General features: G+C 41.0%; 1 protein-coding gene across 1 annotated transcript; it reads left to right on the forward strand.

Moving 5' to 3' along the window:
- Positions 1 to 5,027: 5,027 nt before the first annotated feature.
- On the forward strand, positions 5,028 to 43,460 carry KCNK5 (potassium two pore domain channel subfamily K member 5). The gene is made up of 5 exons (XM_065834922.2): positions 5,028 to 5,427; positions 34,466 to 34,577; positions 35,973 to 36,139; positions 37,277 to 37,445; positions 38,277 to 43,460. Exons 1-5 carry the CDS (start codon positions 5,242 to 5,244, stop codon positions 39,095 to 39,097), a joined length of 1,455 nt encoding a protein of 484 aa, XP_065690994.1. The 5' UTR covers positions 5,028 to 5,241; the 3' UTR covers positions 39,098 to 43,460.
- Positions 43,461 to 72,089: the final 28,629 nt, after the last annotated feature.

Below are 72,089 nucleotides of genomic sequence, written 5' to 3' on the forward strand. Positions count from 1 at the left end.
TTCTCCCAGATAAGACCCAGTCTAACCTCACAAGCTCTTGCTGCAGGATTTAGAACAGGATAATAGATGATAAGAATATGATCCTTTTAAATGTTTGTAGGGTGTGTACCTGTCCTCATTTGCTATCCACAAGACTCTATTCACCCGAGGGGAAAAAAAAAAAAAAAAGCTACCTCAATCCTCCCTCTCCTTTTCCTCTGCTGAAATGCATGTGGTGACTTTGATTCTATAAAGGGAAGAGGTAGGTGGGAACAGCTCTTCAGGCGTGTTGACTAAAAAATGTGATCACTACACGCTGGGCATCGAAAGGAGCCCGATCTGGGTATGAGAACCGCCCAGTCACACACAAGGTCCTCCGTTTCACAACCTGGCACACAGACATGCAGCTGTGCAACTCAGCTGGGAGATGGAGGAGCCCAACATCTCCATGAATTCTCCCGTCACATTCAGGCAGACATCATAACACTGGAGAAGACTTTTGTGCTGCGTGACAAGAGTTTGGTAAAAGTTAATTTAAACTGGTTCGGGAAACAAACCTCAGAGCAAAGTGCAGACATTCATCCATATTACTATAAACAAACAGAATTTAAGTCCTTCTTAATGACCCAAAATAAGACTCAACAGTTATGTTTTACATAACAAAATAACAGATCACTGCATTATTCACTGACTGTTACCATGGTGCTCAGCTAGCCTTGAGCTAGCTAAAACAGTAATGCGCTTTAGGTATCATGATGGTAAAACCCAGTCTGGGACTGACTCTTCTGTACAGCTGTGTGCTGAACAATCTAGATCACTGACATGGATGTCACTGTGAAGGACTATCATAAGCATGTGGTACTACCAGTGTGCGTCTGCAAGACTGAGACCATGGTGAAGCAGAAAGAGAAGGCCACAGCCTTTCTTTGTAAAATATTTGAAGCAAACCGGGTTTCATCATCCCATTCTGAAGATCCAGTGACTGCTGCAGATGGCTGAGGAACAAGGCAATCAAGGAAATACATGCAGAAAAAAAATGTTGAAATACCTGGGCTTCCTGATGAAGACATTTCTCTTGAACACTGCAGGTATCTCAGTGAAAAACAGATGAACCAAATGCATATTTTTCCTTGAACGCATTACAGCCATTCCACGCAGGTATTGTACTCATCACCAGTTATTCATTAAGCAGCATGACTAACATCTGTCATGTGGTGTTTGTTCACTCATTATCTGTCCATGGGTGAAGAAGTCTGTTGCAGTGGTATGCAGGTTGTTTCGGTAAAGGTTTTTATTCTTTTTATTATTATTATTATTTACTATGTCTCACTGTACATTTAGGGCACAAAGTGTGCTATGTATAAATACTTAGTTCAAGAGGTATGAACAAACCCATGGAGAATTTTTGAACTTTCTACAAATGCCTCATACAAAGTTCTGCACCATCTGCAGACCAGCCACACCTTTTCTGTACACACTGGACTGTACCAAAGACACAAAACTGCTTTCCACAACAGTACACCCCTCAACTTACTTAAAAGCATACATGGTTAGATGTATAACACTTGAAGGTAATGTTGGAGGTGTCCAAATTTCAATGAATAAAGTGAAAGATGCAGAGTTGACAGGCATCGTTGAGAATAGAGCCATCAACCAGCCAAAAATAGGCTTCCAGCTGAAAAATGGCACAAGCTCATACTCAGTACAACAGTCTTTGTCACTACACGACAGGTCTTCTTTGCCCAAATAATGTCTTTTATTTGCTCCATCTAAAGCATTTTCTGACATTTATTCATTTATTTCAGGCTGTTCTAGGAAACATCTGTACAGCAAATGTGTCTTAAACATACAGCTTGGATGAAAGAGATTTCCTTTTGGACTGGACAGCCTGACATAATGACCTATGCAAATAATACAAATGATTGATATTTGTGGTATTGCTCACCACAGTGCTATCTGCTGTTTCTCCCCTGATTTTTTAAATTAGATTTAAAAGCCTTTGAGTGAATAACCCCAGCCTTTTCATTAACTTAGCTAGCATGAAAAGCTGTGGGGCCTATGTGGCAGGTGTTGTGGGTTAACAATAGGGGTACTGTTTAATCCAAGGGAAACAGAGTAGAAAAGGGCCATGAATAAAAGGATATGGGATCTTTTATGGGGTCAGGAGAGGCATTTTGGATCAGGAGGTGCAAAGAGAGGCCAGCTACAGAAAACATTCCTTCCTGCCATGCTCACTTGGACAGTAGCATGAAATTATGCCTTGTAATTTGTTCTGCGAAAGACTAAGGAATCAAAGTGAAATACCTCAATGTGAGAAGTATGTTGATGCTCAGAGGATTACCTCTACTTGTAGGAGTAGTTGGCTATGGCTCCTTGGGGAATAAATTGTTCTTCAGGATGGTGTTCCTTACTAGGCTCACCTCTGAAACTCAAAGAAACACAAGGAGACAGCCCAACAAGTGCAATAGCATTTCAACACAGGGAAAAAAAAGGTATGTCATTTACAGGTTTGTTTGTTTTTAAACACTGACTGACTCAGTTACTGAGAGTGCCAATTATGCAATCAGTGCTTGGGAGTTTAGAGTGGAAAGTAGAAACGTTCAAAGTTACAAACAAACTTTATATAAAATGCCTGAAAGTGGTTTTGCTCTCATCTGTGCTGTATAAATGTAATAGGTTCAGCGTCATTTGTGTCATTCCTTGTGCCTTTAAGATAGTGTTTCAGTGGTATAAATGGGCCTTTAGAGACTCAGAGACAGATGGAGACGAGTACAGTTTCAAAACTTAATCAAATACCTTCTAGCTACGAATCACAGATGTTCAGGGTCAGGAACACACAAATGTAATATTGCTATAATGTGTCAGGCTACTGATACTGCTGTTGGAATAACCTAACCATTTGCAGGTGATTCTGAAGGTGTGAGAGCACCAAAAGGAAAATTATGTCCTAGTTTGCCTATAGGAAGACTTCTTCCTCCATACTTTTGGTATTTACATACCTTACAGTTTTTAACTTTAATTTTAAATCAGTAAGTGAGGCAATGATGGATGGTCATATTATTTATTTATGTGGCCAATGACTCTTCAAGTTTTGCAAAGGTCTTGGGCCAAGTGATAACACCTGGGAATAACTTTCATGTTGTAATTATGTATCATGAAACTCTTCTTTTAATTAAAATGCTCTGCCTTACAACTTCATGAAACATCCTCCACTCACGCCTTAAAAAAAAGTTACTGTAGTTTCTGTAGGACACTTGTTATTTTTTTGAAGTGTTTATTGTGATGCCTTCTACTCAATTGCTCCTCTAACGCCTAATTTTTGTTGTTGTTGTGGGTTGGTGTTTGGTTTTTTTTTTTTTACTACTACGGTTTGGTAATACTTTTCTTGTCTTAATGTTTCCTTAATATAACTAGGGATTCCAATGCAAAGACAGTGATGCTGATCACATAACATGCTTGTGGATTTTGTGGTTTCTCCAGCCCTGCTTCTAGGCTGCCAGGAACCTCTTGCAGATGTATTTTCACTGAGCACTATACACGTTAGTAGGAAGGACTGCTTAAAGGACATGTAATTTTCTGTGAGTGATCTCACATGAGCATCCATTGGGCGTGATTAAAGTTTTACAGATAGGTGTCTGGGTATCTCCTAACCAAGGCAGTTCCTTTGCCTTCCACATGCTCTCCCTTTTGTCTTCTTGTACTCTGTTGTGTACTTTCTACTTGTTTCCCTCCTCTCTCCTATTCTCCCTCCTACTGTTCTAACTATGCATGAGAAATTTCAGCTGGTTCATCTCAGCCTTTTGGTGTGTGGACTCCAGCTGACATACCTATACATCCCAAAATCCTTGGTTTTGATGCAGTTGATATGGACAACCCTGTATTTTTTTAGTGTTTTCTTCCTGGTGGGGGTGGGGAGCTGGAGAAAGCAGAAAATAAGTTATCCCCACAAAACCGGTATCTAAGAACTATGTCCACACCATGAGCCCTTTGCTGTGATGCATAACACATCACCTTAACCTGCCACTGACTTGTTCCTTCCCTGATCCATTTAACCTCATTTCCAGCCCCATTCATTCAGATCAGCTGGGTTGCCTTACTTCTGCCTTGAAGTGTGTACATGGGGGAACATGTACTTGTGTACGGCCATAAGCCACTCATGGGAAGGACCTCACGAACACTGCCAGCTCCAAGAGAGCTTCTGCCCAGATGGGGTTTTGAGCGTCTTGTGGAAAATCACCAGTTGGGGTCTCTCCCTTGCTCCTAAACTTGCAGGCGTACTGGGTGTGCATTGGAACATTTCTTTCATGTAGTTTGTGTGTTCAATAAATAAGGGAGATAACAGTTCCTGCTGTGAAGGATTTGTAACACACACGTGTGGGCAGTATCTCGAGGAAGAGGTGAAACCTGCTGCCAGCCCCCTCTTCTCCCCAGAGCTCCCGCTGGGTTTCCCGCTGCACGTCGCTGGAGCCGAGGAAGGCAGCTCTCGTTTCACAGCCTTTCCGTGCCCCAAACGAGAAAATCCGCTGAACTGGGCAGCACGAAGGAAAAAGGAAAATAAATTCGAGGGACGTGACCCCTTCTGCCCTTGACTCGCAGAAAAATACGGAGAGGAGAACGCGGCTCTGGGCGCAGGGACCACCCCTGCTCGGGAGGAAAGAGCCCGGGGCCCGGCTCACCTCCGCGGCCCCACACCCGCCCGCAACGGCCGCGAGGGCAGGGCGGGAAGCGGGGAGGTCGCGGCCCCACTCCCCTTCCCCCCGGCGGCCCCTCATGGGTGGGCGATGGCCAGACCCAGCCGCCGCTCTCCCGCCCTTCTGGGGCTGTCCGCCCCGTCACCGGGGCTGCGGGGTCGGGCCAGCTCGCAGCGGAGCCGGGAGCACCCCGGGGCGCCCTGCCGGCCTTTCCCCCCGCGGCAGCCCCGCATGCGCGGGCGGGTTAGGGGAGGAAGCGGGAGGGCACCAAATTCAAATCGCTGCTGAGGAGGGAGGGGAGAAAACCGGGGGAAGGAGGCAGCCGGGGGGGAGCGGAGCGGAGGAGGGAGGAAAGAGGAGGGAGTGGGAGGGGAGTGTGGAAGACTCTAAGGGAACGCGGCAGCGGCCAGGAGAGGAGGCACGGCGGACGGCGGGGGAAGGCAGAGGTGTCAGGGGAAGGACAGGGCGGCTTCGGGCACCCACGGCTGCAACACGGGGCAGCCGCCCCAGCCCGCCCGCTGCGCTCCGCCCGCCCTCCTCCCTCCCTCCCGCCCGCCCGCCCGCCAGCACCATGGTGGACAGGGGCCCCTTACTGACTTCGGCCATCATCTTCTACCTGTCCATCGGGGCGGCGATCTTCGAGGTGCTGGAGGAGCCGCACTGGCGCTCGGCTACCGACGACTACAAGCGGCAGAAGACGGAGCTGCTCAAGCAGTTTCCTTGCCTGGGCCAAGAGGGGCTGGACAAAATCCTGCAGGTACGGCGGGCGCCGCCGGGCCGGGGACCGGGGGGTGCCGGGCGGCGGCAGCAGCAGCAGCAGGTGCTGCCGGGCGCCTCGGAGCGGAAAAAACCGCGCCTGCGGGCGGGGTGAGCGCTGCCGGGCTGGAAAGCCATCAGCTCCCCGGGAAAACCTGGCTGGAGCTGCGTCCTCACAAAGCCCAGTGCCTAAAAACTGTCCCTTGAGCGGGAGCGCGGGAAAAACTCTTAATAATTCCTAACTACTTAATGATAGAGTGATTAAGTGGGTCCGCGTTTCCTTCCTTTTCCCCCGCCGTGGTAAAGGAGCTCGGGGTTGATGTCGGTTTTAGCTGGCTGGTCCTGGGGGCTTGGAGGACTCGGAGTGCGCTCCCGCAAGCCCGCCTGCGGCTGAGCCCAGGAGCCGTGAATGCGGCTCTTGTTTTAGCACCCGGGGTGGTTTCTTCTGCTTCAATGGATGTTGTATTACAAAGAGGGGAAGGTGAAGCCAAGCCTCTTGATCCTCTTCTGCCTGGTCTGATTTCCTTCTCCCTCCTCCCCCCTTTTTTTTGATTGTTTGTTTGTTTTGTAATTTTTCGTATCGAACACTCCCGCTGTGAGGAAAACGTGCCTGGGGGTCCGGGTCCCGGAGGTCAGTGAGGGTAACTGAGGGAAAGGCTGAATGTCTCACATCGAGGGATGCTCGCAACTCTTGTGCTGTTATTCTTGCTTTAAGAGAATGACTTCTTTCCAAGCCATGAACAGTTGATAACTGCCCCATCTCGCTCATCTGGCAGAACATCTCTTCAGAACTAATAATTAATCAACAGCATGTATTAAGTCATAGAATGGTGTAAACTTGGTTAGTGCCTTTTTATGGGTGTGCTATCCATTAAAACGTGGTGGCAAGCAATGGTGAACCACGAAAAATAGGCTGCCCAGGTATGTGGGGCTCCAGTGGTGATAATGAGTTGTTTGGGACTTTATTTTAGAAATGTTTATATTGTCTCAGTCTTCTGGTCATTGTGTTTTGAATTTCTTTATTATTATTATTTTATTTTTAAATTCACTAAAAGTCTACTGAGATGCTGAAATACAGAAGACTGGGAAAATGGCTCCTTAGTTCTGTTGCTGTAATCGATACCGTGCAAGCTTAGAAGAGGGTATGGTTGTTGATACTAAAAGTTTGTGGTCTAAATTCTCTTTCTTCAGTTGGTGGCTGTTTTCTGTCTGCATCAGATAGCAGAGCTCTCTGGTATTAGTGTCCTTGTTACCATTTGAGTACCCTATTAAATGTGTTTTTGTGGTATACAGTGGCACGAATGGGTGGATAAAGTCTTGAAACTATGAAGGGATGTTGGAAAATGAAAGACATACTATGTTCTTCAAGCATACTTTTGATGTTCAGGAAACTTACTGAAATATTACTCTAGGTTATATGCCGAACCCGTTTTAACATCCTCAAGAAAAAAACCCGTATTTAGATTGACATGCGCTTTAATTCTGGCATGGTTAACTTACTTTGTTGTTGTGTTGTTTCTCCCCCCTCCTACCCCCCATGTTTCTTGTCACAAATAATCCTAAAGCAGCAGAATTTTTTTTTTCTCCGTAAATACAAAATTACAATGAAAAAATTATTGGGCAGCTCATTAGAATGGACTGTGTGATAGAGCACCCTGTGGAATGGGCACGGGCACAGAAGCAGTGAGGCAAACTACGACCAGATCAAAATACTTGGTTTGAGTATCTCTCTCCAGCACAATGTGGAGGGCCTTCCCTCTTCGGTGTGTGTGTGTTGGCTCCTAGTGATATGCTCATAGTTATGTGGTTTCAGTTTTGCCCCTGTACTACTTCCAATCTTACCTTGCTTTCCATGTCCAGTCTTGCTGGTCTGATGGTCCCTCATAGATACTATGTTGTCGTCTTGAGCTCAGGTTAGCGAAAACGTAAGTCATACTTTGCGCTTATTTTACTGGTAGTTGGAAACTTGACTACCTTCTTTCTTGAAGACTTGTGGTTTTGTTTCCTGTTATTATTCAACTTTTAAGTGAGAAGTGATGAGAAGAAGGGGAGTGGTGTTTCTTACAGAGGAGGATGGCAGGGTGAAATCTAGTCTAGCTGAAGCTACCTGCAGTGGAGGGAGTCACATGAGGACTTTAGTATTTCATCCTGAGTAAGCTGTAAAGTATAGCAGAAATAGTCTTCATTGTTGTCCTTTCTCAACCACTCTCCGTGCTGCTTCTATTAGGTTCTGCTGAATCTTTAAAACATTGCTAACATCTGTCTTCTTTTGGCACATCATGGTCATCCTATATTAAACCTCCGGATTTATTCTCTTACAATATATCTAGAATCTTGTCGATTTGAAAACATGCATTTCCTCTCCCTCCAATTCCCAGCTCTGTTTAGTTCCTCTAGCCTCTTCCGTGGACACCCTGCACTTGTTCTTGGGGTTTTACACGATTTGACTCATTTCTCTGCTTTTGTCTGTTGTTTTTTTTTTTTTAAAGTGGCCTTAAGTCTTCATCTTAGAACCTTCTCTCTTGCTCTGCTCACAGTTCCCACTGACACTCATGTGACTCTGCAGAACCACATTAAGCTTTGCTGTTACTTCCATGACATTCTTTTTAATATCCCCATTTAAAACATACTGGATAAAGCTCTTCAACAAATATCACCAACAATGGTTGTTAGTAAAGGGCAAGGTTGCCAGGAAACATTCAAGTTGAACTAACAATACCAATTTTGTTTCCAGAAGCAGCCTGAAAGGTGACAAGGACTGACTAATTCAGGGACTGATCTCTTCTGCCCTTGTTCCTCACCCAGGTTAGCTTGTGTGTTCCTCTGAGCTTCATGTTAGCTGTAAAAGCGATGGAAATTGTGTGGGATGGCTACAAAGCTAGGTCTGTAGTGTGATCTTAAACATTTAAAGACAAGTAGGTTATCAGCACAGATTCTTAATTCACATACAGACTAGTATCTCTGTACCAATGCTTTAAGTGATTATTAAGTGAGCTGTATTAGGTCTAAATACTGTCTAAAGTTTATACTCTGTAATAAAGATTTCACAATGCATTACAGTAGAGATACACTGCAATAAATGTTTATTGAAATGTGTTTAACACACTTCCAGAAAACTCACAAGCTGAATATTGTAGGACATACCAAAAATAAAGCATTTTCCCCCAGTCCTAACTGAGAAATGCCTAAAAACAAACTTGTTTAAAAGCAGCTTTTAGAAGTCTATTGTGTGAAGAATCCATTTGCTTTTGATTAAGTACCATATTACTTACCATAAGAGTTAAAGAAAGTACTTAAACTCTTATTGGACTAATGTTATGTAGACCCTGATTTTAAAGGTGACTCACTGTGGACAGTGCATGGGCTGGTTGCTGCCTGCCCATGATCTTCTGGGTAAAGCTGATTGCTCAAATGAAAATGTGGCTGAGATTCTTCACATGACAGTTTATGTTGGTCAGCCTCCAAAGACACTCAACTACAACCATGTAGTGACACAAGGAACTTTGTAATCTCTCTTCATAATGTACAGTTACCTTGGAATAGAAATGTCTCATAGCATTGTGGAATGTCTGCAAAAATAACCATTTTTAATAGCAATGTAACTAGGCTATATTTGTAATCTTTATAGAATCTTAAAAGTATTGTAACACCTCTGTCTGTTGATAAAAGTCTATGGCTTGTCCTTGCAACTTGCTGCTGTGACCTGAAGTGCTGGGACTCTTTAGAAAGGGAGAGAAGACAGTGATCCACAGTGATGAAACCTTAGCCGACTCTGCTGTAGGAATGAGTTTTGAAGACTGAAGCAAGTGTCAGGCAATTCAGCCATTCCCTTCTTCTCTAGTTCCTTACTTTTACTCTTTATTGCTCCATCCTTATTGTGAAACATCAGCTTAATGATAAAGGAGCCATTCACACAAGGAATGTTGACCCTCATCTCACTATTCACATGAGCAAAGGTTTGCCAACACTGGGCCACATCTTATTTACTGAGAAATCTCTTGTACTGGCCCACCACAGTCATCAAAAAACTAAATGCTTCCCATTGATAAGCATTAAGACTAGTGAAAAGGAAGGGAAGAATCTGAGGATGAGTGAAAATGGTTACTTTCAAAACAGCAATGAAATGGAAAGAGAAACTGCTAGCTCTGTTTAGGAGAAGCAGACAAACATACTGAGAACAAATAACTGAGGTCTCTATTTGAAAAGCACGCAAAACTCCAAATAGGCCTGAGAGATAACTTTAGAAACCTAGATGTTTAGACTTAAAGCCCAGTGCTGTGAACAAACATTTAGAAGATTTAAAGAGAGCTTCTGCTGGAGTATACTTGGCACACAGGAGGTTTACGCTAAAGGAAATAACAGGTGGCTTAATAGTGGTTTCTCCTCTCTCTTTTTAAAGCCAGGATGTTTCCTCTACACAAATACCAACAGGTGTATTCATAAGATCTAGATTTGTGTGAGGATACTGAAGTTTGCTTCTAGATTTGTTTATTCTTGGAGTTTGTCAGTGTAATTATGAAACTTTTAAAATATGCTCCAATTCTGAGCATTGTTTTCCCTTTTACTTGCAAGCTGCTACCTTGAGGTTTAAATCTATGTGCAATGCTCCCGAGAGAGCTTCCAAATACAGTTTCCTTAAAAACTATTTTTTTTGGGTTTTTTGTTTTGCGGGTTTTTTTTGTGGTGTGGTGTGGGGTTTTTTTGTTTTTGTTTTTTTGTTTGTTTGTTTTGTTTTTTTGTTTGTTTGTTTTTAAGCTAGGTTTTAAATGCTTTCTGTTAGTTCAACATGTAATAAAGAGATTACGTTTTTTGCTTACACTTTGTAGGGTGATTTGTTTTGCAGTGTGAAGTTAATAGGAGCCTATTTTTCATAATCTTTCCCTTTCCCTGTGTTCTTCAAGAGGTGCAGAAATAAGAGTCTAGACTACTAGGGTTTGTTGGATTGGCCTTTATCTTCTTGATCCCCTTCCTCTAAGGTATTGAAGGTGGGGGAGATAAAGAGGAGACTGAATTCCTTAGCTGGAATGCCAGATGAGCTGTCCTTTTCAAGACTAAGACTTTTGCATGGGCTGAACAAATTAAAGCTGAGCAGCTGTCAGAAAAAGGACAAGTGACTGCCGGTGGAAAATCTTTAACTGCAAAGTTGTTAACTACTCCATCTAATACCTCTCATATAAAAACTTGACTGTGCAAATTAAGTCTTATGCCTGAGAAATAGATATTGCTAGATTTTTCAGATATATATCTTTAATTATGCACCTTCTAAGTTCAACAGGGATGAACAGAGATTAAAATGCAGGCCCACTGTCCACAGTTTTCTGTAGCATCTCAGACTATGAGTTATGGATATTGCCACTGCAGAATTAGGAGAAGAAAATTGAGGACAAGCAGTACTATGTTACTCCACAGCTGTTCTCTGTGTGCTTCTACATGCAAAATCAAATGTAGGCAGACATGGTTTTCTGTTGTGTGTTGGGGTTATTTTTGTCTTTTTTTTTTCTTGTTTAACCATTACATTGTTTAAACTTTCTTGGAACATAGTTAAACAAAGCTGACAGTGCGTACACTGCAACTCTCTCTGCTGATGGAGCAATAGCAATCGATCGGAACTCATAGTTTTCCTGCTATGGGTGTTTCCTTTTTCCTGCTTAATCCTTGAGTGCTTGTAGTATGTTGTCCTTCTGTTACTTTAGGACTGAATGTTTGTATTACTTGCCGTGTTACCTTCTGCTACTAGGTGTGTTTTCTGGCAAGCTCTGCTCTGGAGAGTATGGAACGCAAGAAAATTTCGCAGGTTATCAACAGCTTGTTGTCCCAAAGTATCTTAGCACCTCTCCTTTGGTTCATACTGTACCTAAGGTTATTGCAAGACACCTTCTGTACCCAGTGAAGCTAAAGTGTAGTGATGACTTTGTACAGATTTCCTTTTTTTAAAAACAAATCGTTGTTTGTGCTATTCATACTGACTAAAAACAAATTGTTTTGCTTTTCTTGGGAGGCTGTTGACCTTCAGAACAATCACATTTCATGCTGGTACTGCAAGTAGATGTCAACAGAATAACATACAACGAAAACCAAACTGGATGACAAGTGGCAGTCAATAGTCTGAGTACCAGTGGAGCAAGTGAGAATGGTTTTGCACTTTGTTGCAGTGGACCTGCTGATTACAGTACCTGTATCTGCAGGGATTTTACTTTGTGTTGACTCTGTATGATCCTATGGATTGAAAGTCTATGAGCAAGTAGTTACATTTCTTAATGGAGTATGCCTTTAGGTTTTGTTTAGTCTAAAATGTGTTCAGCTCATAAGCTCTAAGTGTGCTCTGTAGTATGAAACAAAATCTGGCCAACAGGGGACAACTGGGAGAGTTGCACTGTTCATCTAAATTAAAACACTGCTGCGGTCACATCCGAAGCTCCTTGTGGTGACTTCATCAGGAGAGCCACACTTAGAGGCATATTGAAGTCCTAAAATATGGCATGCAGTACGTACTCTCTATTTTTATTAGCTCTATTTATTGAAGGGATGGCTTAGGCTCAAAGGCATAACTCTATCTTCCTTTATTTCCTGTCTTCATTCTGATTTAGGTTCCTCAACATCACTGCTGGTTCTAGTATTACTAGACTTTTTCTCTAAAACACTAGGTTCTTGAGCAAGGAACGCAAGATTAGCAGCTTGTTTTCTGTGTCCACCCATCTTTATGTCTTTGTATTAGTGTTCTTAGATATTACTGTTTAGTTATATACTTATGAACATTTTAATTGTAGGCAGGAGAGATCCCTCCTGGGCATGCCTTGCCCTAGCAGCTCTATTTACAGTCAAATCAGTAAGGAAGCTATAATTTTTTTTTTTTTTTTTGGCATTGTGTTGTGTGAACTCTAGTGGATCAAAGGCACTGTTAGGTACAAAGTAGCTTCTGAAATGTTTTAAACTCAAACCTCATACACTGTTTTCTTAAGAGAAAGAAACATGAGTGATGAAAAGTGAGTAGGAAACTAATAACAGGTTGTATATCTTAGCCTCTGAATCTGAAATCAAGTTCCTTTTCTAACAATATGTGTATCTGTAGTATTGCTTGTGATGGACCTGTTTTTTTTTTTTTTTTTTAATCCTTGTTGTTGTGGGATCAATTACTACATATCGGTCTATCTCTAGGACTATAGTTCTGCCTTAATGAAAAGCAAGATGCATATCATGATTGTGCAAACTGGCAAATACTAAATTGACTCTGTTCTGTGCCAGCATCTTACAAGTATTGTGTAAGCAGGTTCCAGCTGCTGAGAAACAAAACCCAGACCTGTGTGTCTCTGAGGTTGCAACAAACGCAAAAAGCTTCTCAGTTGGAGCTCTCACAGGTCTCTGAACTCTGGTCCTTCTTAAGAAACAAAGATGTCAGTTATTTAACATTAATTTGGACCCCAAAGTCAGTCATTAGATTGTCAGATAATGGCAGCTAATGAGTGATAGCTAATGGAACTTGAAAATAGTTGTACAAAGGGTTCTGAACGTCCTGAGGTAGAAAGCATAGTGAGATATGATACAGTATTTTTGATGGCTGGGCTAAGATGTCAAATTCATCAATGATGACTTCAGCGTGTGACCTTCAAGTGCTCATATTGCTGCTCCTCTTTTCTATTCCCAACCCACTCCAAGGGAATAAAAAAACTTCGGAGAAAAGTTGCTCAAGAAACATGTGTGGTCCTTTGCTAGAGACACAGCAGCTGGAACTGTGTTTGTTCTGGCCTATGAGGGAGGTAAAGCTGGTGAGTCTCCTCCAGGCAGCAAAGACACAAGAGATGTGTAGGGAGCCAAGTAGCGGTACAAGAAGGTATCTACTCAGACTCACTGGTGGTACCAACTTCTCCCTTGGCTTCTCTTGCATCAGTCTGGCTGGAACCCTCCATGCTCAGCTGTTACAGTTGCTGCTAACCAGCTTCACAGACTGTAATGCAAATATTTTAAAATGAAGTTAAATAATTGACCTATGATAACTTGCCAGTTAAGTTAGAATTTCAACCTTCAGGCCTGTGTAAGTGGTGTGTACGTGACTGCAGAATGACAGAGGGCAGTTTTGTAATCAACACTTGCCTTGTTGGTGCAAGGGCTTTTGAAGGGCACTGCTTTATGCTTAGAAAAATCACTCTTTCTAAGTGGTATTAGTGCACTCTGAAGGCTTTTCACCTGTATCACTATCGATTTGCCCTTTAAAAATAATACTTGCATGTTTCCGACTTATTTTTTTTTACAGCTTTTGGGGTGGACGGCAAGAGAAGGGAGAAGAAAAACAAAAAGCTTTAAAGTTGTGTGTGTTGTAGGAGCGAAACCAATAGCTAACTTTGTGCCTCTGTCATCCATTACAGTAATACTAGATTTTCAAGGTAGTGTCTTAGCTGGATTGTGACTGTAGGAGAACTGTGTTTTTTTCATGAAGTTGTTACTTAGTCTCTGCAAGGTCCTAAAGCTGTCAACTTGACTAATGAAGTGAGTGTACATCTCTTTGTCTTACATTTAAGAGAAATAAAATATAATTCACACCCTAAGAGTGCCTTGGCTTTATTTGCATGTGCTTTAAGAATCCTTGCTCAGCTCTGCTACAATTAGACAGTCAGTTATTTGACAGATGTCCTCACAGCTGGCTGCTTCTTGTTGTATTTCCTAGCAAAGAAACATTGCAATAAAGTCGTTTCACACTAGGCATTGACTAGGTGCTTTCAGCTGAATTCTCTACTTCTTAGGAAAACAGTCTCACTTATTTGAAGTAACTGCAGCTTCTCCATGGTTTTGATGACTATCTGAGCATCTTGTATGCTGAGCGACTTTTAAGGGTGAGTGTTCTCTGCCTGGCAGTGTGCAAGTGCTTCCTCTGTCTCAGCTACTAAAAAGGTAAGAGATGCTTGTAGAACAGGGAGACATGGCAGTTGCAGGAAATTCAGACTAGGAAGTAAAAGAGTTTAAGGAATGGAAGACAGCAACTGTAGTGCTTCTGCCAGCAGATCCCTTGTCATTTTAATGCAGTAGCAAGGAGATAGCAAAGTGGTTTGGCTTTCACACATCCTCAGGGATGTGATGTTTTTTGTCAAAGTTAGTGATTGGAAGCTATCTTGGGAAGAAAGCGCCTCCTATGTACTGTGTAATATATTACTGAACATAATAAAATAGCAGAAGATTGTGTTCCAGTGTACATGTTGTGTGTGTGGTTTTTAACATTATACTATTACTGCAAAAATGAGGTTTGTGTGTATACTGACACATGTGTGTTTGAGAGATTCTAATGCATAGGCAGCTCTTACCAGCAAAGTGATGCTATTAGCAGTCTAATTCACTCACCCAGTAGAAGAAACAAGGTAGACTAGGCCAGATAGACTATGTTGCCTTGGGCACTGCAATTGTGAAATGATTTAGTTTTCTGTTCTTGGAGAAGCAAGGAGAGGGGTCAGCAGAACTGCTATCTTGGACTTCAGAAGGGCAGACTTTGATCTGTTTAGGAGACTGTTTGGCAGAGTCTCTTGGGAGACAGTCCTGAAGGGTAAAGGAGTCCTGGAAGGCTAGTCGCTCTTCAAGGAGGTAATTTTAGGGGTGCAGGAGGAGGCTGTCCCTGTGTGCTGGAAGATGAGCCAGTGGGGAAGAAGGCCAGCCTGGCTGAATAGAGATCTGTGGCTGGAATTCAGGCGTAAAAGGAGAATTTACAACCTTTGGAAGGAGGGCCAGGCAACTCAGGGAGACTACAAGGATGTTGTGAAGTTATGCAGGAGAAAATTGGAAGGGCCAAAGCTCAACTAGAGCTGAGCCTGGCTACTGCTGTAAAAGGGAACCAAAAATGCTCCTAGAAATACATTGGCAACAAAAGGAGGGCTAAGGAGAATCTCCACCCTCTGGTGGATGTGGGGGGGAACATAGTGATGGAGGATGAGGGAAAGGCTGAGGTACTAAATGCCTTTTTTGTCTCAGTCTTTAATTGTAAGACCAGTTGTGCTCCAGGTAGCCAGCCCCCTGAGGCAAAAGACAGGTATGGGGAGCAGAATGAAGCCTCCAATAATCCAAGGTTGGTGACCTGCTACGCTTAGGCACACAAAAGTCTATGGGACCAGATGGGATCCGTCCAAGGGCACTGAGGGAACAGGCAGAGGTGATCACCAAGCCACTTTCCATTATTTCTTAGCAGTCTTGGCTAACCATGGAGGCCCCAGTTGACCAGAATTTGTCAAATGTGATGCCCATCTACGAGAAGGCTCAGAAAGAAGATCCAGAAAATTACAGGCCTGTCAGTCTGACCTTAATGCAAGGATGATTATGGAACAGATCATCTGGAGTGCCATTACACAGCACATACAGGACAACCAAGCGATCAGGCCCAGTCAGCATGGGTTTATGAAAGGCAGGTCCTGCCTGACCAACCTGATCTTCTTCTATGACACAGTGACCTGCTTAGTGGATGAGGGAAAGGCTGTGGATGTTGTGTACTTAGACTTCAGTAAAGACTTTGAAACTGTTTCCCACAGCATTCTTCTGGAGAAGCTGGCAGCTCACTGCCTGGACAGGCATACTGTTTGCTGGGTAAAGAACTGGCCAGGAGTTGTGGGGAATGGAGACAAATCCAGGTGGTGGGTGGTCATGAGTGGTGTTCCCCAGGGCTCAGTATTGGGGCCAGTTCTGTTTAATCTCTTGATCAATGATCTGGCCAGGGGGATTGAGTGCACCCTTAGTAAGTCTGCAGATGACACGAAATTGGGTGGGAGTGTTGATCTGCTGGAGGGTAGGAAGGCTCTACAGAGGGATCTGGACCAGCTGGATTGATGGACTGAGGCCAGTTGTTTGAAGTTCAACAAGGCCAAGTCCTGCACTTGGATCACAACAACCCCAAGCAGTGCTACAGGCTCAGAGAAGAGTGGCTGGAAAGCTGCCTGGCAAAGATGGATCTGGGGGTGTTGATCAATAGCTGGCTGAACATGAGCCAGTAGTATGTCCAGGTGGCCAAGGAGTCCAATAGCATCCTGGCTTGTTTCAGGAATAGTGTGGCCACCAGGACTAGAGAAGTGATTGTTCCCCTGTATTCAGTGCTGGTGAGGCTGCACCTCAAATCCTGTGTTCACTTTTGGGTCTCTCACTACAAGAAAGACATTGAGGTGCTGGAGTGAGTTTGGAGGACAACGAAGCTGGTGAGGTGTTGGGAGCCCAAGTCCGATGAGGAGCAGCTGAGGGAACTGAAGCTGTTTAGCCCTGAGAAAAGAAGGCTGAGGGGAGACCTTCTCACTGTCTACAACTACCTGAAAGGAGGTTGTAGCATGGAGGGTGTTGGTCTCTTCTTCTGAGTAGTAAGTGATGGAACAAGAGGCGATGGCCTCAAGTTGTGCCAGGGGAGGTTTAGATTGGATACTAGGCAAAGTTTCTTCACGGAAAGGATTGTCAGGCATTGGCCTGGGGAAGTGGTGGAGTCACCATCTCTGAAGGTGTTTAAAGTTGTGTAGATGAGGTTCTTAGGGGCATGGTTTAGTGCCAGAGTTAGGTGAATGGTTGGACTTGATGATCGCATGGGTCTTTTCCAACCAAAATTATTCTATGATTCTCAGTTATGCTATTACAGGTCTGAGAGTGTCTAGAACAGACTGCTCCCAGCACACTTTTTCTACTTACTGATTGCACTTCTTACTATCCTGCCATAACTGTGCCAGCAAATCTCTTGTCTATATTCAAAAACATTTGTCCAAAGCAGCCTTCACTCTTTCCCTAATCCTCCTCAAATATCAGTCTTGAGCTAATATAGTGTTGAAGGGATCTCTAGCAAGTAATATAACAAAACTTTAGTTCAGGTTAAGCCCTGGATAAAGCAAGTATGTAGTAATAAAAATCTCAAAGCTAATAGCATTTCTGTGGCAGGCTTTTCCCCTTTGTTTTTCCTCTTAACGTAAGACTATCACCTTGTTATTAATGCAAAGCATCCTGGACATATTAGCATTGGAAGCCTGCCTTGCTTTGCTTCCTTCATCAGTTTTCTGATGGACTGACACAGGGAGAGAGACTAGGATGGTTGAGATTATGTAAAATTTTGATTGACCTTGGACGCCTTGTTTGTTTGGCTTAACAAGGTGAATTAGTAAAGGTTCTACCCCAAAGAGTTAATAGCCAACAGTATGACTTTTCTTACTCCTTTTGTGCCATTCAAAAGTCTGTTTGATTAAAGTTACACTTAGTATTCTGCTCCACCCAAGTCTGATTGCTTTTAGTTTTGGTTCATTGATTTGATGGTCTTTGAACAGAAAAGTTACAAGTTACAGTTGTTTTACCAGGACCTGTTTTTTTGGGGGTAGGTTGTTTGGGGTTTGTTTGGTTTTTGTTTGTTTGTTTTTTAATTTGTTTGTTTTTAAGACCTGTTGTAAAATAGAAAGTGAGATGTGTGATGCTACTAGGATGCTTTGGCAGCATCTTCTAGTTTGCCTGCAGAGAAGCAAGACCCCTAATGCTTTATTGGGGATGAAATATAAAAATGTTTGTGAAACCAAAAGCCTATTAACATTTTGGTCGTAACTACTAAGAAACAACTTCCAAACAGTCTTTAGGGTCTTCTAACAGAGTGACTTTCAGTAAATTTCCTAATCTGAAGCATATTTTTATGCATAGCTATAAATGGGACAGAGCATAATATGCTTCTTAATACGATGTTACTTCATGCTGCAATTCATTCACTGAGTTGAAAAGCTTATTTAGGCCTCTGTAAGCAAAGATGTCAGGCTTGGATCACCTGTGTTTTGACTTGTCCTAATGAACCACACTTACACACTGAAAGCATGGGGGCAGAGAGGAAGCTTCATTTTGAACTCAGCTTCCCCTTTTACTTCTGTATAGTATCAAGGCTTTTCTGTCCAAATATTCAATTTTGAACCATTTTATGGTTCGGTGGAAATCTGTAAAGATTAACTAGGTTGCTGCTCCAGATCTTGAGGCCTTGTTTGAATAAGGTGGGCAAAAAAATGCAACACTGTGAGGATACGGTCCAATCCATTCTCATCTAGTAAATTAATCTCAGTAAACTGTTTTTATTGACACTAGGATTGTTTTGATTTAATTTAAATCTACTTAAGTCAATTGCAGCTAAACTGAAATATTTTGGAAACAGGCTGCCATATGGGTTAGCATCTGCTTATGCAATTGGTACCAACTCTGTTGCAATAGTCTCATATAAACACTGCTTGGTTCTAACCCTGCCTAATATAGGTCACCAACTGGTGTGAGGGCTTGATTAAACTCTTGACTCTTCTGCTTCCACTCTCTTATCTCTAAAATGGGGACAACAGCATTTTCCAAAGCCCTTTTAAAGGGGAGTTGGCCACATTAGTCACCATGTATGTATTCCGATAGGAAGGAAGCCTAATCTGCTGTTATAGATTATTCCAACTTCTTCATTTCAGCTGATGCAATGTAAAAGTTGTTGAAATACTTTTTTTTTTTTTTTTTAAACCAAGGTGAATTGTGTTATAAGCAAATTGGCATTGAAGGCCTCAAAAATAATTAAGCTGTATTAATGAAAGCTATGAAATCATCTGATACATTTTATATCTGACTGAAAGTAATCACAGGCCAAAGAAAAGTTGGGGCACTCAGCATCTGCAGAACAGCTGCAGTTCTCATGCAGCAGTAACCTTTAGTTAATTTGTCTTCAAAACATGTCTATGTGGAACTTGGGAAAGTGAAAAGGAAACAGTTCTATAATTGCATTAATCACAAGAACAAGAGAATGCTGGTAAAGCACTGAATGTGCTTCTCATCAAAATAGTTTATTAACTAGTTCATTAAACTGGAATCTAGTCCTGAAATTAATAGGGGAAAAAATCCATATCAACTGTTAAATTCTGTAGTCATGATCTGTCAAAGAAGCCAGCTGCCTTTTCAAAACTGTTGATGTTTGCGTCCATTGCACACAAGTGGAAAGGAGAAATAAAGTTAAGCAGCAGTAGTTCATTCAAGCATCTGCAAGTATCAGAAGTACGTAAGCTGCAGTGTTCAATTCTGCAATGACAAAATTGTTCCAGTTAACTTATTTGCTGAATTATGAGTTTCGCTTATTATTTAACTCTGCAGAAAGCCACAAAAGGAAATAACCTTGTTGATCTCTTTCCATTAATATCCCTCACATTGTTTGTCCTATGAATTATGACTTATAGGAAAATTAACTGTCCATGCTATACATCATACACAGGCAAGTCTTAAACAGTGTATGCTGTAAAAATATTGACATGCCTCCAAGAGGTTAATATCCCTACAGATCAGAACTTTTTTTCCAGAGGAAACAGTAACACCTATTTGTATTGGAGAATAGTAGTAGAGCTCCATTTGTTCAAATGATTATTTTTTTAATGGGCTCTTACCACCTAAGTCTCAATTGAATTCCTGTTTCATCCTGAAATATAAACTATTTCAAAACTTGTGGGTTTACTGCAAAATTAATTCATTGTGTCATTATAATAGTTTACCTTTAGTTGCGTTTTTCACACATCTGGACTGAGAGGTCACTAATAAAGAATGCTGTTTGCTAGTTGTTATGGCAAATTGAAGGTTAGCAGCAGGACAGCAAGGGTTGGTAGTGAGAGGAAACTTAATCATTGAACTGTAATAGTTCAGTTTGCCGAAAAACCTCAAAATTCACCATGGTAGCAGCTTATGACTGCTCGATTTCTGATTAGTGGCTTTTAAGTTCTTCTGTGTTTTTTCTTAGCCGCTTAATTGCATGCTTAATTTAATTTCTAAGAAAGAAAACTGCCGATGTAGCCACGAGAGAGCTCATTATCACACACTCAAGGTACAGAAACAGCAATAAATATTTCCAAAGGCTTGACTACTGAGAGCTTTGCTGTCAAATCAGGTGGCCTTAACTTGCCTTGGTAAGGAAGAAGGAGCATGTGCTTAGGTCCAACCTTGTCTGGGGTGAATATCCTTCTGTGGCATTATTCTTGAATTTACTGTGGAAAACTGAAGCCTCAGACTTGAAGCATTCCTTTCAGTGGAGGTGGTTTGGGAAAGCAATGGGGAGTTTCCATGAGAGTGGAGAAAAAGGCAAAACACAGGACTTGTTGCAGATCGTGAAATCAATAAGCATTATCCAAATCTCATCTGGGCAGAGTACAACAGGTTTCCACAGACACGCATGTACGCAATGTGAGGACTTTTTAGAAAACGTTTGTGTCCGTTGGCTGAAAATCTCCAATACTACCAATTTTTAAAATACTGTTTTGTAAAGTAAAGGTTTATGATGGAAGGCTGCAAGGATAAATGCAACTCTCGCTTTTTACAAAACAAAAGAACAAAGACCTACCTTTCCTCACTCCTCCCCTGCCCAGTTGTGTAGTGTTTGTGCTGCAGTCCTTGATTAGTGTTCTGTTTCCATTATCAGCTGGAATATTTTCGTGCAAAATTTGTTTAATCTGAAGAGGATAGCTCTTGTGTTATGTCTTTCGCCATAGACATAACAGCCATCTGTAAACCTTCAGTAGAATAGCACTTTGTACAAGTAACAAATGCAAATTATCATTATAAAATCACTAATCTTGACTTGTACTTCTCTTAAATATGGCCTTAAGATGAGGCTTCACAAAATCAGTAGGGCAATGTGTCCACTTTGTAGAACCACTTGTGTACTCAGTAAAGGAAATTACGTGTATTTTATGGTGTTCGAGCCTTACTGAAAGACCCTTTTAAACTCCTGCTAAAAGTCTGCCAGGAAAAAAATATAAATCAAGCTGGTGCTGCAAAATCAGTACAGTTGTTTCCGTCCAAGTAATTTGTTTTACTCTTAGCATTTATCTCTCACCTACTCTGCATCTTGTCAGTCCTTGAGGAAGAAGTCCTGAAAGCCTTTTCATGGTGCCACAGAAAATAGTGAAATTGTGTACTTTTTCTCACAACTTCTGTCTGAAGAGCTCCTTCTCTTTTACTAAGAGGATTTTTCTATAGTAATATGCTCCCTCATGCATTATAATTGTAACAAGGATTTCGGGTCCAAAATCTTAGCTGTAACACCACGTTGTAGAAATACTTGCATTAAACTAAACCAATCACTGTTAAGCTGGATCTTGGTTTAGACAGGGAGGTTCATCTACATTACCATGATGAATGCTTTAATTAAAAACTATTGCACAGGTTGAGAACCTGTTTTAATTTACAGCTGAATTTCAGTCATGCTCAGTGTTTTGTTTTGGGTTTTGGATTAAATGTCTTGTTTGTGGTCTTGTGTTGTAGTTTCTGATGTAGTACAAAGGAAAGCGATGCTATTCCCTCTCGGCCTTTATTTTTGCAGTACAAGTTGCTTTGGCTGACCCATAATAGTCTCCTCATTTTTCTAGCCCTTGCTGCATCTGTTCCCATTTCTTGAAGGCCGATGACCAGAATTGTAGAAATCGTACCAGCTGAGTTGAATTTCACCAATGCTTTGCAGAATGACAGGAAAGGGATTTCAGGCATCTAGCTGTTCCTTGAAGTTCTTCCCCTTTTGTTTTTATTGATATGCTTTTGTTGTTGAGATGACTGGACTGATGAGATGTAATGAAAAATATGTATTCCCTTTGCATTTCTTGTTGTAGGTTATGACAGCACTTTTATGTCAGAGAATGGGAAAGGAGAGGTAGAATAAATTGCAGTGGTTGACTAGGAGATAGTAAAGCTGACTTTAAAAATACGCAATTTTTGAAACATGGTTCTTCATTGCAATATGTTATCCTTGAAACTAAAGCAGTAATGATTTAGTGTGCAATTGGCCAGGACTGTTTACAGGTCTCTCAAATAGCTGAGCAATAAATGTTTGAAAAAGGTGTTTGTATGTTGAAGGCATGTCAAAGTCTATAATGCCACCAGATTTATAGGGTGCCCAAGAGCATGGGTAATATGAATGAAAGGTCTGGTGCTATCTTTGCTAATGGCTGAAATTATGCCAGTAAATGACTTTAAAAGATACATCCAGTGTGGCAGCTGACTGCTCTGTCATTACTTTTCTTAAGCTTACGGCACTGCCGGGGCTTATCACAACCCACGTGCTACCTGTATAAGACCTTATCTTCTCTAAATAAAATTGATGACAAAACCTATATTGCTTTCAAGGGCAATAAGATCCAGTTTTGAGATACAGAATTTCTGGAACTCTCCTCCTATTTCAGGCTAGTTGAAGGGGCGATTCAGTTCACAGCGTAGACTGAAGGAGGAAGTTAGGGAAAGTAGGAAAATTTTGAGCTGTATTTTGCTGGTCTGCTCTCTTGTGGAAGGATATAATTCAAGTCAGTCAGATGTTTTTCCAGTGTTTCTCTTCTACAGGCAGGCATCTTCTGTTGTTTAATCAACACCCTTTCCTAGAACTACTGTTTTCTATTAATTTTCAGATACTGCAGAAGTTGGGAAGCCAGGAGGGTTAAGTGGTACATTTGTTCCCCGCCCACTTGTGTGTCCCAGAGGAGATAATTCCCTCCAAATAGTGATTATTTCCCAGGATATTTTCCATTAACTTTAAAACTTTCAGCCCTTGTTCTCCATGCCAAGGGACAAATAGAAGAAAAAAAAAGTGCACTTGCATCTGGGGAAGCATCATGTCCTCAGGCATGCTCTTTCTATTAGGTTTATTACTCAGCTGTAACTTTCCATTCAAAACTCAAAAATACCAATACGTTTTGTGAAGCTTGTGTTCACTCTGGTGGGAATGAAGAGATGATGGTGCTAGTTACCAATACCAATTGAGGAGGTAATCTTGCAGTACATTACAGCAATGCTGAGATCGTTTCTCCAAGTAGAAGCAAACCAAAGACTTGCTGTAGCTAGGGTAGAAGTCATTGCATTGATCAGCATTTACATCTGCATGAGCTACTAAAATGGTCAGCACATGAATCCCTGGGTTTAATTAAGGGAAGGAGGCAGGGGGAGGGAAGAGAGAAGAATATTCGATGTATCTAATGGTGGTACTATAGAAGTGCCCAAGATATTTATCTGTGCTTCTTCTGTACCCTGTTTCATCCTGCTCATGCTTTTTCTAATTTTGAACATCTTTCAAGCAGGGAATAGCTGGCACAATTATTTACCTTCTCCATTCTGAAACAATAATATGGAATTAATTTGGCTGTAGACTCACAAATTGTTTCAACTGGACTGTGTCTTCAGGCCTCCAGACTCATAAATATTAGCCACAATTAACTTTGTACTTGCTTCAACCTGAGAGACTCATAAAAAGATTGCTCTTTATATCTCCTCTTAATTCATGATTTATTGTGTGGCCTTCAGATAACAAGCTAAAACCAGGGTAGAGCATGTATCTTCCTATTTTGCATGTAAAAACCTTTCCCCTGTTCTTGTCTCTGGCTGATTAGAGCTATTTCTGGTTAATAAATTGAGAGATTGTGCCTGAAGAACATGATTTGTTCTGCCTGATACGGCTTAATTAGCAGATTGCCTTTCTAAAGGATCATTTAGTCTGGTTAAATTTTAATTGAAAAACAAGAAAACAAATAAGCACTTAAAAGAATGAAAAAACAAGTGTTCCTGTCTGTGACAAATGTGCATTCTCTACTCTGGTTCTTTTTGCCAGCTGGGAATTACAGAGTAAAATAACCCAGTGGCAAGAAGAAGTGCTTGTGCCTGTAGTACTGTCTTCAGTGAAAACACCCTCCACAAGTTAAACAAATTATTTTTGCTCTTCATGGGGTTGTCAGCATCAGAAGTTGTAGATTAAGAAAGCTTGATGCTTGGTCGCTGTGACAAATTTTAGCTTTCTAATATTGTTCCCACACACGTTGCCCTTGCAAAAAGGTAAATGAAACCCAGGAGAAAAAAAAAAAACTGAAGTGCCCAAACTTCTTCAAGTTTTCACTCTGTTCCTTTTGAGACTCATTCACTGAAGAACTTCCTGCATTGTTCAACATGCATCATCAGTGGTGTGTTAAAAATATTGATGGCGGAGCGGGGGAAGTGCTGTCATCGCTGCTTGGAAAAGGTGGGGAAAAACTCCTTTGCACTTAGCAGAACAGTTAAAAAGGTCTTTTCTGTAAGGTCTGGGTGAATATTTTGGCTATTAGCCTAAAAACGGTAGGGATCTGTGATTCTGTGATGGCATTATCTCTTCAGTTTTATTTTATGATGGCATTGCAGCCAAACCAAATGTTTTTGAAAAACTTTGCTCATGACATTTTTGGAAAGTCCTGGAGTCTGTATGCAGTAGTACACTAACTCATAGCAAGGATGTTCTTATTTAAATCCTCTCTATATACAGGTTATTCAAGGACTGGGTAGTGTGACTTTTTTTTTAAAAAAAAGCTAACCTGATATAACTTTAGGTGCAGATAGGAATTAATTGGTTTATCCAACAAACTATCTCTTTTGCAGGGGTATCTCTGAGCTCACTGTTGAGCCATTCCAGTTCACTTTGGGATATTTCTGAGTTCTTCCTCAAGTTCTAAAAGCAACTATATAAACCTCAAGCTTCCTCAGAACTATACTAAACAGCGAATATTTTCCAGTGTGAAAGTATGTATGTAGGGTTAAGATGTGAATGCTTTCTGGTTCCTCTTCAAGCTCAGTCATGTTCTTCAAAGGACATTCACAGGCTTTCTTTACAGCAGAATGATGCAGATATTTAGTTGCGTATCTTTCCTCTGCTAAAGACCGTTTCGGTGTTTCTCTGCATTTTGTATTATCTTGTATGCCTAACCGTGTTTAGTGCTGTGATCTTCAGGTGTTCTTGCTAGACAGCCTGTTCTGCTTTCCTGGCTAATCAGTAAATTTAAAGGAATCTGCAGCTCTAATCCATGGCTTTCTTTGTAGCGTATACTTAATTACTTTCATTAGAATCTGGTTTCAAAGTTCAGTACAAGACAACGTATTCCACTCTGTGCTTTCTCCATCTAATAAAACTAGCAAGGCTGCTTTAAAAGGGAAAAAAAAATAGTGATAGGCACATTTAAGTCTAGGAACAGGAGTTTCCCCAATAATTAAAAAAAAGCCCAGCAATAAACATTTGTGACAAAATAGCCTAATTAAGAAATCAAGACCAGGACTCCTGTCAAAAGCCATCTGGGCGTGCTGTATTCTAAATTAACAGACACAAACGATGTCTGGTTTGCTGTCCTGTTACATAACACAACTATGCAAAGTGAAAAACCAGGCATGTATTTACGTGCATTCTCTAAATATCAGGCTTAGATGTAGGGACAGCTCAGTATGAAGTGGCATGTGCTGGAGGCTCTGTTAGGTAAGAGAAGGTATGCTTAGATGGAAGTCCAAGTTGCTGACAGACCAAAGTTAAGTGCAGTGAAGGGAAAGCAATAGAGTGCCTTGATTCTGTAATTCCTTTATAGAAGCACTGTTGCATGAATAGAATGGAACATTGAAAAGTTGCCTGAGTAAATGAAGAATCAGTAAGACTAGCTAAACTTTCTCTGCAGAGGAAGGTCAATCTAGTTTACAATCTTTTGGATAAAACGTGGTATCTACAGTGGACTTGACCTATGTATGTACCTTTGTATTTTGAATGCTAAGATACCGGTAGGTTGTTTAAAGTCACTTTTAGCAAATTTCAGTAACTTATAATTGAAAGGAAAAAAAAAACAGGCAAAAAAACCCCACCCAACACTGACACAGATATGTTGAAGTGGTTAAGAAGAGTTGAGAACTTAAAGTTCTCCTTTTTCTGAGGACTGTGGAAAACTGACAAGATAACATTTTATCTGCTGTTTTAGTAGGAGTGTGAAAATACCATCTCATTCTGGATTAAATCTTGCTATTGCTGGAAAGAAAACCCTCCTCTGAAGTATGTAAACCCATATTTTGCCAGAATATTTTTTCCCAAGTGGGAGTTTTCAAAAGTTTGCCCTTTGATAGGAACTGTATTTTAAGATTAAACTGTTGATCAAAAATGCAAAATATGTTTTTACTTGCAATAACACTTAATCAACCATTTTGTAAATGCAGTGTATGACAGCAAGGGGAAAAATTCGCCCCCACCATTTGTAGTTGATCTCTGTAGGAATGTAAACGCTGGGACTAACACTTGCTTTCCAGGGTCTGATTTTTATTTTTGTTCTAGTTCAATTCATAGATAAGGGGGAAGGAATCCTGCATACCTGTAACTATCTCTCTAGCTCTTTGGGTAATGTTCATACATGCTTTTGGTTAGGTTTATTATTTATTTGTCAACACCAAGCAGGAGGGTTGTGGAATTTTTATTAGTTTAGAAGTAAAAGTTAACATTGTTCCCTCAATGACTATTTCCAATTTTTTGTCTCAGTTTCAACTTTGGCTTTGTGGTAGGTAGGTACTGGCCATAACCCCATTGTGCTATTAGAAACAAGCTATTTTCCCCTCAAATTTCACTCTTGTTAAAATAGACTATACAAGTTCTAAGGTTATTGAGAGTCTTGGAGAGCCTCACAACTCTTAGTATAAGCCAAGTTGGAAGAAATGCCATGCAGAGCAGTTGAATCAACTGTGGATTCACTCCTACATGCTTTGTTGAGCCGGAATCAGACTTATGTAGCCAACTGATGTCCTCTTTAATAAATGTGGAATTTACTAAATCCCACCGTCCTTCTCATGCAGGTGCTGCTGACTCATATCCTGCACCTCTTGCCCCAACCACCTTCCAACTCAACTTTCTGCATAGGTCAGTAAAGGACAGTAAAACTTTCACAGGTTAGCAAGACACAGGGGTGTTGCCTGTTAGACCGAGACAATGTGGTTCACTTGTCTTATTTTTCTTTCTACAAAAAAGGTCGCAAACCATTCCCCGCAGCGGTGAAGTAGGAAATCCAGGACTCAGCTGAAAGACTTCTTTCTACATCTGGCATGGTTCTTGTCCTGACAAACATGAAATTCGTATTGCGAACGCAGATAATGCTAAGGGGGAAATGAGAGGTCAGCTAGCCGAAGTCCTGCTGCTCGGCGTAGTCGTGCAGAGACTGTCAAGTGGCTGGGCAGCCCGAAAGGCTTGTTCGCCTGGCCCCGTGCAATGGTCCTGGTCATATGCCAGCACGTCTCGGTCCGCTGGGAACTCAGAGTGAGCAATCAGAGTAAGCCTGTCATTACACTGGGAATGGGAAGAGGAAAAAAAGCATGGCAGGAACCACAAGTGTATGCTTTTCTGGTGAACTGGAGCTGCTCTGAAGGGGTGGGTAGTTCCTACCATCCCTCCCTGAGAACTCTTGCCTTGAACCGGTGATGTACTAAATGTGCCAGGTGCCAAGTGGCTGCCAGACATATGCGTGTCCTACTAAGGTGCTGCTGTTTTGTATTCCTGGCTGTGGGTTTTTTTGCATTCTAGTTCTCGAAGTGATTTTTTTTCTCTCGAAGAAGTAGTGAGCTTTAATTTCTCTGTGGACAGACATGTGGATAGCAGCCCGCATGAAGATGACATTGGAATAGATGCTTTTTCCGCTACCTTCATGAAATCGTTTAGCCTTATGTGTATTCTCTCATCTCTCTGCAGCTCTGCCACGTTGTGTCTCTGGTTACCGAAGTGAGCATCGTGGCACAGCAACATTTTCTTAACATTAGTGCAGCTCTCTTCGGAAGTAAAGGCTGGGAAGAGAGGTGAACTATTTTAGTTTCAAGAATATATAGGTTAATATGGAGGTTTGGGAGAACTGAAACAGAAAACTTAAATAAATCAGTACATGTATACAGCTCATATCTAGACATAAAAAGTAATCGTGGGGGAAGGTTTGTTACTCATTGGTAGAAACATCAGTTGCATAGTTGGCTTCTCCTTGCCTTTTGTTACCCAAGCCCCAAGCTGCCAAGACACTCTAGTAAGGAAAATATTTTCTCTGGTGGGCAGTATCCTTCATTCAGTCAGGACACATTGTAGGGCTGGGGAGAAGGCAGTTGGCTTTAAATCTCTTTTTTCTTTTTTTTTTTACTTCCTACTATAACTCAAAACAATAGATAATAGCATTTATTATTATATTAAATATATATTTGCTGTTTAACAACTAGACACACAAACTTACTCAATAGATTAGTGCTGACAGCTGTCAGTCAGGGTTAATATATTCCCAGTTTGACCATGAATCTGCTACTTTTGATCTAGCCGTAAAGTACTTACAGACTCAGACTGTGAAGTGGCTTCTGCTGCTTTTCATATGCTTTTCAGATGTCAAAGTGCAGTATGCCAACAGGGCAGGAAATTTCTGGCCATGGCCACTGTGTTGCCTGTCTGCATGGTAAGTATGAGAATGTTACTCTGTCCATCTAGCTGCAACCACCCACAGGCTTTTTTTCCTTCAAAAGGGATACTGACTGAGAGGGCTTCTTTGCTCTTTATTTACATATCCTGAGACAATATTGTCTAGGTGAACAGAACCTTGTAATGTATATCTGACCTGGAAGTCTTAATGTGTGACTCAATTTTTTTTTTTATTGGCGAGATAAACATTGACAATTAAATATGTTTTGATTATATTTAAATATGTGATTATGATAAACAGCTGACTGCTACTGTAACTTTATAGCTTGAGCCAGAAAACCTAGGTAACTGTAAAAACCATGAGGGACAAATAGAAGAGTGTACAGTTTACATGGCATGGATTTTTTTAAAATTTCTTTTTAAAGTAACTTAGGAATTACTTTTAAGCCTTTTATTTATTTCAAAAGCCATGAAAAATGTCCATACAGTTTCTTGTACCACTTCACTTATTTGTTTTGCTTTGCTGCTGCTGGACTTGGTTAAAATGAAAATCTGCTTAAAGATGAACAGCAGTTTAGAGTTTCATCTCATATTATACATTAAACTTTATTGCTCTGAACAATTTGATTATGATTGACTAAATTGTCAGTATTGCATGTACCCATGACTAGATAACTACTGCAGACCTTTCTAGTTTCTTCAAATTGTATAAAAGATTTGGATGTCAACATGAGCAGAGATTGCTGTTGAAGCTTGATTCCTTGTAGGAAAGTCTCTAAAGTTTTTGATAGATTTGTAATTCTCAGTGTTTTTTCTATGCATTAAATCTTTACGTCCTCGATAAAAGGGCTTGAGAAAGAAGCAAAATTATGCCATTTTCCTTCAGAGTCAGAGGTGGGGACAAAGCCCTGAAAGGATGCATCAGTTATTGCTTTAATGGACTCTGCTTTGGGATTCAGCAGCCAGCTGTGATTGTCCTTTATGTACATGGTAATACTCGTGAGAGTAGAATGAAAGCCACTGGTTCTGATTTCAGGCATAATAGTTCAATTACATCTCTCTCTTATGGAGCAACGTTTAGCTTTTGTGAAAGAGAATTGTTCATACCACTGGGAGAAGCTTAAAACTACCATCAGACTTACGTGTCACGTCTCCAGGGAATGCTTTGAATAACGTGGGAGGGTTCATCCTCCTCAAAAGAGACCTGGCGCTGACCGGTATCTGGCTGCTATTCTTGTATGTAACAGGGTGCCTATGGAGCAAGATCTGTTGTTCTGATTTATATGACCTGGTTTTTGTCTCATGTCTTGAGTTTGGTCTATCTGGCCATAGGTAGCTCAGAAGTCCTTTTTCTTTCCTGTTGCTCATTGTTATCAGACCAAGCTAATCCTTATTAAAGTGTCTAGGATTTCATTCGAAATACAAAATTATTCCTACCTGATATGCACAACCTGTATTGCAACTGTCTTTGAGGCCTTAGCTCTTAGGATAAAGTCACTGTGTGTGGTTCCCCATACCAGTACATACTGGTGCGCACCCAACTGGAAAGCAACTTTGCAGAAAAGAACCTGTGGTTCTGGTGGACATCAAGTTGAATAAGACCCAACAACGTGCCCTTGCAGCAAAGGTGGCTAAAGACATCCTAGATTGCATTAGGCAAAGCATTGCCAGGAGGTTGAGGGAGGTGATCCTTCCCCTCTACTCTGTACTGGTGAGACCACACCTGTGGTATAATACAGAAGAGACATAGGGTGTGCTGGAGAGAGTCCAGCATTGAGTCCCTAAGATGATCAAGGGACTGAAGTTGCTCCAGTCCTCCTATGTGGAAAGGCTGAGAGAGCTGGGACTGTTCAGCCTGAAGAAGAAAAGGCTCAGGGGGATCTTATCAATGTATATAAATACCTGAAGGGAGGGTGGAAAATAATATTTTCTTATTTTTTGTCAAAATAAAACAAAGCCTTGTGTACTTTTCCATGCTTACAGAGGCAGAACGTGGTAGTTTTGTCCCATTTTTCCCTCTTCTGAAGGCCAAGAATCCAAAGTAAAATGGCATATACCACATACTTAGTTATGATAAAGCTCACTTGGAGGTGCTGTCCAATGTGCCTTGTTCTCTTTGCTTTGGACCCTTGCATTACTTCTACAGGGAATAAATGTAAGTCTGTTGTGAACTGTTTTACCTGGCAGTGGTATTGATCAAATTTCAAACTTAGACATCCCTCCTGCTAATAAAAAGTCAAGGGTGACTAAGATCGGTCTGCTGACTACTGCAAGCTTTAAAGCCACCATAGAGACTCATCCTAGCAAACCTTGACAGGCCAGTTTGGGAAAACCTTGTTTGTTCTGGTCTTACTCCCAGCAGAAAATGGAGAAGTAGAATAAATAGAGGTAGGAACATATCTGTAACACCTATGTGGGTCAAGGCTGCTTCTTGCTATTTCCAAATTGGTTTTGAGAACTTTCCAGCCCTACTGTTCCTTATGTAGGGAAACACAAGTGGCATGTGCCCAAAGCATCTGAGAGAAACTCCTCTCTTTTGCCCAAGATAGAGAAGATTTAACAACTAGCTCTTGGATATCTGGTAAATCTTGAGTGAACCTGCTTGTCATAAGGATAATAAAAATGTCACCAAGCCCAGGAAACACAAGGCTGTACTACAGCTGTGCTGGGATGTGTCTGTAGGGAAGCACCTGCAAATGGAGCTAATTGTCTCTTTGATGATGTTCAAATGGCATTCCCTTTCTACCTGTGTTAATGTAATCAGAAAATGTATTAGTTTTACCTGTGTCTTAAATCTCCTTCTGCAATTGCAAATCTGTTTACTTTCAGCAATAGCTCCAGGGACTTTAGATCTTCTTTTCCTTTTTTTCTTTGCTAAAGTGCAGAATTGGAGTGATAAGGAATGAGGGAGAAGAAGGGGTTTGATTCCTGTCAAGCAGGAGTCATTTGACTGAAAAGAAAGTCCTGCCTTTATCAGTAAAAACTGTCATGAGATTGGGTCTAAGGCAATGTGTAAATTAATAGTTAGCTAACCATTTTCAGCCTTTGAATTTGGTCATACTTGGAAAGGTATTTTCTAAATGACATCTTTCAAGATATTAGTAACATTTGCACCATTTACCCTCTTATTCCTTTCCCTCCTTGCCTCCTATTTTCCCATCCAAAGACTTTTTGGAGCAAATTTTCTGTAGATTAAGAAATTCAGCACAGGCAACGTGGGACATTCTGTATCCTAGCATATGAAAGGCATCTCTGACATTGCCTTACAGATTTACCAAGAAAAAAATTGCAGTTCGGTTGTATAGTGTCCCCTCACAGTGTTTTGTTGAAGCCAAAATATTTGATTATTTCAATATGGGCAAAAGTTACGCTCCTTGGAAAGCAGCTACCATCTATTTCCCACTGCACCAAAGCTATCTAAACATGTTTTGTGACCATCTTTGTTCGTGCAGCTGGGATGCATAGCGTGCATTCAGGCTTATTGCAGGCGTAAAGTAACTTAAAAGACTAGACTGTAGATAGGAGGTCATTATGTGCTAATAACAGCTGTGTGCAAATAGGGACAGGAAGAGGGTGGCAGCTTTGGCTGGAGAGTATCTCTGATTCTCTATGTAACTGGGAGAGCTGGCCATCTCTCCCCCAAAATGTGAACTGCCTGGGTGTGAAAGGCAGCAGTGTGCTCCTCAGTCCAGCAGCTCCTTCCCTGTGGCTGTGGGCTCCCTTCACACCTCCAGACCTGAAGTGCTGGCAAATCTGAACATAACTGTATGTACTGGGAAACTGAGCTCATTAGCTCAGTCTGAAGGTGGAGTAATGCAATGAGATAATGGCCCAGTGACAATGGAAACAGATACCTCAGTGTGTCTCTTATGAGATCAGTTGCCCTGTGAGGAAATAACAATAATAATAAAAAAAAAAATCCAAGTTCACTTACAGCATGAAAAATGACCAGAGAACTGGTGTTTGATGTAACATGTAGTGCAGTGTTGCTGGGCAGTGGAAGAAGTCAAGGCATCTTTTCAGGGATAATAGATCATAGAGTGTGTCTGCTGGGTGCTTTGGTTGTCCTTTGGGACTTTCAGGAAGTTCATCTGCAGACCATAGCAGAAATGGGTGATGTTGCTTTGATTCGTCTCTACTCAGAAGAACTCTTGTGATGCATAGTAGCTGCTTCGTATATTGTTTCTGGAAGGTGATGGCATTGTGTGTTTACTTGCCTGCTTTTGACCTGCCTATTTTAGAGCTACTTCTCATTTCAAGGCTACTTTCTTCTGACAAAAGACTGCTGTGGTGAGAACTCTCTATGCTTTTCTATCCAGAGCCTGTAGGGTGTGGAAAGACGCTGCATGCAATTTTGCACACACATTGAGTTTACCAGGAGAAAAATCTAGTTCTGTGCCTTCATTCACTTTCAATGCTTCTCCTTTTATCTTCTGTAATAGCTTGTATGTTGAAAGTGCATTTTTAATTAAATTGTTTGCATCTTGTATATGCACAATACATTCACTTTGAGGGCATTTTTATTACAGGAGGGTGGTGATATGTAATAAGTCTCAAGAATAATTAAGACTTGTGTGAACTTGTGTGTATGTTTTCAGTAATGATTGAACTTTGTGTTGAGTCTGCTGGGTCCAAGATCAGATCTTAATCAAGTAGGAAGGAAGGAAGGGATGAGGAGGGAAGGAAGAGTTGGTTGGAGGTACCTCTATAAGTTCTTACAACTTTAAGATGAACCTCACCTGTCATGTTTATTATTTAAAAAAAAAAAAAAAAAAACTCCAATTTTAGGCATTTAGCTCAAGATAGTTTTTGTTTTCAACAGTTACTGAAGGTTTACACTGAAGGGAAAAAAAACAGAGTAACCTGGGAAGGCTTTAACTGTAGCATGGAGGAGTGACAGACCAAAGATTTAAATAACTAGCAATTTCTAGGATATGATAAATCACTTTTCTCTTGTACTTTGGGGAGGTAGAAATATGTGTCAGAATCAGGAAGACGCATGCTTTTGATCTGAAACTGTGACTTTCTGCACTAAATAGTAATTAGTTTTTTTTATCGGATGCATTTTCTACCATCTAGTTTTGGAAAGGCAGGGCAGACGGGGTCTTTCAAGTCCTGTCATATAGAAGGTGTAGATGGTTAATAATTCTTGAGCGCCTGAATCCCTGACCAGATGTTAAAAAATTGACTTGCTGAATCTGTGGAAATGCCAATAACTACTCTTGCTTCCCTAAAACATTGCAAACAAGTGCTTTGCATTCATCTACTTTGCACAGTAGATTCAAAGATGGGTCAAGAAAGGGGCCTGGTTCAAGGACAATTATTAGAGTCTTACTGCATGAGATACTTTGGAAAAGTGTTAATTTGCCCTTGAAAAGTACAGTTTTACATTATCTTGTCAATAGTTTGACTTTGCTAGGGACAGCAGGTGAATTAACATTAATCACACTTGCTTTGCCAAGAGTTCTATGACGTCGTGCTCAAGCCCAAGTCAAGATGAGGCATGTAACCATGTTTTGAAATGGATAGTAGTTCTTAGGATGTGCCTAGTATTAAACAAAATTCAAGAACTGCACTGGAGGTTAAATATTAGTTCAGTCTGGAGGAGTGTATTTGGTCTCTGGAAGAGATCCATTTGGGTTAAACTGGTAAATCAAGTAAAAGCTTATCTAATTAAACCCCCTTATTTAAATGTTAGAGCACCTGCACTACTTTTTCCTAGGTGAAATAAGTTTTTAATATTGCATAAAATTGTTAAGTGAATATACTAGGCTAGCCTTCACAAAAACTTGAGTGACTATTTTGAAATTATGAACAAATGGGGAAAACCTGAGAGGGACAGACACATTTTCAGGCTGACAGGATTTTCCAAGAATGACTCTAAACTCTTTTCTTGCAGGTTGTGTCGAATGCTGCTGGACAGGGGGTTGCCATCACTGGGAACAATACTTTCAACAACTGGAATTGGCCTAACGCTGTGATCTTTGCTGCTACTGTGATCACTACAATCGGTAGATATCTATTATGTCAGCTTTACTAACTGCAGTTTTCTTTATGGTCTAGTGTGTTTATACTCTTCTGTTTATGTCGTTCATGTGTCAAACTAGCCACTGAATAAAGTCGCCATGGCTGGACTTGCCTAGAGTGCGTGTTCACTTGCAGGATCATACAGGGAAAAAAAAAAATTGGCACTCTTTTCGTGGGTATACAGAAGAGAAATGTGTTCCTTTCCAATAAGTAACTGATTCAAGGTGCTGTTGGGGATGACTGGAGTCATTCCAGTTCTATTAATTCATGCACTTAAGTTTCCAAATCATAAAATCCCAAAACAAAATCACTATAAAACATTCCATTAAACTAATACTTAAAAGCAGGAGCATGTGAGGTTTTTCTATAGCTGTCCTGTTACACTTGTGCATCTTCTTAAGCTACTGAATTATCAGTGTTCTTGTCTGGCAGAACAATCTAGATTTTTTTTATCTATCTCTTAAGGAAGAAAAAGTATAACAAATGTCTTCTGAATCTCACTACTGATTTGTGCTTATAAAACCCTCTGCATTGAAAGACTTCTTCCTCATTTGATATACAAATTTTCAGAGCTCAATATTATCTGCCTTCTGCTCTTACAGAAAAATAGTTGCTACGTAATGTTACTGTACCCTTGCTGCACCTACAGTGCAAAAAAACAGGAAAGCAAAACAACCAGAGAGGGCTGGAGGCATACAGAAATGGAAGTCTTACTGTTGAACCATATGCAGTACTGTGGTTTTCTTTATTATTTGAAACTCGCAATACACAGCTTTTAAGTTATGACAAAAAGTTGAAGGAGGAAGTCAGGAACACACCTAAATAAGAAGGCTCTGGCAGAGGTTCAGAAAATAGGCTACTGGTTTTAGAGCCTGAGTTCGTAATGCCCTGTTGGGCTCTGTGACCAGCAAAAAACTAAACTGAGTTGAAACACCTTGCTATGTCACAACCGAAATGTGTATAGTGGATCTTTTACATGGAAGCTAGCTTCAGGGTGAATTTTGAGCTTTTATTCTATAGAAGTGGTTCAATCAAATTTTTAGCAGTGCTACTTAAGGTTGGGGAATCATACTAGAAGCTTTGAGATGAGCTTTATTTCATATTTCTCTCATCCTGTCAAGATGCAGTAAATCTAGGAAACACTTAAAATGCAGTAATCCCCTCAGCCTGCAATAATGGAACATACGTTTGCTAGAGCAGAACTGGAAGGCGTCCAGATTCAGAAGATAAGCAGCTGGAGTAAAGCTCTTATAACTGGTGAAGTAAACAGCATCTGATACAGCAGAAGCCCACGCAATGTTGTTTTGTGCATAGGTAGAATTGCCTTGAATTCTCTGCAACAAGAACACGCTGTGCACTGTACTTACCTCTTCTTTTAGGTTATGGAAATGTTTCTCCAAAGACACCCTCTGGGCGTCTCTTCTGCATATTTTATGGGCTCTTTGGAGTTCCTCTCTGCTTGACGTGGATCAGTGCTCTGGGGAAGTTCTTTGGAGGACGTGCCAAGAGGCTGGGCCAGTTTCTGACGAAAAGAGGAGTAAGCCTGGTAAGGCCCTCTCTTGTTTACCCTCATGCTATGTATTTTTGATGCATGAATTAAGCTTACAATTCTTAACTTACCTGCTAATCGTGGTAGTAAATGAATACTTGCACAAATATGAATTTTCCGAAATGTTGTTGCATAGAAATAACTGAAAAGAGGGACTGAGTCTGATACATAAGTTCTGCAAGAAGTTTTAGCAAAATGAGATCTTGTAGAAACCTTTGCTATTAAATATAGATCTTGTAGTTTCTATAGAGAATTTATCTCCTTACATTAGAAACCTGTAGGACAAATGTAGGTGAGGCTCCATTTCACAGACATTCCATGCACGCTCCTCTGGCACAGAAGTAAGCTGTCCTGCTTTGTTCCCACCTTCTGTGCTAGCACAAGTAGTTCCTGCTGTGCAGTGAACCAACTGGAAAATGTTTTGTTCTGAGTTACTGCCTTGTGGGGGTTTTTTTTTTTGTTTGTTTGTGGTCACTTGTGTTCTTTTTTTTGGTGTTCCCTTCTCCCCCCCAACCTGAATAGGTTCTATCTTAGTTCTGACTCTCTACAGAGATGGGAGGCAATGCAGGGCCATGCTGCCTGCAGGACAGTAGGACTGGTTTAGGTCTTGGTTTCAGAAACAGAGCAAGAACTTTCTCAGTTCAGCACCTGAGAAGAAAGTACAGAAAATTATTGTGAAATGTGTGTGCAACTTTGTGCAGAGGTTGCATGAGTGGCAAAGGGTAGGAGGCATAAATAAGGGAGAAGCATCTTAAACACTTCTGATCCTCTATACTCAAATTAATAAAAGGAAATCAGAGGAACTGACTGCTTTTTAGACTGGAGTGCTATGTCTGTATCCCATGCCTATTTATAAAACATCAGGAGCTCCTTGAACTTTTCAAGAGTGTGAAAGAAAAATATGAGGAAATAAACCCATTTGAGCAAGTAGTTGTAAGAATAGTGAGTTCTGCACAGAGGAAAAAAAATAGTTGTGTGTTTACTTTAGTCCGTGACTTTTAGTTATGGTAGATAAACTGTTAGCACTAAACTCTGAAATGTCTGCTATTATCAGATAATGCTTCATGCAATGGATGGAAAAAAGAAAATTTGGAGTTCTTTCCCTGATTATTTTTTCTTCTTCTTTCTTTACAGAGGAAAGCACAAATCACATGCACAGCTATTTTCATTGTTTGGGGTGTCTTGGTTCATCTGGTTATTCCTCCCTTTGTCTTTATGGTGACTGAAGGATGGGATTACATTGAAGGCCTCTATTTCTCATTCATCACTATCACCACCATAGGATTTGGAGATTTTGTTGCTGGTCAGTAATTGTATTTTGTGCATTATTTCTCTGCACGCATAATGTGGTGATTCTGTTTTCAAACTCTCATTTGAAAAGGTGCTTTCTAAGCTTTTTCCAAAACATTTTGCTAAACAGAAGATTCAATTAAAGCTGGTACTGATCCAGTGGACTAGATAAGGCTCTTCAGTCGTGGTTTAGATACCTAAAGCCTTTATTTGGCTAAGTCTGGAGCCAAGATCAGGTCCCTATTTTAGGTAAGGTGTTATCCTGTCCACCAGGATAGTTAAGCACCTTTGAGTGGGATCTGGTATACTTAAAAGGACGCATAAATATTGGGCAGGGCTCTTTGTGCAGCTGTCTAGAACTAGTCGACAGGAAATGCTGAACATGCTGGTGTCTCCTTCCTGAATCTTGTTCTCTAAATTCCCCTGCCTTATTCTCTAATATCCAATGCCTTGTTCAGGGCTTTAGAGATGGTCCTTTTAAGTGGAATTACGAATCCGTTTCTCAAGAAAGGTGCCTATATCCATGTCTCAGTGGCAGGGAGAAGGCTTGTAATTTTCAAACAGGAAGATGTTCACTTTTATAGCTTATAAGGAGAAGGTAAATATGCTGTCATCTTATGTTGTAGTCCAGTGGTCAGAATACACTCAGCCAATATGTAGAAGACGTGGAATCAACTTTTTCTTTTAGAAGAGTTTCAGGTCCCCACTTACCACCTCTCAGAGCACTGTTCAAACAACTGGGCTCTGTTAGTGTGGAAGGGAGTAGTTCTCAGTGTCATAACTTCAAAGGTTTATCAGCTGTAAGAACTCTTTGAGTAATATTCTTCTTTTTAATTCTTTGTAGGTGTAAATCCAGATGCAAACTATCATGCCCTTTACAGATATTTTGTGGAGTTATGGATCTATCTGGGACTAGCTTGGCTTTCACTCTTTGTTAACTGGAAAGTCAGTATGTTCGTGGAAGTCCACAAAGCAATCAAGAAACGGAGGAAAAAAAGAAAAGAATCATTTGACAACCATCCTCGGTCTAAAAAGCCCCTTCAAATGGGTACCTCAAAGGATGTCAACATTTTCAGCTTCCTTTCGAAGAAGGAAGAGACCTACAATGATCTTATTAAGCAAATTGGGAAGAAGGCCCTAAAGACAAGCAATGACAAAATTATTAAAGTAGAAAATGGCAAACAAAATATGCAGAATGCCAGTATAGATGTCCAGGTGACTTTCACAAAGACAGAGTCATTTGAGTATGATGAGGCTTCCCTGGACATACAAAATGGTCACGTACTGAGACCCCTGCATGATAAATCTATTGGAGACAGCCCTCTAGAGGGAACCTTGTTTGTAAACCAGCTAGACAGGATTAGTGAAGAAGAAGGTGAAGTGTGGGATTCCAGAGACTATCGACCCTTAATATTTGAGAATGCTAATATAACATTTGTAAATGAAGATGATGATGAAGAGGAAGACATTTCAGATGATGAGGAAACGTCAAAATCCTCCATGGATGATAATCTTGCAGAGGAATCTGAAACTGCAAAAAAACTGGTAAAATTCCCATCCTCTGATGAATCTACCTTTACCAATAACGAGCTAGAACTTTCTGTGCCTTATGAACAACTGATGAATGAGTATAATACAGTAAACAATGTGAAGGTTGCAACGTGAAGCACATTTGACAATGGTTTTCTGAAAGTGTTCACTGCATATTGAACAAATTAACAGAGCAAGGAGAAAAGCATGTCTTTGCAGCTTCTCCTGTCTCTTTGAAAACAAAAGCAAGTCCCAAACTAGTAAACTCCAGTGTCCTTTTCCCATCCTAGGTGGGTTTCTGAGCCCATCAGCTCTGCTTATCTGAAAAACTTGTAAAATAACAGTTGAATTTGGAGTCCTCCTTCTTGGGATTTTATGGTTCTTGAACAAAGTGGAAAAGACTAGTTAATACACTGGACCTGTTCTACATTTATGCATTTCATTGAGGAATTAGTTTGGGAGTGTTAACTATACTGTTCCAAAGAGACTGTTTCGGGTATCAAATGTGTTCTTTTATTCCAGTAGCCTTTCACCTCTGAAAACCTGGATTTGAATCCTGCTTTGATCACAAATGAAAGCAAGGGGTTTGCTTTTTTTTTTTCTTTTTTTTTTTGCGTTGCCCCTTGTTAAGTTTTTACCACAAAAAAAAAAAAAAAAAACAACCAAAGTGGTGCAACCACTTGTTGTACTTAATGAGAAACTTTAGGTGGAATACCAGGACACGTAGATCTGAGCTGAGGTGCGCTGGCAGACTGAGGAGGAAGCTTCTGAAACATCTGTCTAGAATATGTCAGTGCTTGTCAAATTATAGTGAATTATAATTTCATAAATAAAATATTCAAATTAAAAATTCCAAAGGAATGGATCAAGAAGGAGTCTTCTAATAAGGAAGAATCATCTGGGATGAAGCTTGCCAATTGGGCTGCTAAACTGCACATCAGCCCCAGAACTGTTAAACTGACTGAAGACCTGTTGAACAAAGCATGTGTGAGCACAAGCAGGATGGAATGAACTTTTTAAATGTTGAAAGTGTCCTGCCACTGTCCCATTTCCTAGAGGAGATACTTGAATGAACCTTATACAGTATCTATGTACAGGTGAAGTTTTATTGACATAGTTCTTTTGAGGAAAAAAATCACCTTGGGAGGCACAGATATTCTCCAAATGCCCTGATGCCTGTCAGAAGGGACCTGTCGCACTGCTGATCTGTGCGGTGCGTTAGTCAGTATTGTTGTGTGATGTCCCTCCCTGTCTTGGTACTTCCGACTAGACTTGAATGAGAGATCATTTTTGAAACAGTTGATTACACTTTGCTTTTTAAAGTTTGACCTATGTGCATATATAATGGTTATTCTATCCCACTTTCAGGAAGGCTGGGCAATGTCAAATCTTCGGCGAAATGAGATGTGATTAGGTCACTCAAGGCCGTAAGGCACTGTTAAAAAAGAACTTTGGCTCTAAGCTCCTGCAAGTATTATCTTTTGCCTTGGAGATGGGCTTGTCATTGAGAAGGAAGTATGTCTCTTCGTTACATTTATGCCCAAATTGTTTTGGCTACAAAGAAAATTATATCATGGAGTTTTTTTCTTTCCTTTTCCATATCTATGCTTTAACCCTGACAACTCTTTCAAATGAGGCTCTTGATTACAAGTTGGCAGAAGGTACTGACTTTGGTTGTATCCAGCATAGTTGGAACAGAAAGTAGCCAAGATTTTTGAACCTTAACATGTCAAACTCTGTTCTGTTTAGTTTTACAGTAATTTAAGTCATTCCAGTATGTCCAAAAGTTTCCAAAGTTCAGTGAACAGTTAAAAGTTGTCTCAGTCTTGTTTTCAGTATAGTGCTGGCAGACTCACTAACTCTTTAAGAAGAACTTATGGAATCTTGCGAAGCTAACTATTAATTACTAACTGTTTGTAATAACTGCAAATACGGGCTGCAGGTTCAGTTGCCGGCCTCTTCCACAGAAGAAGAAGAGCATCCAGGAAACTGGCACTGTGGCTGGGTAGCCTGTTGATGGGAAGTTTTGAAGTCATCTACTATGAAACAAGGAACTGTCTTGACTAGTCTTTTTTTCAGAGTTTTCCACGTGTATGACATCTTTTCAAACAAACTGAACACAAGGCCAGGGCCAACTCTTATACTGGCAAAAATGTGTAATCTACATAATTGGATTTGGTAGTTAATCCATATTTTATGATAATATCACTGAAGAGACATTCTAATTTGAAATAGAATTTTATTACTGCTATTTGGAACAGGGGTGTCTGGATGAATTTTACTTATATCTGACAGGAAAGAGGCAGAGGCCTTATTGATAAGATTCTAATTTACTTCTAATAAACACCCCCACCCTCATCATTTTAAAATGACTCCAAACTCTTCAAGTATTTAATGTATTTGAGGCATTGTGGTTCACAAGTATGCATTTTAACTGTAAGAAATGATAGGTAAGACTACATGCATGATTCACAGAATGTTTGTGTAGCAAGTCTAGCCTTCTGTTGTTTAAAAAAAGTTCACATTAACTTAAAAGAAAATGAGAAAGCACTCCATATAGCTTTTGTTGTCCTTCAACTTGTCTTCCATTATTGATGCAAAGATCACAGTTTTAGTGACAGATAGAAAGCTACAGGACAGTGAGAAGAGGTTTGCTGAAAGTACATGAAATAGAAAAGCATAGTCCAAACTTCATTAAAAAAAAAAAATCTCTTTAATACAGAAATAATACAACCCAGACACTTGGCTGGGCTGCTTTGATTGGAAGGGGATGTTGCACACTGGAACCCAGACTCCATTCTCTGTAGCAAAGTGTACTTGTATGCCAGAGCTGAGAATGGATGGGATCTGGTTCGTATTATCAAGTTAGATGTGTCCCTCTGGCCTTTTCCAGTGTAGTCAGCATGGACTCTATGTATGCATAATAAGTTTCATGGGATTTAAAGTAATAGTTTAAGTTTATTAAAACAAAGTACAATATTACCACTTTTTTGGGGGGAAGCATGATCACACCTCACAAAACTCTTCTCAAGACATCCCACCATGTGCCTTAATGTAATCCTAACACTGGGAAAAAATTCCTCTTTACACAGGGGCCAACACATATTTGTCTCGCTAAGCCCTACTTGTTCTCAGTGTTTTGGAGGGGTTTAGTTGGCGCAGAGCTTTCATACTGGCTCTCTCCAAAAAGCTGTACCATTTCCCAGGGTTTGAAAAATTATGGTGCCATCTCAGAACTGCCGAAGTGCTAAGCAAGACAGCTTTTTGCTTGCCTGTCTTCCATGTCTTGAGAAAAGAAGTTGCCTTGAGGGATTTAAATTAATGCTTTGTCTGTCTTCAGATTTACCTGTAGTGAGTTAGAGGGGTGTCCAGGCTGGATTTTGAGCTAATCAGCCCCAAAAGTGCCTCTGAGTGAATTCGCCAGTGCTACTTGGTAGGGTTTGTAGTTATTTCTATTATCTGGTTAATCTGGAAACATTTTCTTGGCTAACCAATAATGTTAACAGCTCTCTTACTGCTATGGAATTGGTTTTATAGGTGAGACAGATCTCTTCCTAGAAAGAGAGGAAAGGGGATTTTTAAAAAGAAGAAGAAGAGCTTAAAAGCACATATAAGGAAGGGACGGAATAGTAGAAACTCTTCTTTATAGCTATTGCCTACAAGTAGATTGTATTTCCAGTCACATGTGAAGCATGGGTCCATTTTCACAATATAGATTTGCTAATTTTGCCAAGAAGAGCCAGTACTTTAAATTCTTTTTAAAATGAAAAAATCCTGAAATGTGACAACAAAAGTCTGTTCCTACAAAAATCCTTTTAAGTGCTATGAACGATGTGACCCCATCCTTCACGCCATCATTGTGACACTTCTTGGTTTTGTCTTATATGCTATTGAAGCCTATTTTTACCAGAAGGGCATCATTTTCAGATACATATCTTACAGCAGGCAGTCTAACACATCTGATACACTGGTATGAAATCACTGAGGAAATACAAAAAGTGTTAAATTTTTCTGAATTAATGGTTTGTGAATCTGTTGCTGGCAATGGATGTCACAAAACATGCAGAAATAAAACCATAGACTGATAACAGATCCATGGTGAAACAGTTGTATATGTTGAGATTTTTTTTTTCCTCTCCAGTTGATCTGGGAGATCATGTACAGAGACAGACAAACATCACTGATGAGGAGAGCAAAAAGCAATATACAAGTCTGTTGACTTAAATAGAAAAAACACAAGAACTCTGTTGTAGACTTGTAACTTTTGTGCCTCGTGGGATTTATTCCATTTGTGATGGATTTACCTTTAAAAAATGAGCTTGTCTTTCATATGGCTTTTGAAGTTTGTACAGTTCTGAGTCCTACCACTCCATAATATGCCTGTCTGTCTGTTCTTCATTGCTAATTGTCACTGGAATCACACTGTATGTAAATATTTGCTAAGTCTTTGTAAAATGTAATTTATTTTAATATTTTGCAATAAAAATTTTACAATTTATCTTCTCTATCATGAGGAGAATGGCAATCAAGAAAATAGATTTATTTAAACAACTCACTACACTGGTAGTGCACCTCTCAGCTGAGACTGGTCCTGGTCTTCAGAGCTCGAAGGTAAGGAGCTGATAAAGCAAGTTGTCTTATGCAAGCAGGTGCCTGCACTTCTGGAGGGTATTGATGGCTTCAGTTCAGCAGCATTTGTTCTTCAGTTAGATACAGCATAGAAAAGTAGGATTCAATGAGGATTTTGGACAGCTGTTGAAAGATAAACACCGTTTATTCGAGGGGATGTTTTTTTTCAGGGGGCTGTTTTTAAAGATGCACTGAGACAGAAAGTGTTAGAATTTACCAGTACTACAATAAAATGGGTTAGAACTACTATCTGAATCTTTTGTCAGAGACATTAAAATACTGAGTAGCTGTTTATGAATTTTGACAATATTTCTAGCAGCAGTGCTCACCATTTTGCAGGCTAGAAGTATTTGCAGTCCTTCAGCAGTTTCCTTAGAACACCTTGGAAAATAGGTAACTACCTCCCATTGAATGGGTAGCAAAATGTGACTTGGTGATACCCATGACAGAGGTGGAGACATCTGCAGAAAAGGGTCAAGCTCAGCCTGAGAGTGAAGAGACTGAACCTGAGCTTTTGGGCAACTGAGTGAAATTGCTGAGGCGTGAGCTGGGAAATGCAGAGGCACAGGAGGGAAGGGTGGATGTTATCATGATTTGAGTAAGGGCAGCTGATCTTCAGTCCCACAACAGAGAAATAGTGGAAGGAGGAAGAGGTGCCTGATGCCAAAAACCACCGAAGTGGGAGGTGGGGTCCCCTTGTGAGCTGAGGGCAGCGCAGAACGTCAGTCTGGTGAGCACCTGATAACATTTCTATCAGCTCTCAGCAGGTTGAAGCACACAGACTATTGTTCACCTTCTGCCCTCGGTATTTAGTAGAGTGTTAGTAATTTACAGGGTGTAGGGTAGCAAGGAGTAGGAAAACAGGATAAACCTGTATCTGTTAAGCTCCTGTTCTTATGGTCTGTGCTTGGCTGTGGGTTCCTCCGAACACAATAGCTTAACAGATAAAATCGCAGACCAGCTGACACTTTAAAAAAACCTGAAATCTTTTAACTGAATGCTTATCATAGGTATTTACAATGTGTGGTGCAACATGATACCAGCAACCTGCAGTTCATGGAGATGGAGAATTCAGTCCTTTAATCCTGGGAGATGAAGATGGTGACATAGCAGGAGGTAGACAGCTGCTTTTCAGGGCTGTTTTATGCAGGAAAATGCTACTTCATTCCATTCAGGGCAATTTCCTGTAGCTGGGGTTACGTCTTGAAGAACCCATAAAAATCTCTCTTTCCACTTTTATGCAAGGACCTGCTGGGAGGTGAGGGAGGTCTGTCCTGTAGTTTGAGCAAGAAAGGCTTTTCTTTTTGATTTCATGACTTGTACCTTGTGCCTTTCAGCAAGAGTTGGGTTGTTTTTGTTGTTTGTTTTATTGTTGTTGTTGGGTTTTTTGGGATTTGTTTTGTTTTTTTAAAAGACAAAACAAAACAGGGAAAAAAAACAACCACACAAAAAAACAACTTTTTATTAGCCTTATCTCCCTGTGGTATGATAACTAATACTGTAATATTCAGCACAGCACACATTATATTTTGGCTTCTTTTTGTTCCAGAAAGCCCTCAGAACTCCCCTGACCTGCACATAGACTGGGATTCCCCCATGTACCCTACCTGGTTTCACAGCATGATTGCAGGCTGTGGCTTTATTGTGTCCCCACACCTGAGGAGCGAGGGGGAGCAATGAGCGGGTGGGAGCAAACCCAGCCCTGCCAGGGCCAGGCATCTCGCTGAGAGCGAATCCGTGGTGTTGCTTTTCCCTGGCAGGCCCTTCCTTAGCTCTCTACTCTATTACGTTTGTCACCTGCACACCTTGTGCAGCCTGGGATACTGGAAGGGCTTTTCGCTTTCCTGTTGGCAGATGCCTTCTCCTGTCGTGCAGCAAATGCAACTCTTGCTAACACAGCATGCAGGCAAATGCTCAGGGAGAAGGGGTGCGCTAGTGACCTTTACTGCCTTGATTTCCATTTCTGCTTTGAAGAAAACCAGATTCATAAGGGATATTTGGGAATTAGTGATGTTTTGTGGAAACACAGACAGGTGTCCAAGCAGATGAAGTTTTTGTCTTGGGATGAAAACAAATTCAGGCAGTGGTTATCTTGGACTACACAGCCACCCTAGCACAGGGAGTGGTACTGTGACTGATAGGAGCACAGAAGTCCAAAATGAAGTGCTCACAAAGACTCAGCACATCACCGTGGTCAGCAAGCTATTTCTCATCTGAAGGGCTTATCTGGAAAGGGAGAGCTGAGGTGGACTGGGATGCTGGAGGCAGCAGAGGTGCTCTGAAAGTCCAGTAACATGCTGTAGCTGGGAGGGCTTCCTCTAACAGCTCGATTTCCAGGACATTCTTTAGTCAGAACTACTTTTGATTAAAGAAAAACAAAACATATATATATATATAAGAAATATTCTGATAGAAATATTTTAATAATCGCTTTGGATTTCACAAGTTGAACTGAAACAACTGTGAATAAAAGGGTTTAATTGTCTATTTTTATGGGGTGCCAGAAGTTGTCTCCCTAATTATCGCTCCTTGCTGCTCATATGAAAGTGTAGAAGAGAGATGGTGACAACTTACTATTGAAATTTTGATGGTGGTGGTTTTCTACATGGATGAAGTTGTGGAAAATACACCCTGCCCCCCTTTTTTTCTTGCTGGGGAAGCAGAACAAAATCCTGAAAAGATGAATTCTGAAATTCGGGTGAGGAGGTTAAAACAAAAAATATCTGAAGTTAACATTTTCCCATAGACATTTTTTGAATTTCCTATGCCAACTTTAATACAACTCCTTTGGATACTTCCTTAAATATGCCAAACAAAAGTACATATGTTTTCACAGAATGTTAGGGATTGGAAAGGACCTCAAAAGATCCCCCTGCTGGAGCAGGAACACCCAGATGAGGTTACACAGGAATGTGTCCAGGCGGGCTTGAATGTCTCCAGAGTAGGAGACTCCACAACCCCCCTGGGCAGCCTGTTCCAGTGTTCTGTCACCCTCACTGAGAAGAAGTTTCTTCTCAGATTTGAGTGGAACCTCTTGTGTTCCAGTTTGAACCCATCATCCCTTGTCCCACCGTTGATTGTCACCAAGAGCCTAGCTCCATGCTCGAGACACTCACCTTTTATATATTTGTAAACATTAATGAGGTCACCCCTCAGTCTCCTCCCAGCTAAAGTCTCCTCCCTCAGTCTTTCCTTATAAGGGAGATGCTCCACTCCCTTAATCATCTTTGTTGCCCTACGCTGGACCCTCTCCAGCAGTTCCCTGTCCTTCTGGAACTGAGGGGCCCAGAACTGGACCCAATATTCCAGGTGTGATCTCACCAGGGCGGAGTAGAGGGGGAGGAGAACCTCTCTCGACCTAAATTTTCTTCAAATCAGATCTACGCATTATTTATTCAAGAAAAAAAAAAAAAACAAACAAAACACAAAACAACACAAAACCCACAAAAAATAACAAAACAACAACAAAACAAAACAAAAAAACCCCAAACAAACAAAAAAAAACCAACAACAAAAGAACCCCACAAAGTACTTTGACATAATCTTATTTGAGTATAAAACTAGTGTGTGGCACAATTATATGCTTTTTAATACACTGCATGAATGACCATAGTCCCACACCAAGGGCAAAAGTCCTGTTCAAGGCCCGTCAACAGCGTTGCGCTGTTCTGTGGCCTTATGACTTTGGGCACGTGTTGATTACATTTTTGTTTATCTAGTTAAGCTTCTGGGTGTATAAGGAAGTATCATAGTTCCTAATGCCGTTAGATCGGAGACAAAAATCCTCTTGTGTGCTTATTTGTCGGTTGAGCCCTACCAGTACTGATCCAAACAAAGTGGTGCAGAGGAACACTCATTCCTACATACTCCTGGTTGCTGGGCAGAGCTGCAAAATATGTGCCTGTGAATTTGAAATAAATCTATGTTCATGTTGAAATAGAAGTCGCAAGCTTCTGAAGCTAGAAGATAAGTGTTTATTCATGAAGCTGTGTTGTCCTTTTCCGGCAACCTTCGTATTTGCTGCTTATCTGCTGTGTGTTGGCAGTTACTGAAAAGTAAAGGAACAAATCAAGACCTGAGACACAGACAACCTCTTAATATTTTCTATTCCTCTCAGCCTGGGACTTTCGCCAACTCCATCTCTGGCACAGCTGGAAAGGAAGGAAAAATAGTAAGCTAATTGATCTGCTTTTTAATTGCTGATTAGATTGGGAAATGAATACAAAAGCAGGAGTAAACAATGTGCCTTGGACATGTGAGGGGGTTGCTGCCTTCTTTGGCTCATTTTGTGGCTGTCAGTTTTTAGTAAATGATAGAAAAATGGTGGCTTAACTCCATGAGGAAGGCTTGCAAGGGGGTCTTTCATGTAAGGATGAAGGCCCAGGTTTTAAAATTGTTCTTCTGTCCTGTGTTTCTTCAGAAATCAAAGCTTTTTAAATTAACCTATCAGACTAGACTCTGAGATGGACAACAGGGATCAGATGAAGGCAAGAAGGTATAGTGAATACCTGGTTTTAAACTTTAACCTCCAAGTTCTCTGTAGTTCTGTGGTGCAAGTCCTCCATCCTTCACAGCTGCTTAGATTGAGGAGGGAGCCTGACTTACAGCCCCCACTGATAACCACAGCATGCCACTCAAGCCAAGTTAAAGGGATGGGTGTTGAACTGAAAACAAGTTTTTTAAGGGAAGAGACACAATTTGTATCAAGTACAGGAAGAATGAGAGACCCAAAGATATAGTAGCTAATGAATCTGTTCTTTGTGGGGAGATTTTCTCTAAACACTTGGAAATAAGTTTTCTGCAAATACTTTGAAGCAGTTTTCTGAAGATGTTGTCTGGCCAAGTAATGTTGACTTTTTTTGAGGGAGTCTAATTCTATAATGTTTATGAGTGACTAAAAAGTATAAGCTTATGGGGAATGAACAGCTGAAAGCTGCAAAATCTGCAGGAAAGAATTGACAGCCTGTTAAAATGTGTAGGATTGAGACAGATTTTTTTCTTTCAGAGAACACTATTAAGACAAAAAATAAGGTGGAAATGGATTGAAGCTCTAACTGGCTTTTATTTAAAAGTTCCTGACCCCATATATTACTGTGCCTTCAAATGCTATGTAGTTTTGGAAATGCTTGGGATAAACTTAACTTCCTCTGGCACAGAGAGAAAGGAAAAGGCTTTGGGGTTATCACAGTTTGTTTACTGTAAAATGACCATTCTTTAAAACAACAAGAAGATTCAGGATGAGGAGAGCGGTGACTGGTTTAAACCACTATTCTGCTCAGACCTGTACAGTAATGACCCAACTCATTTTTCACGGAAGGATATCACTTCCACCCCTTTTGTCTGTCTCTTCTGCCTCCCACCACTTTTCTCCTTGCTTATGTGTCTTAATTTTCCCTTTCCTCTGCTGTGTCGCATCCGTGCTGCTGCACTCCTAGGAGCGCCAGGGTTGCCTGCAGACAGGGCACAGCAGCAGCTTGGCAGTTCAGGCTGGCAGCCAGAAGAGAGATTTGGCTTCCCTGGCTCAGAGAGCGCCAGCCTGAACTGCTGCAGCTGAAGGAGACAGAGGTTGGACAACCAAGGCACCCAGCTGAGTGGTCGTGGCTTCCTCCAGTGAAAAAGTTATTCCTTCTGCACATTTTTAGCCATGCTATTTATATCTGCTATAGATTTAGTCTTACAGGGAGGTAGTAAGATGTAAGTAGTAAAGCTGTGGTAAGAGCAGGGGTAGAACTTCACTATGGGGCAAGGCTATCTAAATGCTCACAGAGTCTTGTGAATGAGGTTTGGGTTCAGAACAGTTTTTGAAAGAGGCTGTGCCTATTGTGAGTAGCTGCAGGTGCACCCTGTCCAGATCCATATTCCTCCTCCCTTTCTTCTCACCCCGGTTCCCTTCTACCACCACTCCTAAATTCCCTGGTCCCTATGACCACAGTTGTTCCTACCGCCCCAGCCGCTGAACTGGGAGGATAAAGCTTAGCTCTCCTTGCTCTGGCATTCTCCAGAGGCTTCCAAATCCTTAGAAAAACCTAAGCTTGTTGCTGTGTGTTCAGACAGCTTGACATGACTACATTTGTCATGTAGATGTGACCTAGAACTATGTTCCAGTTGCACCAAGTAAGCAGCAAAGTTATCACCTGTTTAAATAAACCCTTGGCTCCTAATCAACAGTTCAACAAAGAAAAGAAATTGAATAGAACAAAATATGTTTGATTATTTACTAAAGACATAATAGCTTGGAGACTGAAAACAAAGAGTGGGACTAAGAGCCAGATGGCAACTAATATAACCTAGACAGCCTATGTATCGAGTCTTTAGGGTACAGAAAACTCCCACAGTATAATTTTTTTAAGCACTAGAGAAACCCATATGTGCTACTTTTCCAATTACAGTCATTCCAAATAAATGCCAAAACTGTGACTTTAAAAATATTTTATATCGATGTCAGGAACCATTTGTGTATATCATAAAACTGGAATGCAGGTGGCCCCAGAATGCCATAGAGAGGGCAGGAGTGGGAATGGGGTCTCACACCACATCTGTGCAGAAGCCCCCATCAAGAAAGTTGCCATCCATGTTAGCCAGGAGCCTACAGAAAGCTGGTAATGCCTGAGAGCACAAGCTCTCATGGTGCCAGGGAGTGTAAAGGGAATGTTTTAGACAAGGGCAATCAGCTGATTACAGGCACAGAGGAACAGGTCATGAATAGCAGGTGCCACTGACCCTGGGCAGAATTATCGGTGACATTCACATAGTTTGCATATTTCATGGCTGGCTAGTCACCGAACTGAAGTATGGGAGTCTTCTTGAGGCAGGAGGAATAGCAAGCACCATCAAAGTCATTTGTATTTGTACACAAAAATGTAACCCTGGGAAGGAGGAACAGGGCTGGTTGGGGACAGTCATCATCTAGAGTTTTGGGAAGGAGGACAGTGGGGGGACCCTCACTGAAGAGTATTGGCACATAGGTATTCTGCACAAGGAGAAGTAAAAAGCCTTGTTAACTATGGACCCATGTCCTGCTAAACAGACCTTTGCTTTGGCTTATGTTTAGGCTTGGCTGATATTTGAAGTGGGAAGGGTAAGAACACGAGTTTGGGTGAATGCAACAGCTTTAGGACACTTTCTCTTATTTTTCTTGTTGGAGATGAAGGCCCCCTCTTCAAGTATCCATGTGCACCGTGGCTCTGGGATGTGGCGTGTTCCTTGAGCGCAAGTCCACAAGAGATGAGGGCAGAGCATGGGCTGGGAAGAGAGTTTGGGGAAGCGAGAATTAGCATCTACTCGCAAGGAGCAAACAGGAGAGAGAAGTGTTTCCTCTCTTCCACTGAATAGGCACAGTGGTCCTCAAGGGTTAAAAGGAGCTAAACCTTCATCTTCACTATGTGACATTTAACCAAAAGCTGGTGTGCCTGTGCTTCATGAGAAGTGTGCATCCTCTTGTGGAGAAGTATCTTTTCAGGAGGGTGGCTGACAGTTACTGAGGTGATAACTTCATTCACTGTCGCTCTGAACTATGAGGTATCTCATGTCTCGCTGCTTCTTCATCCACCCCTCTTCTCACAGAGGAGGCAGTGGCACTGGTTCACTCAGGATCAGACCAGAATCTGGGTTAGTCACTTTCACAGTGTCCCTAATGCAAGTTTTCTCTTGGCTGTTCAACACTCTTTATAACCTTGCTAGGCCAAAGAGTGTGAGTCTTTGCAGTAAGCAAACCTGTACAACTGTGTGCTGACAATGAGTAATCAGCTAGTTGTAGCCTTGGCAAGATCTGCTGGTGGTGTTTCCACTACCTCCCTTAGCAATTTTTTTTTAGGTAGCATAATTTTTCTTATGTGTAATATGCAGCTCTCTCAAATTTAATCTCATTATCATTTTCTGTTCTTATTAACAAGTGGAAATAATTAGTTCCTGTTCTCATCTTAATTTTAATTTTTGGCTGCCATAGGTGCAAAAGCCTCTGGGCAGCAAAATAGGAAGAAATTAAGAACAAAATTTATTAGGAAAAAAACAGCATTGGACAGTATAGAACACAGATTAGGAAATTCTTAAAATACCACCCCCCCACCTCAAGAAAGTAATCTGAAACACTTTAAAGATAATTAAAATCCAATAAAAGGTCTAGAATAGCATCAGAATTTCTACTGCATAAAAGGATCTGGGAGGTATAAGAGTTCTCCCACCAAACCAGCATGATGGCTTCCAAAAGGATGAGCGTTATCCTGGGATGTATGAGCAAAAGTAGCATGTGTGAGAGATGGGAGGTATTGTTCCACTCTCTAGGACAGTGGGGGTAGCATGGGCTTTTGTATGGGCTCAAATCACCAGATTTTAAAGAAGCTGTAGATAAGCTGAGAGTAGTCTGTATCACAGCAACAAGAAAATGTTTTAAGCAAGCATGATGTTTGAGAAAACCATTAGAAAAGGCTGAAAAAATGGGTTTATTCAGGCTAGAAAAGAAAACAAAACAGCTAGTACATGTAAGTTTTCTGATGGGTAAAAGACTGCTAAGAGTGCTAAGTGGGGTCTACATGGTTTCTTGCTGACCTTGGAGAAAATTTAAAAAAAAGAAAAAGAAATCTATCCACATTGCAATAAACAAGGCAGAGCCTGATGCTGCAAAATGCTTTCCAACTGTACAAGTGATAAGGTCTCCTAGATGGATGAAGACTTCAAACCATTGGAAGATTTGAGGGCAGTTTGGGCAAACAGCTGTCAGGGGTAGCCTTGCTGCATTTTGACTGGACCCCAGTACAGAAGGGTGGATTCAGTGATCTCTTGAGGTCCCTTTCAGCTTTAAGTTTCTATGGTTTGTGTCTCTTTCTAAGAGGTCTAATATACTTTTCTTGCTCCCTAACATTATCCCTGTATTGTACAATTAGGTTTTCTTCTTGAAAACAAACAAGCATTTTTTTATTTTCAAGCAGTTTATCCTTGAACAGTGTGTCCTCCTTGCCTAGATTTTGCTCCCATTCCTTGTTCACCTTTTCAGCCCTGTGTAGTTTTTTTGTGACTTGAATGAAAGGGTTTTGGTGTACATTAGTTATCATGCATATGAAGTCACTTCTTGATTACAGTCCACTGGATTATGAATTTGGTTGCGTTTCACTACTGTGTAGGATGTCCCTGCTCATTTACCCCACTATTTAATAGAAGGGATGGAAAAAATAGGTAAGAAATTCTGCAAAAGTCTCTACCTTCCAGAGTAGCACAGATGCTTTGCACAGCCACAGCTAAAAAGCAGCAACCAGTATCTCAGAAGAATGTCATTCCCTTTGTGGGTGAGAGAACTGGCAAAACCTCTGACTGTTGGGAAGTTTTATAAAAACAGCTCTATCAGGAAAAAGAACAAGAAGCTTATTCACAATTCACTTCCAATTTTATCCCTGTGGGTTTTGGTTTTTTTTTTTTCTTTTTGTGAAAGTTTTTACATCAGCTCCTGAAGCAGACTCCTACAATATTATAAAATGTTAAGCTATTTCTGTTCCTAGAGCAGAGGAATGAAGAATCTTTTCAGATACCTAGGATTTGCTTGTATATAACAGAAGCATCTTATAATGAACTGATAAATGACCTGGTCATGTGGCTTAAAATTGCAGTAAAGAGAAAAATTCTCTCTACTAAGTTATGTGCAAGACCATCTGAAATATTTATGTAAATCACATTTTATTCAGCTCAGGGAAAGGATCTAAATAAGATCTGCATTTCTGATTCTTAATATCTTGGGTTATTTGGATTACAAATCCTTTAAAGATTGTTTATATTACAGCTAACTACATTGCCCCAGACTAGAGCCAAAAAACTTATTTACTCTTGTATTTAAGATTTATTGGTAAAGAAATGGGAAATATTCATCTGCCACAGGGTCCCACGTGATGCTGATGGAAGACCCTTCCCTGTAGCCTGGGTTAAGCAGTTGGTTCAAGACAGACAGACAACTGGTGGAGAAGTGAGTGTTGGACCAGCATGGCCCCTGTTTATACTAGATGAAGCAGCCAGGCCTGTCCCTTCCCTAGGGATGGTGAGGACCAACAGCACCTCAGCTGGAAAGGGACACATGGGTCCTCTGAGGATAGACTCCTCCGGGTCTGAGCCTGACAGCCCTGTGGCTCCTGTAGTACTCTCATGGCAGCGCGGGGCTCACCAACAGGATTCACGGCACTTTGCTGTGTCACAGGGAACTTGTGCTCACCAGACAGAAGAAAGAGCTAGGAAAGCAGTCCTGGGACACCTCTTCTTCCCAAATACCCATTCATTTTTGCATTTGCCCCTAACCCATGCAATTTTCCTGCTTTGCAGGGCAACCTGCATGATTTCTTACATCAAGCCTAAAGTCATCTTTGCCCTCTACTGGCATCCTGTAGAAATACAGGAGCACATCAGGTAACAGCTCCAACAGCTATTTAAAATCACCAGACAGGAGAAGAGTGTACACAAAAACTACCTGCAGTCAGTGGTGGGACCGTGCTCCTGGAGTGGGGAGCAAACCTGTGCGAAAGCTCAGTGAGCAACTTCCTACAGCTCCTCTAGCAGTAACATCCCGGGGCACAGCAGCCCCTTCCTTTTATTCTGTCTGGATGCTTGCAAGGGAAAAATCTGTCCCGTTTTGAAGTGGTGTCTGATTTCAGGTTATTTATGAGCAAGCCAGGTTAGAAGATGAGACGTGGCACTGCTAGTTGCTGTTCATAGTGTTTCTTTCTTCATTTCTAGGTATAATGCACTCTGGCTGGTTTGCAGGCTCAGGGAATAGGAGCAGGAGCGATCTAAGAAGTCGACTTGAATGGCTGCCATGGATGTGAGAGCAGGCTGATAATCTTAGATGGCACTTCTAATGCTGCAGGATCACACAGTACCTGAACATAGCGTAGACTTGAAACATTGCACTGAAACTTGCTAGAAAGCCAGCTTCGGGGTGGGAGGCAGCGGCTGCTCAACAGTGTGTAAACATTTGGGACAAAGTGGAAAGAGCATTTTATTCACTTGAAAATATGAGGGCATGTAGGCTTGGCAGCAGATTACTGGATAAATGGAGTCAACACACCAACACTTCTGGGAATCTAGACCACAGCTTCAGGATTCAGGCTGACCAATTCCTGTCTTGCAAGTTGTGGAGGGATCTTTCATATCAGCCCTAGCTGCAAAAACCAATAGATTCGGGTGCCTGATAAAATACACTACAAAAAGACTCACATGAAAGCTGGATGATATAAACCAGCTTGCAATAGTTAGGTAGCTAATGCTAAATAAGCCACTGTTAGTCACTATCATTCTTTCTTATTTGTAAAATTCCATGTATCAGATAAAAATATGAAACTACATAAGAGAAACAATTTTCAGAAAATAAGTATAATTGTTCTCTTCCCTCAATAAGAATTAGCGAGGGACACCTCTAGCAGTGGCACAAAGAGCTTAAACAGAGAACAGTAATTTTTTTCTTGGAGAAGAAATGTTCAAATGCCAACTGTCACTCAGAACTTGTAATACCATTTGTACTCTTTAGCTGTGTATGTTTAAAACAACATTATCAAAACAGCTTATTTTAATCAGAGCTTAAAACAGCAATCAGAAAAACTGGATTATTCTTTGAGACACTGTCAATGTGCACATTACTGCAGATATATGTGCACACCATGTACCAAGATCAGACACTTTGCCTTGCCAAAATATAATATAGCAATGCCATTGGTGCTGTCTTCCTTAGCCCTGATGACAGGAAGGGCAGTGCAAACTCCCATTCCTCAGATTCTCTCAGGCAGTTCCTAGCATGCTTTTCTGCAACCCATTTTGATCAGCCTTCAGCCTCCACACTTAAAATGGACTTCACCTCCACCTTTTCCCTCTGCTTCTGCTTTTTTGCAACCTCAAGTTGACTTCAAAAGCTCAAAACTGACTCTGAACATCTCTCAATACCTCAAAGGTAGCAAGATCTTCCTGAAGAGCTTTCTGCTTTGGCTTTTCCCAGCAAAAGCTGCCATTGTGGTAGTACACCACTCTGAGCCATTGGATCCTGACCCAGCAGTAAATCAAGTTGGTTTTTTTCCCATCTTGGCCAGGGAAGATGTGTTTGTCCTGCTTATGTCCACAGTGACTTTACTGTACAAACATTTACGTTGAAACTACCTGATCTATCAACACCTGCCCTTGCAGTAGCACTGGATTCTCCAACCCTTTGCATCATCTTGCCACCCAGGTTTGTAGCTGAGACAGATGTAAATAGAACTTCGCCAGGTTCTACCAGCACCTAGTGCAAATATTCTGCATTCTCCACCTTCCTTTGAAACTGCACCTGTCTTTACAAAAACAGACACTAGCCTTTGGAACATGTTTTGGCAGAGCCAGGATGTTTAACTTTGCATCCCAGACATTGTTCCCATGTGGCTTTGCTCTTGGAATCTCTAATGCTCTGGTGGCCCCCAGAGAGACTGTATGTCTCAAAAGCTTAGATTTTGGCATAACCTTTAAAACCTACTTCTTTTCTGTTATTTGTAGCACTGATTTACTAAGAAAATCAGCCCTTGTGCCCTGTAGAAGCAATTGCTACTCTGAACTGAAAATACAAGTATAAGCATCTGAGATACTTTGTTCAGTTACCCAAAAGACCACATCTTCTTCTTACTTATGCAGACCTTCAGAAATGCCCCATGTTACCACTAGTGAACAGATGAAGATGCTCAACTTTTTATATCACCTTGATCCTTATCTCCAGCTTCTGGTCTAGCCCTCTTTTCAATCTAGAGAACTTTCTCTCTAGATCCTGCTGCATTGACATGTTTCTTTGCTACTGGCTTCTCTGCAGCATCAAAGAAGCAGCAGAGAATCTCTCTGCTTTGGGATGTGAATATTCACATTAACATTGAGCTTCACCGCAGAAAAGATCTAAGGCTTCTGGTGAGCTTGCATTAATTGCCAGACATTTCATGGGAAGAGCAGCCCACTGGCCAACAAATTAGACAGCCAGTAATCCCATAGACATACAAAAAATGAGTCACAATATCATCTTATTTATCAAAGCAGCATCTCCTGGATTGCTTCTTCGCTTGCGTGTAATAAGATTCAAATGTACCCTGCTTCCATGTGATCTAAGAAATGATGTCTTAGGTAACAGAATTTAATTTAATTTGAATAACAGCTGAGAAACTGAAATTCCCACCCCCTCCAACTCATTTTGTATAGGGTAACAATTTATTTCAGATTGACACTTCAGTCACCACCTTCTGCAACTGGAATTGAAGAGAACTATTTTTCTTCCGTAATTCACAAACAAGGCTTTTAATTCACCAGTAGCAAAAGTTCCAAAGATGAAAGCGAAGGAGGCATCTGGTTTATTGAAGTCACTAACAGAACTCCCACTGCCTGCAGCATTGTCAGAATTTCACAGTAAGGATTAGGTATATCCTAATCTGTCCTGATCTTTTATGTAAAAGACTGGTAAGACAGCATTTAAAGTTTTATCAGATTAAACACACACATACTTAACAAATCTAAGGCCTTTTAAAGATAAATCTTGTGCCTCTAGAAGACCTGAGTCATGATGATGTCTGTGTGTTTGGAGGTTGTGACTTAATTCTTCTGAGAGGGTTACCTTGTTCTGCCTCATGATCTCACTAGAGCTGATGCCTGAGGAATGGTGTTGGCAGCAGACAAGCATGAGAGGTGGTTTACCTCAACAGCCTGATGTAGCAAAGGTTTGGCAGGCCTGATAGCCCACTGACTGTTCTGCCCTTCAGATTCACCAGCTCCCATTAAATGAGATATTTTGTTTCCTCTTTCTTGTTGCTGCCTAGGCACACTAGGGAGGATTGCTTGCACTCCTATAAACACATATTAATAGCAATCTTTGCAACTGGTAGATCTAAACTAATACTGTCTTGGAGGAACTCAGCAAGGCCATTTCCAAAGAGGGAAAGTTTCTCCCTTTTATTCCTCACACTGTAGGAGTGCATTCCTGGCTTCTTTCCTTTGGGGACAAAATACAGAGTGGACAAAAAAAAAAGTAACTAAAATACAGCATGGAGAGCAAGAAGTAACTTTTTTCTCTTGCTCAATATTTGGTTTTGCTTAGTTTGACTGATAACAACTCTGAGCTTCAGTAAGACCATGTTTAAACTACTACTGACAGACATGCAAGAAGTGCACATATACTGCCCTGTAATTGTAGGGCAAAGACATCCCAAGGTGTGCATCTGGCCTGTGTACTTTCTGAGATTTTTTTCATGCTGCATCCAAAACAAAGAGCTGAAAATACAAATGTCACAGCAGAGAGTGTCTTCTGTGTGATCAGGAATATTCCATGGGTATCACAGGTGTCATTTTCATGAATACCTCCAGCTTCCTTCTAGAACTAGTGAGGGAATTTGACCCCAGAAGAAGGCTGTTCCAAATTCTCATTCCTCTGGGGTTTAGAAACCTGGTTTCCAGCACAGATTTCTGCTTGACCAGTTCTTAACTATTTTTAGTAAGCTACCATTGTCCTTTAGCTTAAGTATTCTCTTCCTTTCCTCATGTTATGTCCTAGTGTATTTACTTACAGTAATTGTATCCCCATTCTACGTATTTGTCCTTATTTTGCTAGACTAAACAAGCTGATGTCCTTTATCTTTCCTTAACTAGTATATTTGCCTTTCTCTGTCCCACTCCTATATGTGCAGGAGTAGCCAGGTATTTTTACAGATTAAAGTTTATCAAATAAAGGCTCTTTTTTCACTCCATGGAAGTCAATAAGGAAAACTATATTGTAGCAATAAACTTTTGGTACTATTGCTATTGATACTATTGCTATTCTATCAATAGCAATAAATTATACTGTATCTCCTCTTCATAGTATAATCAATTAATGCATTTAGTTCTTTCTTCTCCCCTTTCAGTGTACCCTGAAAACGCAACAAGGCTGTAGTATCATTCTGAGGCATTAGTTTACTGGCTGTCATTTTTTTCCAGCTGGAACCATAATCCTGGAACCAGAGTCACTTGCTTTTTAATGATTAACACTGTATTTTTAGCACACTTCAATGTATGAGAGATGACACCACATTTTAGGTCAGCATTAACTCAGAATCTACCTGAGCTTTCCTGAGCTTCTCTAGTGAAACAAAACCAAACCCTATGTATTCCAGAGAATGACCCTTACAAGATGCAGAGGAGAGATTGAAAGCAAGACTTGATTCCCTGTACCAAAAAATTGTTTCATGCCTCAATTAGGAATCTGGGAGGGAAAACTACACTAAGTATAGCTGCAAAACTCTTGATGCAGAGTAATAGCAATGAAACATCTCCTTCTCTAGCATAGTTTACACTGCATGGGGGATTGACTGGAACTATATTAGCAAAGAACTGCAGCGTTGTGCCTTCTCTAGCGCTTGCAGGTTGCTGACAACATTCCGAGTCTAGAGAAAAGCCCTGAAACAGAGTAGCAGTATTTGGGACAACACCAGGAGCTGGGGACACAGACTGAGCATGGAAGGCAGACCCAGAAAGACTCCGAACACCTGAAATGTTGCTCCTAAGAGATTCCAAAGGCACCCTATGAACAGGTATGCTGTCCCTGGAGTGGAGGGAGAAACTACGTTCCCTGTAGTGCTTCATGCCACCAATGGCCGGACTGCTGCTGAGATCTGCTGCTCTGCTGGCCAGTCCCTCCTCTCAGACACTGAGCTCACCTTTCCTGAGAGTGAAGGCTGTAATCCCCAAAAAGCCTGGAGAGGAATCATCCAGGCTTCACAGGTCAGACTTGTGCATGCTACATGACTTCTGTGACCCTGAAAAATAGTATTCCCCCTTCATTTAAAATCTGCTCAGAAATAAGCCTTCATTTATTAAAAAGTTAGTTTCCAACCGCTGTCATTGTTGGGAAACCTGAACACAAGCTGATGCATTAGTATTTACTGCCTGAAAGGTAGTACTCTGGCTACTATTCTCACCTTAGCATGATATGAGTGTTAGAGCTTGTGATTAAAATGAAATATTGGTGGATTTTTAGGAAAAAAAACAACAAATTTGTTTAGTATCACCATCCCACACTGCCTCTCATTCCTTCACAGCTGCTGAAATAAGCAGCTGTCCTCATTCCAGCTCTATCTCATTTTGAGAACTCTCCAATACTGTCATGTTTACAAGCTAGTTTTGCAGCACACTGGAATTTTGAAAGTGTGAAGGACTTATAAACCAAATTGCATTTATGCATAGAATTATTGTTTTGCCAGCTTTCTCCAGTATATGCTCAGTTCAGAAAATAAATACACATTTAAGTGATCAGCAGCTGAATTTTCTCTCTTTCAATTTGATATTCCCCCAAATCTAAGCACTATGCTGTCAAAAGTGGGTCTAATCTGCTAAAGAATACTTGATCTAAGTAAATATCCAGTGTGCTTGCACTGCCAAGATCTTTGTGGTGAATGAAGGAATTTGGTTACTAAACATCGTTTTCCTGTCATAAAGAGCTGCATGGGCAAGTTGTGTACACCTTGAAGAGAGGCTTGAAGGAAACATGTAGGGGTCTAGAGTACAAAATTTAAAAAGCACCACAAACTCCTGCTCCCCACCAAAATGTTCACTCCATCTAATCTCCATAAACACACCAAAAAAAAAAAAAGGTATTTAAAGGTGTATCTGGCTACCTTAGCACTCCAGAGTTTCTTTGCCCTTAAAAAGTAAGACAAGTGAAAATACTTGGAAGTGCTTTGGGGAGAAGGAACAGCAGCATCACAGAGTGAGCTGCTTAAGGGACCCTACTGTTCTTCCAATGACTCCCAATGCTTTCAAGAGACACTTTGAGGCTTCTTCTGCTTCTGGAAGAGCAGATTCATTGAAATACCTGCAACACAGGCCATGTGAATGATGACATCAGCCCACACTGGATCTGCTTGGCATATCTATCTTTTCTCCCAGGGACAAATATCTTTGATTGTGACAAGTCCTTATTCCTACATAAAACTTCAGAACTGAAACAGACTTTCAGAGGAAGGATTTGGCTTTGAGTTTCTTCAGCTAACTGCTGAGCATTCATTATGAAGACACTCATCAGTCACTTTTTAATATAGGTTTCAAAACTTTTAGAGAAAGAGAAAGCAACAGCCAGAAGTATTGGGAGAGACTCTAATGGAGCTTGAAAGGACATGCCAAATCATACAGAGTCCTTCCTACCGCATATGTGACCCTTGCAAAGACTATGTATGTTTGCTTCCCTGAACATATGTCCAAGCCTGAGTTACACAATCTATGTTATTTTAATTAACGGGAAAAGCAAGTGCTCTTTGGAGTCCTGCCTCAGAAGTCCTTTGTAATTTTGAACACATCCTGGTACATCTCTGTGCCTCAGTGTCCCAGCTGAAAAAGGAGGAAAACACTCCAATTTCATCCTGGCTTGAGGTGCTTTGAAATCTGCAGGATGAAAACAGCTTCAAAGCAAAGAGCAATATTATTATCCTACTATACTGGCAAACTCATGGTACTTATTGCTAATTTCTAGTTGCTTCTTGTCCCCATTCCTTCAGAGTGGCAGCTCCAGAAAAGGCAAAGCAGGTACTACATATCTTATCAGTGGTTTCAGATGAAGACAGAAAGAAACAGAAGGTGGAGAGTCAGAGACAAACAGAGGAAAACCACCCCATCAGTTTGCATCCTCACTTCAGATGAGATTAGTCTTCACTGGCTGCTGGTGTACATCTAATCTGCACATTACCCAGAGGTATGTTTTGCATTGGTGAGAGCACCACAACCTGTTGTGCCACAGCTGAGGCTGCCCCATGGTTGTCAGTCTCACTGATAAAGACAGTAAGTTATGAGTCCCCAGTTTAGCCTGAACTTGCTGGTTCTTGCCATCTGCAGGAACATGTCCTGAGCACTAAGTGATTTAGAACAATGCTCTGAATAATCAAAGGAATAGAGTGTGCACTCAGTGTTACATTATACTGATGAGTATGATAAATGAATTGACCTGTAATTTCCCGCAGCATTAACTAGAGCAAGTATTTCCTTTTGTAGATTGTATTTATGGAAACCTAACTGTGGCAAGTCAGAGTGACTTGATACATGGCTGAGGCAAGCAAAGACTTTTAAAGTCAGAAAAGCTGAAAAGAAGCTTTTCTCCCATCAGGTTCAAACATGTTTCTGTCACCTTATCTCCTGCAACTATGAGAAATCCAAGTTAAAAGTTGCCTTCACTCACATCACAATCATGCAAGGATTGTCACAGTTTAATTATTTGCAGCATTCAAGAGGTATCTATTCAGAAATGCCTTTGAGAGGATCACTCCTGGTCAGCGATGGTAAAGCACTGGCACCGGTACCATTTTAGCACAGGCAAAAATTTGGACCAGCCACAAGGTCCAATAATTTTTTAAAAGAAATTTGATACCACACATCACAAGAATTTACTGCCGTTTATCTAAGTAATCATTTTTTGACGTAGACAATGCGAAAGTGTGGCTGTATATAGGGAGAGTAACACTTTTATACTTTTGGGAAACAAGCAAAAACTCGCATAAGAAAAAATAATATACTAAAAGCAGCTCTCATCTACCAGCTAGAGTCTTCATGCAGCTAAAATAAATTAATAATCTTTCTGATTGCAGCCAGTCTTTTAAAAAACCTAGGCACTCAGTATGACTTCTCCTGATTCATAGCAAAGCCTACTTAAAATCTCCAAAGGCCTTACCAAGTGCAGGCACGCTCCTTTTCCACATCTGTGCCCCACTAGGACCCAGCTGTGCTATCAGGTCCCTGTCCTGGACACTCTCTAGGAAGCAGGCAGCAAGAATAAGTGTTACCTCAGTGAACTTCGCTACAATTGTCTTTAGTTAACCAAGAAGTTTACTGTAGTGACAGTAACCGGGGGCCCTGTTTTCCTATTTGTCTTGCAAGAAGGGACTGTGCAAAACATTCCCCACCCTCAGACACAACCCATTTTTTGAGCGTGAGTTGTACATATTTTGAAACTCTGTATTACAAGTAACTCTCTAGAGCTCTGTCACGTTCCAGCCCAACTGACCAATTCCAGCAAATTTCTAATATGCCACCCTATGAACCCTGTCCTATCCTTTACTTGCTCTTCTCTCCTCCCTCTGCCCAGACTGCTGGGAGGGTTCCAGTAGCTAACAGGAGAGAAAAGGGGAGCTCATGGAGGCGGGGGGCTTGCTCTGAACCCTGCCCTTCCTCCCACTCCTTCCTCCCTCCTGCTTCTCATCTTGGGGCGTAAGGAAGGGGCATCCAATCGCCAAGTCTTCTGCTTGACCTCCTTTAGGGCAGAATAAACCAGTCTTCCTCATGCTCAAATCCCGTCGTCTAGCACATGATAGGCAACTTCATCGCCCTCCACCTCCCACTGTTTCCCTCTGCTACCATGTACTGCTGCCCACAGTAGGCGAACCGTCACCATCAGGGTGACTGTTGCTGTATCCTGATGTTGCCGTGTCTTCTGAACTGTGAAAAAGTCAAACCCAGAGGTTTTGCAGAAAGGTATCTCCATTAGAAAGTGAGACAGTGAGCAGGCAGCATGGTTGGAAAAGACTGAGAGATGTTTCTGTTGCTTCACTACAGCCAGGATCTGCCAGATGTTTTTGTGTGGTTCACAGCACCACCTACACTGATGCTCCTCTCCTGCCTCTGTAATTCTGCTCTAGGAAAAAAAAGAGGCACTAAACTGCTGCTGTGATCTTAATAGTGCAATGATAAAAGCTTACCGGCACGTATGCAATAAGCCTCCTTTTCTCTGTCTGCTCAACATAAAATAGCCAGCTTCAGCTTACTAAATATTATCAAGAAATTTCGGACTGAGATCACCACTCCCTTAGTAAGAAATACACTATCTCCACCCAAATGGAAAGAAAGGGTAATTGTTCCTTGGGGAGGGTGACTCAGGGTTTGGTGGCAATACAATGTGCCTTTTGATCAGCACGTTAAACAAACAGAGTCTACAATGGAGAATGCCAATAGCTCTAACTGCATGAGAGGACGATTAACATAGTGTTGCCAAACACTTGCACAACATTCTCGACTGACAGATGTCCAAATGCTGTGTAAGATCAAAGATTAAAAAAATACTCGAAATCGTTAGTAAATCTTTGCAACGTACCTGTATTATTAATCCAATTTTACTGCATGTTAGATAGAGGTATGAAACATCAAGGAATTGTCCCTGCTGTGGAGAGCAATTTAATAACACAATGACAAACGGACATCACATAAACACTCAGTCCGCTGATGTACAACTTAATGATAGAAATATTAATCTGTGATGTATCTCCATTGACTTTTGTCATGTTGAGGAAATGGAACTGAAGGGAAGTTCAAGGAATTAACATGTTACTGGACAGAAATACTTTATGAGGCTGTCAGCACAAATAGATATCTATCTTGTTAGGAAGAAAAATCATTTAAACCTGAAGTAATGCAAGTAAGTATATTATTATAAAGAAGCTCAAACCAGCAGTTAGAGAGGAAATAGTTTTCCCAGTCTATAAACAGAACCTCTCAAAATTTTGAAGTCTCAAATTTGTACAAAATTAAGACAATGTAAAAGTGCATCCCTTCAAAATTCTTTTAACAAAGGCATCATAGTTCACGACAGATATCACAGATTTCAGTCATCAAGAAGGATAAGACCTATGCAGAAGGTGAATGGAGTTTGAAGGAATGTATTTAGTCCAGATAAAAGACATCAGGTTGTCTTAAAATAGATTTCAAACATATGTAAAACTGTTTCAAAGATGACAGCAATCAATCGCTCTCCATGTCCACTACAGGCAGAACATAAAAATGAAGAGATCAGCATGCATCTGCAGAAATTGAAAAAGCTTTCTAAGTTCAGGAATAAGCTACATAGCACATTTTAGAGACTCTGATATTGGCGATTTTTAAAACAACTGAGATGTATAGCAGGGAACATCTAGTTCCAGTTATTCTTTCATGGATTGGACAAGCTGTAGGTGGTATCTTGATATAGATTCAGACTTCTATGATTCCAAGACACTCTCCTGAAGCTTCAGTTTTGAACATTTGCCATTTTCAGACATTAAAAAAAAATTAAATAAGGCTGTTTAAAGTGGTCTCTTACCGTCTTGGCAGAAGGGAAACATCGAAAATATTACTGTGAGGTTTTCCTATAATCAGTTTAGGTTGCTTCTGGTTGCTGCCCCCAGGCTGAGGGCTACAGAGGCCTCCAGCAAGTGCAGTTGGATGGCTGCTCAACACCAGCAGCTACTGCAGCTGCTTTTCTTCCTGGACTTCACTTGTAGCTCTTGGTTAGTATACAACTAATGTTTAGTCTAGCCATCACAGTCAGAAGAAACAACATGTCAGAAATATGCTCCAAGTAAATTACGTAAAACCAAGTAGGTTTTAAAACCCACCAAGAATATTGTTGCAAGAAGTTCTTTCTTAGTCACCAAAACTGAGGGAGAGTCTCTAAGTGACTTGAAAACCTGAAGGACTCAGGGGGGGTGTGTGATAAGGGTGTTGAATTTACTGAAGACGAGGAACCTGTCTAACACTGTGAAAAGGCTGAAGAAATCTAACAGAAGGGAATCATGGCCATTTTGTCTTTAGTCACCTTTGTTTGTTAAATTAGCTCAAATCACATAAAAAAAAACCCAGACATCTCTTCTCAAAACATCTGGGGAGCTGATGTCTGTTTCCACTCATCAATAAACTCCCAGAACTGTACATCTTCATAGTCGCCTCACACACACATCTTCATGTAAACATGTGTTTGTGGAGGAACCTCAGCAATCCAGCTGATACTTCTGAAGACATGGGATTATATGGTGCCTTAACCTGATTCAAGAAGCTCACTGCTGGGAAAATCTTGAAATAGAAAATGTCAAATGGCATGATTAAATCTTTAAATGAAAATCAGAGATGGAGGAATTATTCACGTCTGCTGCTCTCAGCTTCTGGGGCATCCAAGCGACCACATTCTATAGATGGTAATGCTCATGTCCATGCTGAGCTGCATGCACTCATCATTCCAGCCCTATGAACACTGAGAACACTGGCCATAAAGCTGGTGGGAATGGGGCGGGGAGCAACATCAGCTGGTGAGCATCATGGTCCAGGAAGGGGGCTAACTATTATTAGGGACTTGACTCAGGAGCAGCAGTACTTGCTCAGGAGATTGCTTGGGTAAGGGAGTCTGAGTCAAATCCTGTGCAAGGAAGGGTGCATCATATACCCGCACCCATATTGCTCTTACTTTTAAAAATGCTACTGCTGGCATCTCTACAAAGCCTGAGAAAGATTTAGGTCACTTCAGGCCCGATAGCTCACAGAGCTATTGTTGCACATTGTAGCACAACTGCAAGGAATGAGAGCAGGGCCAAACAGCACAATGGTTCCCATCAGTGAATGATGCTAGATGCAAAAATGACCTAAGGTTTGTCTTTCAGGTCTACGTACAGTGGCAGGGTCTGAGCTGTTTCACTGCTGTCTTTTTGCTGTCTTACACTACATGCATCAATGAGACAGACCACAGAGAAGTTGGAAAATAAGCAAAGAATTATTCTCCGCTGAGTCACAGTATTGAAACAACAGGGACGTAAGTGAAAACCCAAGCATGCAATAATGTGGTTATACAATATGTTCATGATGAATACAGCTGTTAAATAACATTCATTAATTGCATTTAAATAGCTATGATTAGCCACCATAATGTGGTAGACGTTAAGCTGTTTTACTTTAGGTTCAAGCAGCTATATGCTCCGCAAAAGATGCAGTCTAAGAGCAGAGCAACAAAATCATTTTGTGCTACCTATACCCTTGGATCCCTGTGGACCTGCTCACCCACTCACTCTTGTGTAAATTACAGGAGCTCTGGGTGGGTTGTTTTAATTTCCATATGGCTCATCAACATTAAATGTTGGTAACACAAATGCTACACATGGTTTGGTCCTGCCCCTGTATCTGGGATGAGAGAGCAAATGCTGAGTGGGGTGGGCAGCAGCTGCTCTGGTCCTGGGCTGAGAAAGTTCCCTGTGTTTATTGGAGCTTTTGCGTCACCAGAGCTGGATTTGGGCAAAGCGAAAAGGATTCTGAATTGGTACTTTAACTAACCACTTAAGCAATTCCAAATCTAGTAATATAAAAAAGAGGCCATTTTAATTATGCACTTTCATGTTTGGCAAGCGCAGGAATGGATAAACTCCCCAAAAATGTCCTCACTGCTGTTTCAAAACAGTAAAGGTTAATAGTGTAACACAAATGTTTCTCATTGTTTCAAATGTCTCCTCCTGACTTTCGGAAAAGATTTGAAATGTATTAATTTTTATTTCCCAAGGAGATTTAGATAAGATCCATTCCCTTTCTATGAAGGCTTCATTGTTTTCAATGTACACTGCGTGCAGTCTGCAACCACTTTTTTCTCCACAGAGCTTTTAATGTTCTCGGTCCAGGTACTGTGTTTTCTTTTTCATTCATTTTGTCCCTTCTATTATAGCATATCATGTTACCATAATTTTCTGATCCCCCCTTAATAGGAATATAAAGCAATTCTTCCTACCAACCAAGTAGTTGCAACTTTCTGTATCCTACTGAGAAGGAATAACCATGATGTCTGTCCTTTCAGAAGAAGGGATATGTGTCATTCACTGGCATCTAACAGTAGAATATTTATGTGAAGCCTGTGGTTAGTGTTTTCTCCTTGAAGTGTTTTCTCCTCAAATCATAAGTAGTTAATATTTAAGCAAAGTGCATGAAATCTTTCTTTGTTGCACGTAAGAACAACATTATCAAGGAAGAAGGGGAAAAAAACCAAGCCATTGAGACAGACTGAGGAGTTTTATGACTAAACCCATCTCCTTGTGTTGAATTTGGCCTCAGCTCTTGACTGGATCAGACACGAAGAACATTCCTTCCATTTGGTGTTTACCTGCCCTTTTCATACACGTTTCAGTGCGATTTGCAGGACCTGAAAAAGAGCATGTAAAGCCCCCAGTCTGGTGAGTTTCCTTCTCATCTCACCATAAACAGCATTTGCAGCTGTTCATGTTTGCAGAGAGTTTTATCTGATTTTTTTACCTCCCAGAACAAGTTCTGTCACAGTAATGCAAGTTATTTCTTCATATGCACACTCTTGGTAAGAGCAGTGTCCCTCAGGATGAGATGGCTTAGCATCTAGCAGCAGGTCCACCCCTGACAATTCAATTGCCTGAGTATTATTTCCTGATATTGTATACATCCCCACATTACTCCAGGGGCTCTTCCCTCTTTTGAAATACTGACAGCTTCATTTCAGGAAAAAACAAACAAACAAACAAACAAAACCACACCAAAACCTGTTCCTCTTTGCTTTACAGAAGAACAAGGTGTGAAATTCAGCACATTTTGAAAACTGGATACTAACATTGCAAGTCCCACATGCAGCAAGCTTGCAACTGCTACTATGCGCAGAGTCTCTTCTACTCATGGAGCAGCTCTAGCTTTAATGAGGTTCAGGTTAAAACTTTTACCATCAAGACTTTGAACAGAGGAAGTTAGCATTAGTTTATATTTCCTAAGTAGTTTCATGCTATTAACTACTTGACATTAGCTCCTCTGTCATCCAAGTTCCCAGTAAATGGATCTGAGATTCAAGAGGAAGAAGAGGAATAAGAGAGCTTAATGGTTTTCATAGCTGCCTCTTAAGTGAGTCACAGGGTGACAAGAAATGACATTTGGTGGCAGTCTTGTGGTTGGGACACTGTGTGTCTCAGATTACTCAAATAGTTTTCATCCACTACTGACTAAGTTATCACTGAACTTGCTTATTCCTTCAGAAGCCAGTTTTTGGATCATTTGTCAGTGCTGAGTCAAGAAGTGGAATAATCTCTAAAGTTATGACAGCATCAGTGCACCATTGTACGACAAAAAATTCATGTCACTTTTACACCGCAAAACCTCAAATTGTTTTGCCAAGCAATTATGGGCTATGAATTTGACCTTTATCCTTTCTCAACTTGGTGCTTTGCCTCTTTTCCAAAGGGAATTTTTGAGCATGTAGGTGGTTTATGGGGAATCTTTTTTCCCAGTGCAGCAGCAGTATTAGGAATGTTGGTAATAAGCCAGCTCGGCTTACAGCTTTGGAAATGGCACTATCCAACCATGGGACAGTAAACAATAATTTTTAAAACGTCAAAACTATGCTTTTTGTAAATATGTGGGTATGGAAAAAGTAAGAGGAGGGAGGGGCAAAGAGAAAGCCTCTACTTCAGTCCCTGTGGACTGTTTCTTTTGTATACTGGGGCACTGTGAAAAGTTGGGGAAAAGCTTGTACATTCCTTTCTGTACTATTGAGCCTACAAAACTTCCAATAGCATGTTTCAGTGCTCCCTGCTTTTACCTCCTGAGGAAGCTTCACAGTAGTAGATAGCCCTGTGGTGCCTCTGATTCTGCAGAGGCTATCTGTGTCCAAGGTAAATCTATCCAACCTTTCTGATCACAGAATCACAGAATGTTGGGGATTGGAAGGGACCTCAAGAGATCATCTAGTCCAATCCCCCTGCCAGAGCAGGAACATTTAGATCCACTCTACATTATGATCACAGAATCACAGAATGTTAGGGATTGGAAGGGACCTCAAGAGATCATCTAGTCCAATCCCCCTGCCAGAGCAGGAACATTTAGATCCACTCTACATTATCTTGAAAGTTGTTTTGAAGAGGATTAAAGAATATATTTGTGCTGAAATACAGCTTGGATCATAGATTCCATCTTCATGGTATGAACAGAGGAACAATAATTGAAAAAAAAAAAACAGTAGCTTTCATTTTTTTCCTGGATGAGTGGGTGTGGGATTTTGGGGAAGGTTTTAGGGTAAGGCTCAATCTGTTTTGTAAGTTGTGTGGGCTGGGTATTGGAAGTGGCCAGTCTGAAAACTGTAAGCATCACTCATGGAGAGTTTAAACACCCCCACCACACACAGGTTTTGTATCAGAGGGCAGGGACCAGAGGTGCTGCCAGAAGTAAAGCTAATGAAAAGAATAATGGATCAAAAAAAGTTCATCAGTAGGTATACCAGCATCCTAAATATTTTTGTTGTCTGTGTATTCCTCTGTGTGAATTCAGAGCATCATCTTCTGGCCCAAACTTTTGTGGCATCTGCTTTAAGTTTCATCAAACTCATACCCAGCTACCCATGTGTTTCCTTCAACAGGAGGCCCTTCTCAGAAGTTTAACTACTTAACACATCCCGGTGACTGCAGCGCAGGGAAAAACCCTCCACATAATCTCAGGATTAGCTGTTTTGAAAGTGATGAGACATGAAGGTGGAACAGTGAAGGCTTTGCCAAAAGCCTCCTCTCCCTGCTTCGCTGCCATGATTTTACCCTTTTTGAAGGAACACAAATGCACAAAAGAACCTGCAATTAAAGGCTGTAAAGAGCTTTTACCTCTCAGGTTTGCTTTTCACCTGATGAAGCTACATCATCTCAAGTGCATATGGTTTATCAAATCTCTGCCACAGCTAACACACAGAGAAGACTTCTAGTTGGCAGTCACATTTATTTCCAGCAGATAAAATTAAAGGAACTGATAGTGATATCTGAATTATTCTAAATATGTGCCTTAATCAAATATAACTGAAGTTCTGGCAGAGGCAGAGAAGCCTTGTATTTTTTCTGGATTGTAGGACCAAGAAAATAAGAGGAGCCAATGAAGAAAACCTGAATGGAGATTAAAGAAATCACTTCACCTGTGTACAACTAGCTCATTCCCCCCCCCCCCCCCCCCCGCCAACCCCTTCAGTGTTTACTGATACATCCAAAGAAAGTCCAGGTACATTTTCCTAGAGCTGTTGAAGATATCTAGCACTATCAGGCATTGATTGTAGTTAAAGAAAGCCACATGCTGCTTTGTTTTCTGCTGCAATTGGATAATACAGGTGAGGTTTTCTTTCACTTGATGATTTACTTTATTAATGATATTACACACTGCAAACTGAAAGGCTGTTTTACTATAGTCTGACAAAATCTGACTGTGGAGACAAAATGGGCAACTAGATTTATAAATAGATGAATATGGAGACTGGTCAATGGGAAGGATAACTTGAGGGTTTAAAATTGTTCAATAGTGCTGGGACACTCACAAACAAGGTTGCCTGGATGTATTGCAAAATCAGACCTTCCTGTCCTTTTATACAGCCACCCAGATCAAACAGGGAAGAGAAAGTATTTTCCCAGCCCTGAAGTAGCTCAAGCTTCATCTGGTTAAAATGCTTCCCTCAACTTCAGATTATCTATAAAATATTGTAGTTTAAATAAACAAGTTCTTCTTTGTCTGCCTCTCTTATGGGAGACAAAGACCCTTTGGCTGCTTGTTTAAAAATGTAAGTAAAGTTGCAAATATGACTTTCCTCTGCTATAGACAGTAGCATTTCTTTAAATTCTTTCATTTGTAGCCTGTATTCATTCACTTCTGTCCTTCTAAGCAATATTCACCCAGAGAATAACACAGAGGTTCATCTCGTTGTGAAGTGTTCCTGAGCAGGGCTTCATTTTCCTTGGGTGTTACACAATGTCAATGCCAATAACCTGAATAGCCTCTATTTCCAGCAGATACAATTACTGCTATTCTTCTCTACTGAGCAACACTCCTGGACTGCCCTTCACAGACATGTTGTCATTGCTGATTTGGTCATTTCCAGGAGGGTTTGAACATGAGATGTCAGAGCTCACAGAGATTTTTACTGCCTGGCCTAATGCTGGGTATCTGATACCTGAAATTAGAAGGCTTCATGGGCTCAGTTGTGCTGTGTACTTTGATTCCTGCTGATTGTGCACTTGCTTACTTGCTTTTAGTTACAGGTAAAGTATCCATTTCTTCCTCAATCAGACCAAGTTTTTAGTACCAGATGCACAGAGTCAGGTCTGTTTTAGCTGTTCTTTTGTTGTTTTTATTTTTTAATATTCTATTAGGTAGTGACCTGCAAAAGCAATGATGGTTTGTCAAAGAGAGATTAAGGGACAGCAAGTGAGTTTCCGTTACATCTCATTTGTATTGCACTGAGGACCAGAAAGCTTCCCAATACCAGTAAGGCTGTGCTGAAAAAGGCTATTTGCCCCTTGCCCCAGCCCTCTCTGGTCTCCAGCTGTTCTAGAGTGCAGGAAAATGCTTGTGCTCTCCTTTCAGAAAAGCCAGATATAAAAGTCCCTGCAAACATGGCAGGAACTTCTGGTATCATTTGCCATGGTAGTTTGGACCTCGAGGAATTAAAAATAGCAATATTTCCTTCGAAGTACCAGTCATATCTATAACCCGTGCTTTCTTACAGGCACTGTACAGATTAGGTAGAATTCATCCTGGCTGTGTCTGTTTTGCAAAACTAGCTCTTCTCTTGTATAAAAACTGAGCAGAGGAACAAGCAATTCAGGACCTGTTTGTCTGGGCAGGTTGGAACAGGAGGAGTTGCACAAAGGCAGCTTCAGCCCAAGCTGGTCTAGATTTGGAGCAATTCTGCTATGATGGGGGTCCTGGGGGTGCAGGAGTAATCATACCACAGGTGCTTCTGGCTGAGGATTGGGAAGCAATGGAGTTACTC

The sequence above is a fragment of the Patagioenas fasciata genome, chromosome 3, assembly GCF_037038585.1.
Source record: "Patagioenas fasciata isolate bPatFas1 chromosome 3, bPatFas1.hap1, whole genome shotgun sequence".
Taxonomy (NCBI): Eukaryota; Metazoa; Chordata; class Aves; order Columbiformes; family Columbidae; genus Patagioenas; species Patagioenas fasciata.

Excerpts from the sequence above, each read along its gene's own strand:
- KCNK5 (XM_065834922.2), top strand. The coding sequence starts at position 5,242 with ATGGTGGACAGGGGCCCCTTACTGACTTCGGCCATCATCTTCTACCTG. Across the intron at positions 34,578-35,972 it reads TACTGTGATCACTACAATCG|GTTATGGAAATGTTTCTCCA; the intron begins GTAGATATCTAT and ends CTCTTCTTTTAG. Across the intron at positions 37,446-38,276 it reads ATTTGGAGATTTTGTTGCTG|GTGTAAATCCAGATGCAAAC; the intron begins GTCAGTAATTGT and ends AATTCTTTGTAG.